The sequence below is a fragment of the Drosophila suzukii genome, chromosome 3 (assembly GCF_043229965.1).
Source record: "Drosophila suzukii chromosome 3, CBGP_Dsuzu_IsoJpt1.0, whole genome shotgun sequence".
Taxonomy (NCBI): Eukaryota; Metazoa; Arthropoda; class Insecta; order Diptera; family Drosophilidae; genus Drosophila; species Drosophila suzukii.
In genome coordinates, this window is record NC_092082.1 from 37,780,386 (window position 1) to 37,852,474 (window position 72,089).

General features: G+C 41.0%; 3 protein-coding genes across 3 annotated transcripts in view; all 3 read left to right on the forward strand.

The window, feature by feature from the left end:
• Positions 1 to 23,304: 23,304 nt before the first annotated feature.
• Positions 23,305 to 24,468, forward strand: LOC136117573 (uncharacterized). Its single transcript, XM_065868548.2, has one exon. It carries the CDS (start codon positions 23,305 to 23,307, stop codon positions 24,466 to 24,468), a length of 1,164 nt encoding a protein of 387 aa, XP_065724620.2.
• A 23,644-nt stretch (positions 24,469 to 48,112) lies between these two features.
• On the forward strand, positions 48,113 to 54,260 carry LOC139352767 (uncharacterized). The gene is made up of 4 exons (XM_070995398.1): positions 48,113 to 48,848; positions 48,920 to 49,191; positions 53,998 to 54,058; positions 54,190 to 54,260. Exons 1-4 carry the CDS (start codon positions 48,113 to 48,115, stop codon positions 54,258 to 54,260), a joined length of 1,140 nt encoding a protein of 379 aa, XP_070851499.1.
• A 17,517-nt stretch (positions 54,261 to 71,777) lies between these two features.
• The window catches only part of LOC136117574 (uncharacterized), a 1,164-nt gene continuing 852 nt past the window's right edge, over positions 71,778 to 72,089 (forward strand). The window contains exon 1 of the mRNA XM_065868549.2: positions 71,778 to 72,089. This exon is cut by the window's right edge and continues 852 nt beyond it. Coding sequence (XP_065724621.2) covers positions 71,778 to 72,089 — 312 coding nt within the window.

The window sequence follows — 72,089 nt, forward strand, 5'->3', positions numbered from 1 at the left end:
GTTTTGTACGTGCTGTGGAGGAACGTGATTTCCATCTCACGTAAGTGGTTTGAACATACGTACTATTTCTTCTAAATACCCCAACTTTAGTCTAGACAATGCCTTTTATTTAAGTAGAAAGTTTCCGAGTCCGTCCGGCAAATATCAATTTTGCAGTACTCGTCGTCAAGGCGTTTCCAAAGGTAGGATACCATCCCTTTGTCTCTCTAATGGCTTCGACTTTCTAGAGATACCTGAATGCCTTAAAAACTTGACAAGTCTTGAGGAGCGCCTTATTTCTCCTCGAATTCCCTTCATGCGCATTATATCCCTTGGATATGAAAGGCAATGCGGAATAAGAGGCGCAGTAGTCAATGTTCCAATTTCAGTACCTGATACTGTAAGCGTACTCCCGCGCACCTTTGATTCGACCCATGTAACCCAGGTTCCTTTAAAAAGAAAATTAAAATATTCCCATCATTTCATGACGGAAACTATTCGACCCGCTCGGGTTATTCAAGCTGTGCGATACTTGGTTAACACTGAGCTCTACAGAGAGCACAACATTTCCTTTGACGGTGATTGGCTCAATCAAATGGGAGCCGAAGAAGAGATACCTTTCATCGCAGATGAATCTGACCGAGAAGTCGTTGAAGAGCTTCTTCGTCAACATTCTCATTCTCAATCAAATGACGAGCAAGAAGGTGATTAAAATCCCGGAGGTCATGAAACTCTATTAGAAAACGATGATAGTGGACTTCAGCGTATTGCTATGGCTCCCGGAGAAGGCCGCATACAAACAAATTTAACCCTTGACGACGACGCAGAAGAACTTTCTTTCCAACTATTTCTTGCGGCGAAATATTTAAGGGGAATTCGACCTATGCAAAAAAAGCAAGATCGCAAATTCGCTTTTACGACCGTCGTTGCGAAGTAGTGCCCAAAGTCCTTTATATGTACAAATTTTATGAAATTCAACGAATTCAAAGTTCTACTTCCATTGCCCTACGAAGAAAATCAGGTGCAGAAACTGCTGCAAATGTGAGGGATAATTCATTTGTTGACAGTCTTGTACAACATGACGATGGAATTCACATTGTAAAAGGCCTCCGTTCAGCTCCAGCGCACTGGGAGGCAGAAAAAAAAAAGTTATAGCCATGATAAGACAATTTGGGTTGCCTACATTCTTCATAACCCTCTCAGCTGCTGAATCTAAATGGAACGAACTCTTAGTTATTCTATCTCTTTTATTGGATATCAGAGACATTACTGAGGAAGAGGCAGCAGCTCTATCTAGCGCCGAAAAAGCTAGATAAATTCGATCTGACCCAGTAACAAGCTCCCGATATTTCGAGGTTCCGGCAATCAATGAAATTATTTAAAAGCTCCGAGATATTTGGTGAGTTAAGACTCGTCCATTATTATTGGAGGATCGAGTTCCAGCACAGAGGATCGCCGCACTCTCATGGCATGTATTGGTTTTCTGGTGCCCCAAAGCTAGAAGGACCCGATAACGCCGAAGAGGTCACCCGCTTTATTGATCGTTTCATTACTACCAGGAGTACAAGTTCGCCATTTGGTCGTCGCCAATTTTCTGATAGGTTGCTAAATGCTTACAATAGAAATATTTTAGGCTTGCATAGAGAAAACATAGATATTCAATTCATTCTAGATGCTTACGCCTGTTGTAGTTATATAATTAACTACATAAATAAATCCAAACGTGGTTCGAGAAGCAATGACAGAAATAAGCCACAGAAGTGTTTCCGTCAAAAGAAAATTGCAGCATATAGGGAGCAAGTTTATTAACGCTACAGAAATATCTGCCCAAGAAACTGCATACAACATTTTAGGTTTACACTTGTCGTAGGCTAGTGAAGGGAATGTTTTTATTAACACTTGCCATCCAGATAAAAGGGTCCGGATAGTCCGATCTAACAGAGAATTAGAACAGCTTCCCGCAAACTCAACAGATATTTTTGAGCGAAATTTACTTGAACGATACGTGCAAGGACATGAACAACTAGAATCGTTATGTCTTGCGGAATTTGCGGCTTGGTTCAAATTCTCCAAGTTAAAAGCACGATCAGAACAGTCAAACGAAGAATATGACGAACCAATCGACTTTGATCAGATGAAGAAATTAACGTTGCTGCACAAAGTTACCAAATGCTGGATGGGACTGGTAGGGTAAAAAGACGTAATCATGCCCTAATTTTTAGGTGGGTTCGCTTCAGTTTAAGCTCTTCTCCATCAGATTATTTTAGAGAGAACGTAATGTTTTTTTTCCATGAAGAAGGGAAGAGACGGAACTCATTTCAAACGACAATGAAAGCACACTTAGAAATAATTTTGAAATTATTAAACGCAATAAAGAGCAGTATGATGTGTTTGACGACATGGAGTTAGAGAGAGTTCTTCAAGATCTGCAAAATGTGGATAGAGAAGAAAACGGCCCCCTTCCCGGCCCCCTTCCCTCTCAATACCTTGATGAAGAGTTCAGAGCTTTGGCAGTCCCCGACGTCGGCCAAAACGTAAATGTACTCCAAGATGAAAATGATTCAAATGGCGAACTTCCTCTTATAAGACTTCCTCCGATAGTATCTGACGATAACCTTTGCTCGCTTACCCGGTCTCTCAACTTTAAGCAACGCCAGTATTACGCCCACGTAACGAACTTCCTCTTATAAGACTTCCTCCGATACTATCTGACGATAACCTTTGTTCGCTTACCCGGTCTCTCAACTTTAAGCAACGCCAGTATTACGCCCACGTAAGGCAGCCGAAAAAACATTTTATGAATATGTTGGTGGAGGGGCCGGAGTGGGAAAAAGCAGATTGATTTCTACAATATTTCAGTCTATAACTTGGCGAGCAAATAAACTTCCTGGGGCAACAGATTCCGCAAAGGTTTTACTTTGTGCTCCTACTGGAAAAGCAGCTTTTGGGATTTGGGGACTAACGCTTCATTCAGTTTTCTCCCTTCCTATTAATCAAACTTCTGGTCCTTTAAGACCCTTAAGCAATGACACTTTAAATACAATGCATTGCAAGTTGATTAATATCCCATTAATTATTATAGATGAGATCTCGATGGTCGGATCAAAAATGCTTGGATACTTAGATCAAAGACTTTGTCAAATTTTTAGAAGTCAAGATGTAAGTTTTGGGGGCAAGTCTATAATAGTGTTTGGAGATCTGAAGCAGCTTAGCCCAGTTGGAGATCGTTGGATATTCGCAGAAAATACATATAATCCCTATAATATTCTGGCAGGAGCTAACCTTTGGAATAACTTTAAGTTTTTCGAGCTAACGGAAATAATGCAGCAACGTGACGACCACGCTTTTGCTTTGGCTTTGAATAACATGTCTGAAGCCAACATGACAGATGCAGATATTGAGCTTTTCAGGACAAGAGTTCTTCCAGTAACCGATCTTCCTGACGATGCAATTCACTTATTCTGTTCTAATGCTGACGTAAACCATTACAACTCCCTAAAACTTGCCCGAATTAGAACTGAAGAATTTGTGTCAACTGCAGTAGATACAGTTAAATCAGCTAATATGTCTGAAAGAAGTCGAGAATCAACTCTGAGGCATGCCCAAAACATGAAGACCTCTGAAACTCAGGGTCTACCATATATTTTAAACCTGAAGACTACTGCAAAATATATGGTTACCGTCAATATTGACACAAATAATGGACTTGTAACTGGGGCAACTGGTCAATTAATGCGAATTGACAACTGTATGGTTAACGGCTCATTATTAGTTACTGGAATGTGGATTAAGTTTACAGATGCCACTGTCGGTACTATAGCTAGGTCAAAAGTTCGAATAAATAATCACCCAGACTGGACTCCCGAGCGTCGACGAGAGCAGTCACGAGACACTGCTGATCATGCTACCTGGAGATCGATCGAGGAAAATAGAGGACTCGAGCGTTTACGGGACGCAGCAGCTCTTAGGATCACTAGGAACAACCCTATCACTAGGACACAGGAGCAAAGGACCATCACAGTGCATCATCGGAACACAAGACTTCAGCAAGGATTTCGGGAACAACAAATTCAGGAAATGGCTGACGAACGACTTCTCACATACATGTCGAGTTCACAAAATCGACACGCGGAATCTTCCAGACAGACGCAATATTGCTGCAAGAGCACAACTTTCTGAGGATGAACGAGAGGATCAACGGGAACGCCAGCGACGGAGGAGTCGAGCTACGGAAAGGGAACAATATCTTCGTAACATTAAGGACGGACCAACTAAGTTTTGTACGTGCTGTGGAGGAACGTGATTTCCATCTCAGGTAAGTGGTTTGAACATACGTACTATTTCTTCTAAATACCCCAACTTTAGTCTAGACAATGCCTTTTATTTAAGTAGAAAGTTTCCGAGTACGTCCGGCAAATATCAATTTTGCAGTACTCGTCGTCAAGGCGTACCATCCCTTTGTCTCTCTAATGGCTTCGACTTTCTAGAGATACCTGAATGCCTTAAAAACTTGACATGTCTTGAGGAGCGCCTTATTTCTCCTCGAATTCCCTTCATGCGCATTATATCCCTTGGATATGAAAGGCAATGCGGAATAAGAGGCGCTGTAGTCAATGTTCCAATTTCAGTACCTGATACTGTAAGCGTAATCCCGCTCGACCCATGTATTCCAGGTTCATTTAAAAAGAAAGTTAGAATATTCCCATAATTTTATGACGGAAACTATTCGACCCGCTCGGGTTATTCAAGCTGTGCGATACTTGGTTAACACTGAGCTCTACAGAAAGCACAACATTTCCTTTGACGGTGATTGGCTCAATCAAATGGGAGCCGAAGAAGAGATACCTTTCATCGCAGATGAATCTGACCGAGAAGTCGTTGAAGAGCTTCTTCGTCAACATTCTCATTCTCAATCAAATGACGATCAAGAAGGTGATTTAAATCCCGGAGGTCATGAAACCCTATTAGAAAACGATGATAGTGAACTTCAGCGTATTGCTATGGCTCCCGGAGAAGGCCGCATTCCAACAAATTTAACCCTTGACGACGACGCAGAAGAACTTTCTTTCCAACTATTTCTTGCGGCGAAATATTTAAGGGGAATTCGACCTATGCAAAAAAAGCAAGATCGCAAATTCGCTTTTACCACCGTCGTTGCGAAGTAGTGCCCAAAGTCCTTTATATGTACAAATTTTATGAAATTCAACGAATTCAAAGTTCTACTTCCATTGCCCTACGAAGAAAATCAGGTGCAGTAACTGCTGCAAATGTGAGGGATAATTCATTTGTTGACAGTCTTGTACAACATGACGATGGAATTCACATTGTAAAAGGCCTCCGTTCAGCTCCAGCGCACTGGGAGGCAGAAAAAAAAAAGTTATAGCCATGATAAGACAATTTGGGTTGCCTACATTCTTCATAACCCTTTTTGCTGCTGAATCTAAATGGAACGAACTCTTAGTTATTCTATCTCTTTTATTGGATATCAGAGACATTACTGAGGAAGAGGCAGCAGCTCTATCTAGCGCCGAAAAAGCTAGATAAATTCGATCTGACCCAGTAACAAGCTCCCGAGACTTCGAGGTTCCGGCAATTAATGAAATTATTTAAAAGGGAACTGCCAGGACAACAATTCTGCCGTTTTAATATGCCATACCCACCAATGCCTGAAACTCTGGTTTTGTATCCATTTGAAGAAAACGAATCCAACGTTGAAGAATATAAAGAAATATTTAAAAAAGTTAAAGAGCTCCTTAAGTCTGTTTCCGAAGAAGAATCGGCCATGTTTAATAATTTTGAATATTTTCTCAGCCATGAAATTTCATATGAGGAGTACAAGTTCGCCATTTGGTCTAGCTTAAAAAAGCCCCAAGTATTTCTTCGTCGCCAATTTTCTGATAGGTTGCTAAATGCTTACAATAGAAATATTTTAGGCTTGCATAGAGCAAACATAGATATTCAATTCATTCTAGATGCTTAAGCCTGTTGTAGTTATATAATTAACTACATAAATAAATCCAAACGTGGCGAGTCGCAACTGCTTCGAGAAGCAGTGACAGAAATAAGCCATAGAAGTGTTTCCGTCAAAAGAAAATTGCAGCATTTAGGGAGCAAGCTTATTAACGCTACAGAAATATCTGCCCAAGAAACTGCATACAACATTTTAGGTTTACACTTGTCGTAGGCTAGTGAAGGAAATGTTTTTATTAACACTTGCCATCCAGATAAAAGGGTCCGGATAGTCCGATCTAACAGAGAATTAGAACAGCTTCCCGCAAACTCAACAGATATTTTTGAGCGAAATTTACTTGAACGATACGTGCAAGGACATGAACAACTAGAATCGTTATGTCTTGCGGAATTTGCGGCTTGTTTCAAATTCTCCAAGTTAAAAGCACGATCAGAACAGTCAAACGAAGAATATGACGAACCAATCGACTTTGATCAGATGAAGAAATTAACGTTGCTGCAGAAAGTTACCAAATGCTAGATGGGACTGGTAGGGCAAAAAGACGAAATCATGCCCTAATTTTTAGGTGGGTTCGCTTCAGTTTAAGCTCTTCTCCATCAGATTATTTTAGAGAGAACGTAATGCTCTTTTTCCCATGAAGAAGTGAAGAGACGGAACTCATTTCAAACGACAATGAAAGCACATTTAGAAATAATTTTGAAATTATTAAGAGCAGTATGATGTGTTTCACGACATGGAGTTAGAGAGAGTTTTTCAAGATCTGCAAAATGTGGATAGAGAAGAAAACGGCCCCCTTCCCGGCCCCCTTCCCTCTCAATACCTTGATGAAGAGTTCAGAGCTTTGGCAGTCCCCGACGTCGGCCAAAACGTAAATGTACTCCAAGATGAAAATGATTCAAATGGCGAACTTCCTCTTATAAGACTTCCTCCGATAGTATCTGACGATAACCTTTGCTCGCTTACCCGGTCTCTCAACTTTAAGCAACGCCAGTATTACGCCCACGTAACGAACTTCCTCTTATAACACTTCCTCCGATACTATCTGACGATAACCTTTGTTCGCTTACCCGGTCTCTCAACTTTAAGCAACGCCAGTATTACGCCCACGTAAGGCAGCCGAAAAAACATTTTATGAATATGTTGGTGAAGGGGCCGGAGTGGGAAAAAGCAGATTGATTTCTACAATATTTCAGTCTATAACTTGGCGAGCAAATAAACTTCCTGGGGCAACAGATTCCGCAAAGGTTTTACTTTGTGCTCCTACTGGAAAAGCAGCTTTTGGGATTTGGGGACTAACGCTTCATTCAGTTTTCTCCCTTCCTGTTAATCAAACATCTGGTCCTTTAAGACCCTTAAGCAATGACACTTTAAATACAATGCATTGCAAGTTGCAATATCCCATTAATTATTATAGATGAGATCTCGATGGTCGGATCAAAAATGCTTTGATACTTAGATCAAAGACTTTGTCAAATTTTTAGAAGTCAAGATGTAAGTTTTGGGGGCAAGTCTATAATAGTGTTTGGAGATCCGAAGCAGCTTAGCCCAGTTGGAGATCGTTGGATATTCGCAGAAAATACATCTAATCCCTATAATATTCTGGCAGGAGCTAACCTTTGAAATAACTTTAAGTTTTTCGAGCTAACGGAAATAATGCGGCAACGTGACGACCACGCTTTTGCTTTGGCTTTGAATAATATGTCTGAAGCCAACATGACAGATGCAGATATTGAGCTTTTCAGGACTAGAGTTCTTCCAGTAACCGATGTTCCTGACGATGCAATTCACTTATTCTGTTCTAATGCTGACGTAAACCATTACAACTCCCTAAAACTTGCCCGAATTAGAACTGAAGAATTTGTGTCAACTGCAGTAGATACAGTTAAATCAGCTAATATGTCTGAAAGAAGTCGAGAATCAACTCTGAGGCATGCCCAAAACATGAAGACCTCTGAAACTCAGGGTCTACCATATATTTTACACCTGAAGACTACTGCAAAATATATGGTTACCGTCAATATTGACACAAATGTTGAATGGTATTGGGAATGGTATACTTATTTATGCTAAACAAAACATTTCGCAAAATGTATTATTTCTGTTTGAGACAAATAAGTCCATAAACACAAGGGCAGCGTATCAATCGATTGCATTTAAATATCTTGACAAGTCATTTATAATTGTTTATAGGAGTCCCGGAGTTCCTATTGCAAGATTTCGAAATGAAATTAAAGCTGATGTGGAAAAAGTGCGTAGAATGGATAATACTAAAGTAGTAATATTAGGAGATTTTAATATTTGCAGATCCACAGGGACTGATATTCTGGAGGAACATTTAAATGCATATAACCTCTTTTCAATCAATGATTCTTCCACAACAAAACAAATAACACAAATTGATTGGATATTTTCAGATTCTCGAGTTCCACAAGCTCTTTCCAATACGTATTAGACACCATATAGCCACCACGATGGAATTTTTTTGAAGTATAGCTTGTAGTAGGTAATATATTTAAATATATAAATTGTAAAAATTGTAATATGTTAGAAAAAAAAATTAATTGTATATAGCATATTGTATATATGTATTTTTATGGTATTATTAATTTATTTATTTCTATCTATCCACGTAGCTTTCAAAATTGTATATATATATATAAATGATAATATTTTCCCCCTCGTGGATTGTGACCTTGACGTGGTGTGGGGGCTGAGTGAAATTGAAATTGTTTTAATATCACTGAAGCTAGCAACAATCCTTAAAATGTAACAGAGTGTTACTAACATTGATTATTTCTTATAACTGCAAGGGTATTCAAACTTCGGCTTGCCGAAGTTAACTTCCCTTCTTGTTTTAAATTATTATTATTTTTAAATTGTTAAAACAATTTTTCTCACTTTCTTAATTAAAATAAATGACTAACACAAGTTTTCGTAGTTTCTTTATTAATATTATTATTGTTTTCAATATTTATTTTTATTTTTTTTTTATTTAATTTTTTTAAACTTGTGTGTACTGGTATTTTAAAAGATCTTTAACTTTATTATAAAATTGTGTTACGCTCCTAATTGTTTTGTATTGCTGCGGTAGATTGTTCCATAACCGGATACCATTTATGAAAAATTGCCCTATGAACACAGTGTTTATGTTTGAGGGCATATGTAATTTTTGGTTCTTAAAGATGTTGCTGGGGTAAGTTTCTTGAAAAAATAATTTGTTTCTCCACTCGTCACTATTTTGTGAAAGAATGTTAAAGTTCGAAGATCGATCCAGGAGGTCAAATTAACGTCAAGTATATTATGTCAGTGGTAATACATGGTCAAAACATCTAAAGTTAAACACATAACGGACAATTAAATTAAAAGCTCTATTTAATGTGCGCATACCCGCGCATCACAATTTCCAAAAACTTGTATGCCTTAAAAGAGAGTGGGCATGAGGATAACTTTGGCGGTTAATAATCTAACTTCCTCAGTTTAGAGATTTATATAGAGAATGAAAATTTCTCTACAGAGCATACGTACGTCCTGTCGCTTTGACTATATGGTTGCTTCATGATAAGGTATTGTTACATGTTATCCCCAGATTAACTTTATTCACTTCATAGCTTATCGGCGTATGGTTTATATATAATTTTTGGAGTAAAAGTGTTGTAATTGGTTTTTTGGCATTGGCATTTTATTACTTATACGGAGACAGGATGTATTTCAGTTACGGGTCTACTAACATATATTTGGACATCATCAGCATATAAATGTACTTCACACTTAGACAGGATACTAGGGAGATCATTGACATATATAGAAAACAACAACAATAAAGGGCCTAGCACAGATCCCTGTGGCACTCCCCTGGATAAGTTCCGGAGAGAAGAAACTTGCGCCCCAGAGACGACTGCTTGATACCTATACGTTAAATACGACCTGATAAGCTTCGTCGTATTAGTGAATAAATTAAACATATTCCTAAACTTGGTACACAGAATATTATGATTCACAGAATCAAAAGCCTTACTGTGGTTCCTGTTCAGTTTTTGTCTTATATCCTCAACAATATTAGTGATTGCAGTAATACAACTCCTTTTCTTACGGAATCCAGATTGTTTTTAATTGAGTAAAGAATTATGAGCTAATTATAGTTGAATCTGTAAAACATTAGGTTTTCAAAGACTTTTTATAAAAAAGGTAGTATTGAAATAGGTCTATAGTCATTGTTTAGCTTAGAAATTGTGAAAATTTTGACGTTTTTCCATATTGTCGGAAATGAAGACGTTATAATAGCTGTGTTACAAGGAAGCAAAAGCTTAACAAATTTTGGACTCATATTATCGAGACCTACAGCATCGGACTTGACATGCAGAATACTAGCTAGGACAACACTTTGGTATATACATATAAAGCTAAAACTAGTATCACAGAAGGGCTGAGTATTCAGGTACGGATTGCACCTTCCTTCAGGTACATCTATTTCCAAAAACTTTTTGTTTATTAATTCGACGTCCACCTCAGACTCTGTCTGTTGTTTATATTTTCCAATACCCAACCGTTTTAGTTTGTTCCATCTGTTTTTTGAGTTAACACAGTTATTAAAATGTATATTATAATGCTCTCTCTTTGTTTTTACCCTAGCTTTGTATCGCTCCACCGGAGGTAAGCTACATCTCGCTGACGGGCTGAATTTATAATGGTTTTCATTTCATTACTGGACCACGGATTTTGCATTGGCTTAATCACCTTGGTCCTTAGGGGCACAAACTTGTTGAAAAAATATTGGATGTTGTTGGTTAAAACCTCTAATTGACAATCTACATGACGAAGATGGTAAATACATGACCAGTCACAACAGAAATATTCCGTTTTGGGGATCGTTTCGTTTACCGAATACAGACCTAGGGATATGAAGTTATCAACGAGATGGCTTTCTGACAATAAGTTGCTGTTGAAATCGCCTGCCAATATGATGTCGGTGTACTCCAACAAAATGTCTGAGACAACATTAAGTAATCACCCGTAGTCAATTGTCCGATTCGGTCTATATATGCAACCTAGAAGGGGTCTTCCATTGGATTTACTTGGAAGTTCTAATAGAATGTATTCAATAGCACTGTCACTTCACATATATAGCAACACCTCCTGCATGACCAGTACGATCGGACCGATAAACATTAAAACCTTCACAAACATTAGACAAATCACATACTTCGTTTTTATCATCGCACTAGCTATGGAACAAACTTCCGCATCCTGCATTGTTGTTATCAATGATTATTAGGGGCGCAATCTCATTATTTAAAGCGTAAGTTATAAATTTCTCTAAGCAACTGTTTTTAAACCTGTCTTAATTAAGAGAATACAATTTATACGCTTAAGAACGAAAGTTTTAATCTTCAGGTCCAGCCGAAGCGTTAGTGAGAGCTGTAGAATGTTGATCAGGCAAATGATTAATGGACGAAAGTTCTCCATACTGTTAATGCAAAGGACACCCTCTCTTCGAGTGCAGCGTACGTGCACAAGACCGCGTCGTGTAAAGACAGCCGTAAGGACCTTATGCTTTTCCTCTTTAAAGATGATGATCTTTTAACAATTGGTCGCTTCTGAATTGAAACCCGGAAAGCTAAGTTGCTTGTGCTGTCGCCAATACTTTCCGATTTGACCAACCAGCTTGATCTTTTCGCGTGGGTTTACCATTTTAATTACTGTTACTGGATCCACATGTGTTTGTTGTAATTTCCTTGCTCGGAAGGTATCGGAGACTTTTGGTGGTGGAGTCAGCTGGAGATTAAAGCATAGCTTGTGATAGAGCGCTTTGAGATCTTCATCCTCGACATGATTTGCCACCTACTGGTTCAGCGTCTCAACCCGCTCACCCATTTGGTCCCTCTTGGAGCCACGATCGGCAATCCATTTGCCTTACTTCCCCAAAGATTATGTCCAAGCGATCCATAAGGCGGCTGAGCATTCGCTGTTTAGCTTCCCGAACGGCCGACTCAATTTTCTCGGTTTGTTCCTCAAAGCGAGTCCTTAGGAGCTTCAGAAGCTGTGGCGAATTTACATCCGAGATGCGTTCGCTGGCAGTTCCAGCATTGTTGCGGGTACGTTTAGTGGGCGGGGCAGACGAACCCAAGACTTTTTATACCCGTTACTCGTAGAGTAAAAGGGTATACTAGATTCGTCGGAAAGTATGTAACAGGCAGAAGAAAGCGTTTCTGACCCCGTAAAGTATATATATTCTTGATCAGGATCACAAGCCGAGTCGATCTAGCCATGTCCGTCTGTCCGTATGAACGGATTATACACTATACAAGCTACAATACTGGGATTAGACATGCAGATTCCTGAGATTCCTGTGCAGCGCACGTTTGTGTCAGCTGAGTGCCACGCCCACTCTAACGCCCACAAACCGCCCAAAACTGTGGCTCCTACAGTTTTGATAATAGAATAAAAATTTTAACTGAAATGTATTGTTCTCATCAATACCTATCGATTGACTAAAAAAAAGTTTGCCACGCCCACTCTAACGGCCATAACGCTTAAATATGTCTATCGCCGGTAGGTGGCGCATTTTAATCTCGCTTTGCTGCTTGCATATCTCCATTTCTCTTTGGTCTCATTAGCTGAGTAACGGGTATCTGACAGTCGAGGTACTCGACTATAGCGTTCTTCCTTGTTTTTAAGTGTATTTATTGTTTGGTTTGATTTAAAGTTATGTGTATTTTTCGATTGTGCTTGTATTGTATGTTTCAGATTTAATCTTAAAGTTTAAGATGTATGCTAGCTTAGCTTGCAACCACTGACTGGTGTACCGACAACCGTGTATAGCTGCCTTATCGGCGATAGCGTAGCTGATGGTGCATCCTTTTTCTCTCTTGCACTCCTAAGATGCTGCCGCACCGATTGTCTCTCACTGAAGGTGCACGTACAACCGCACTTGTTGTTCAACAAAAATTTTTATTTTCTGAATTACAGAGTTAACTTTGTTTATTAGCACTATGTTGTTTTGTCCGGGGATAGAGCTGGTAGTCTATTGAGCAGTTATAGACTTTCTTAAATTTTATAAGTTTTATTTTCCGTGGAATATCGTTTATTTTATAGAGCGTATATGGTACACATATATATGGTAAGGGGCCCCGAAAGTTATTGCCTGGTTGAGAAGTCGTTGCGTTGTAGGCGAGATCTGCTGGAAACCCAAGCTAGACGATTTGGGTGTACAGAGAATTTTTCATTGTAAACCCTTTTTGTTTGTCTATTTCATCTTTTATGGCAAGAATGCCGAGGTCCCTGTGGATGTTTTGGTTGCAAATATAACATGGTGCACCAGTGACAGTTCACAGGATTTTCAATGGAGCGCTGTGTATAATGCATATGTTGCTGCTGCTCGCGTTCCCCCATAGCTGGGAGCCATATGTCGAGATGGGCTTCATAGTGGAGTTGTAGAGCAGGACCTTGTAGTCCAAACGCAGGGGCGAACGTGCATTAAGGATGCAGTGGAAGCTTCTGGCATTTAGTTTTAGATGTATTTTCTTGCGTTCGATGTGACTTCTACAGGTTAGTCGTCTGTCAAGGTGGACGCCGAGATACGTTACTTGGTTGACTTGGGGAATCTGCGTACTATTCAATCATTGTGGAGGATATGTTTTCCTGTCAAGGGTAAAAGTTATGTGTTTACATTTTTGTTAATTTGTTTTAATACGACTGTCAGATAGCCACCTCTCTACTACAAGGAGGTAATTGGCTAGCTGTTTTGTTGCTCGGTCTGGGCACCTAGAGATATCCGCTGTGTATAGGAGGAACAGAGTAGACCCTAATGCGCTTCCTTGCGGGACTCCAGCGTCGATATAGTAGCCGTCAGAAGTTGCTGTGTTGCACCATACTGCGAAGACTCTGTTGTAGAGATACGACTCAAGTAGCTTGTGAGTGTAATCAGGCAAGTGAGTTTTTATTTTGTGCATGAGGCCATCGAGCCATAATCGACCGAAGGCTTGAGATACATCGAGGAATATTGGGCTATTATTATATTATTGGAATATAATATTGGAATATTCCCGTTGCTTAAAGGCTGTGCGTATCTCTGATGTTATTCTGTTAACTTGTTCGATTGTTCCATGGCTTTGACGGAAGCCAAGTTGATGAGCAGGGATAACATTGTTTGCTCCTAGATATGGTATTTTGCGAGTTAGAAGGCATTTTTTAAAAAACTTAGACAGACACGATAATAAACTTATATGTCTGAGGGATGACGAAATTGTGTGGTCTTTCCGGACTTCGGTATGATAATACATTTTTTTATATTTTCTCGGACAGTAGCCGAGACTTGTGATCCCATTGTTTGGAAGTTCAATTATCATTTTTGTGGTTATTAGGACACCGCCCGGGGCCTTTTTCGGTTTTAGTTCCCCGATGACTTTCGCAATCTCCTTTGGCTGAAACAATGTTGGTAGGAAAATAGTTTAAGATTCGATTTTTGGTTGGACAAATGAGCCAGTGGCAGGGTTCGGCTGGAAGACGCTTCGAAGATGTAAAGCAAGAGTTTCGGCTGCGGACCCAGCTGCCCGGTAAATTTCTTGTCGGAGTGACGGTTTCGATTGGAAAGCTCAGATTTGGGTGAGCCCTCCACAGAGGATGTTTTGGACTGGCGAATGGTCTGATGAGAGGTCCAAAAACGCTTAAGCGCTTATTATATTGCGTGGAATTTTTTTTGTCACTGCCAAGTCTATTAAGTCTGAAATTTTTCTGGGGTCTGTTGGCCAGTATGTGGGGCTGCCAGGGGAAACATAGTCTAATTTGTTGGTTGGTTTTATGTTTCACGAGGCGTGATCCCCAGATCGTGTGTTTGGCATTAAATTCCCCTGCTGCTATAAAGCGATCTCCAAGTAAGTTTTAATAGTCTATTAATTGTCCTTCAGAAATTGTTGAAGAGTGGTTGCAGCTGTTTTTTCCTGTTGATGATGTTATTGACTTTTGCAGCGCAAATCTATTACTGTTGGATTTCCGGGTAATTTATTGTATATTTGAACACGGTTTATTTTTGGCTTGATATGCAAGTTATCCAACCCGTGAAACGGTTCCACTTATGGAATTTATAAACAAATTTTTGAATTCAATCTCAGCTATGTTACCCTTGCCTTCAGCGCCATTGCCTTTGCCTTTGCTTAAGATTCTGCCTTTGCCTTTGCCATTCACTTCGAGGGCCGCGCTTGACCGTCCTGCTAAGATAAATAAACCAATCGTAAAGTAAACACAAGCTTCCGTTCGAAGCCCAAACTTTTCCGTTCAAAGCCCACAGTATTGCGTTCTAAGTTCAGAACATATTGCGTTCCGATTTTCAATCAAATTTCATCGGTCAGCATAATTTCATTTCACAACGAGATGCGACAGTTTCAACATAAGCTTTTATTTTAAACAAAAATTAAAGTTCTGGAAGCTTAAGAAAAGGAAAGCTTCTGGCCGAGGTTCATTGGATAATTTTTTAGAATTAAGAGCGAGTCCTATTTTATCCGAGACCGCGATCGGTTCACAATTTTTAAAAAGTGTCTTGTATTAATTGAGTTTAAGAATAAAGGTTTATCACCCGAGTTTTAAAAATAAAAAAATAAATTTTTTTAAATCATCTACTAACGACAAATTTAATTGGCCCCCAACGTGGTGCCGCGTTAAATAAAAAGTTCCAAAAATTATTTAGTGAAAAATAAGTTAACTATAAACGGAGCTCGCGCGGCCACCAACTCAACATTTCTAGTGGAGAAATTAAAAAATCCACCAAACATCACAACAAAGTGACAGTGGTCGTTAACAATAATTAAATGGGAATTAAAAAATGAAATAGTCCATTTAAAGGTGAACTTTAAAAAAAGGGTGGACCAAAATCTTAAATAAAAAAATACAAGAACACAAAATAAAGCAAAACCAGAAACGCACTAAACAAAAACAGTTAAACAAACCAGCTCTTACAACAACAACAACAAAATCACAACTCGCTGAAACAGGAAAAATTAAAGAAGGAAGGAAGGGCATTCTATTGCCAATAATTTCTACCGAATCCATGAAGGAAGATCAACCCACAACCTCACAGAAGGAAGACCCCTTCGGGACAGTCTCGTGAGAAATTAATTTTTAATAAAAAAAAATTAAAAATTATAATCTAAGATCAGGGAATTTAAAAAAAAAAATATATATAATATAAGACTTAAACATTGATAGAAAGTAAGATAGATTCACGATTTAATAAAAAATATTGAGAAACAATCTGGAAGATTTAATAAATAGCTTTGGTGAAATAAATCTAACCATGGCAACCGAAGGTTCAGCACCAAATTTTTCTGCAGGTAGTATAGCCACAGCAGGCGGCTTAACGGTGGAATTAATAAATAGATTGATAAATGTTCAATTAAATGAAGTGAGCAGGAAAATAGAAGGTTTAGAAGGAAAGTTAGCCACAGATGGAAACACTGTGGAGGATTATAAAATACAAACAATCGACCCAACTATAAAATGCGATACAACACTTGAAGTGGTAAAATCTTTACCAAAATTCACGGGGAAACCAACACAATAGGGAAGGGAAAGCCGCAGAAACTGTAATGAGTCTCTATAAAATTCAAAGTGAACAGTATTTTATCGCCTTAACAATTTAACGAAATAAAATTTTGGGAGCTGCCCATGATGCTCTTACCAATCATGGCACCGTTCTAAACTTTCGAGCAATCTTATCTAGATTGGACTTTATATATAGCGATAAACGACCAATACATATTCTCGAGTCAGAACTAAGTATCCTCAGGCAGGGACGAATGACAGTTACAGAATACTATAATGAAGTCAATAAAAAAATGACACTACTAATAAACAAAACCATAATGACATACGGAAAGGACAGCGTTATTGCCAAAGAAACAAACAAAACAATAAGGAGCAATGCTTTACGAATTTTTATATCTGGGCTAAATGGATCTATCTCAGAAACTCTTTTCTCATTAAATCCACCAGATTTACCCAATGCTTTGGCAAAGGTCCAAGAACTAAAATCAAACAATTTCCGTGCTCAATTTGCAAACAGGTTTAATGGATTTAAAAATGAAAATAAATATCAGGGAAACAACTTACGATTTGATCAAAAAAGACAGAACAATAATACTAATAAAACGGGAAATTATTGGAATAATAACCAGAATTATAATTGGCCACAAAAGGGAAATTTTTGGCAAAACGATAATCATAATAATAATCAAAAGCAACAAGCCCTCGAGCCAATGGATGTTGAACCATCGATTCAACTCCAGAATAAACCTAGTTACAATCGACAGCCGAATAATAATTGGCAGGCAAATAATAATCGAGGTAGATACAATAATAATTATTATCAAAATAATAGTCGACCAAATAACTATCGCGCTAATCAAAATAAAGAGCAAACTCAAGCTCAGAAAAGGGAACCAGATGGAACAGTAAATCAGCCAGCTAATAAAGTAACCAGATTAAACAATATCAACGAAGATCATTTTTTAGACCAGACCCCTACAGGGGAATGCCTTATTTAAATAGGACAGACCGAAAAACCAAGAAGCAGTTAAAGATTTTAATAGATACAGGAGCCACTGCTTGTTATATAAAAAAGGGAATTTTCGAAAATAAAAATGAGTTATCAATATACAAAAAGGTAACTACAGTTCATGGGTATTCAATTATTAGGTATTACCATATTATAAATATATTTGAAACAAGACAATTATTTTATGAAATCGAAGGATTAGAATCTGATCTGCTAATTGGATTTAATTTATTAAGAAAAATTGGAGCTATAATAAATATAGAAAAGGGAGTCTTGAAATATAAAAGGAAAACAGAAAAGTTAAAATATTATGATAATGAGGAAAAAAATGAAATAAGTTTAATTGAAGAAAATAATATTCTTCCGTTAAAAGAATATATTATAAAAAAATATTTTGATGAAAAAAATAGCTGTAACCAACTGATTTTGTATGTCTGCTCGCTACGAGATTCGTGCGGCTAGCTCAGAAGATTGTGTGTTCGTCCCACCAAATTTATATGACGTGATTGCCCGTAGATCAGTGAGAAAACAAAGGTGTTCAAATGGTAACAGTGGGATTTATTCTCGTGGTATTAGTACAGCGGGTGTGTGGCTGGGCTAGCTTTGGTATCTCTTGGTTCTGGTTCCGCCGGCTGCTGGCGCTCCACTTGCTGGCTCCTCGACGCGTTGACTCGTCTTCCTCTGGATCCTGGGTCTCGGGACGCTTGTAGTGGCCGCCTCTGCTTGCTTGCCGACGCGTTGCCTCGGGGTCGCTTGTTGCGCCTTAGACCCGCAGAGAGTTCGGCCTTGTGGGCTTAGGGAAGCGTCCCGTTCCCAGACTAGGGTGAACAAGCCTTGCTCTCCAGGCCGACGCCTTTCGAGGCAATACCTGTCCCTTGCTCCGTCCCGGCCGGTCCCGCTAGGTTCTTGCTCAGTTCGCGCTGACAGTCAAGGCTGCCGCCAGGAGGCTGTCTAGCGGTTCACTTCGCTTTACGCCTAGCGCAGACGAACGTTCCACCCGGCTTTACCCTACTGCGTGACGTCCGCGGCGCTCCTGCGCTCCCCAATGAGCTCCGCGCGGCGATGGTAATGTGGCTGCCGGAAATGTCTGCTGGCGTCGCTGTCGATGTCCTCTGCGCTGTCTTCTGACCAGTATCTCGTTGTTCTGGCGCTCGGGGAGCGGGGCGGTCGCTGCTCGGGAACTTCGCCGGTAATCGCAGGGCTCTCCAAGCTGCCGCCTCTTGAAACCGCAAATCGATCTACCGCTCGTCCTTCACGCCAGGTCCTGCTTGGTCGGGCAAGGTACGCTGGGTCGCAGACAACTTTCCTCCCCAAGCTGACGGCTCTTCGTCGTAGGACTCTTTTGGTTATCTCTGACAGACCCGCCGGGCGACTCGCCAGGGTGTGGTCGTGACAAAGTTAGAAAACAAACGCCTTGACTTAGCCGCGTGATGCCTTCCAGAACTCAGCCACCTGTGTCTCAATTCGGAGATTCCTGATGTCCTAATCCCGAACGTCTCGACGTGGCGATCTTGCTCCTTGTATGCTTCCCACGGCGCTGCTTCCGACGACTCGCTTGGTTGTAGCTCCCTCGTAGATTATTTGCTTGACTGACTGTTTATTTGGTACCTTAACTGATCTTGAAGGTTTGACTCCTCGTGATCGACTGATCCAGCTGCCAGCGCTCTGCGGCCTTATATAGGGCTTCCGGGAACCGTTATTTCCCTTTTGCGCACGGCCCGCTGGGTCTCTCTACTCTGGGTCCACAGTCCGTGCCTCCTGGTTGACCCACTTGTCCTTCACGAACCGCTTTCCATTGATGCTCCGCCCACTGCTGCCGTTCCGCTGATTCCCGTGCCGCTTGTGGCACGCCTGTGTGCCGCTCCACTGCCGAGATGTGGCACTTCCTCTCCCGGTCCAAAGTTCACGGGAGAGTCCAAAGTCCGGTGGAGTTCCGTTATCCCCTTTTGCACACGGCACTCTTGCTCTGCCTGCGAAGTCTCCATTCTCTCTCGATCTCCATCCTTGGTCTCCAATCTCTCTCGCTCTCCTTCATTGGTCTCCAAACTCTCTCGCTCTCCTTCGTTGGTCTCCAAACTCTCTCGATCTCCACCCTTGGTCTCCAAACTCTCTCGTTCTCCTCGCCGCGCCGTTACTACGCGAATTCGCCGCGTATCTGGTAAGCGGCCGGTCATCTGCTGCTGCTTCTATTTGTGGGGAGTTATTCAACTCCTCACATTCCCCCCTTACTTCGGGAAACATTTAAGACTGGTTCCTACTCTCCGGCGCTTCCTTGCTTATCCTAGCCTTTGAGTCCTTGTGATTCCCGCGGCGCTCCCTCGTTGCTCCCTCGATGCTCCCTCGACGCTCTTAACTCCCTTGAGTTTCTACAGCGGGGGTCATCCTCCTCGTAGCAACTTTAAATCTCCCGCGCCGATATTTCCTGTGTTCCCACTGGGACATCGATACTCCTGGGCTATCGATCCCCAGCTCGCTGCTCATTGCTGAGTCTCACTCCTTTCCATGTTTCCTCCGCCTGGTCACACCATTCGTGCGTGATCGATATTTATTCGCATATCGATACCGGCGGTGCGGCGTTGCCACCTGCTCGTTTGCGATATTTCCACCTTGGCCGATATTTCCATTGTCGTGTGCCCATCGATCGCACTATCGTCCAGTGCCAATCGATCGCCTATCGAGGCGCCCCCTTCCCTGGCTCGTGGTGATTCTGCAACTTTCATACTATGAAATTCACAGGTAAGTTTCTTTTGCATTTCCTTCACTCCTTTTCATCTCATCCTTTCGTCCTCTCTCTCTTGATTTTAGTCAACTGTTGGTGTGGTGCGTGTTTCTGTTTTTTTTTTTTTTTTTTTTGTGACCAGCTGGCTACGGTGTAGATCTGATTCTGCACCGTCCTCCCCTTTTCCTCGGGTAACAACTAGACGGGCTCGTCCGCCGCATTCCGTATAGAATCTCCGGATGCTGCGGTGTATGTCTGGACTGCGAGTCTTGTGTTGCTTGTCTCCTTCCGCGCATACTCTCTTCTACGTTACCCGTATCCTTGTGCCGTTTTGTAAGTGTCCCTTCCGCCTGGCGTTGTCGCGGATGACTCTGGCAACTGCCCGACGCTGAATCCTGTTGCCTTGCGGTCGGGATCACCATCCATCCCTATCCACGTCCTTGTGCCCTACCCTTATGGTTGACCTTTCTGCGTGGCGTGTGGATGACTCTCGCTTCGGCCTGACGCCTAATCCTGTGGCCCCGCAGTCTGGATCAACGTGTGATCCTTATCCATGTCTTTGTTCTATCCTGATTGTCCTTTCCGTGTGGCGTATGGATGACTCTCGCTTCGGCCTGACGCCTAATCCTGTCGCCTCGTACCCGTTGTTAGACATTTGATGTTTCTGCTGTCTGCTCGTTTACTTGTTGCTTTAGTTCGCCAACGTGAACTGTCTTTTCTTTATTCGACTGTGTGTGGCGAATTTTGCAGATCACTGGAGAGACGAAATCCACAACCTGGTAAGGGCCATCGTACCTCGGGGCTAGTTTTGCAGCGAATCCTTCGGCCGCTTTGGACAGGTGATGTTCCTTGGCCCACACTATGTCGCCCACCGCTGGTGACCATTGCCTTCTTCTCAGATTGTAGTGTCTGGCTTGGTCCTGGGACGCCTTTTCCATATTTCGACGCACGATCTCGAATACCTCTCTTAGTTTGAGACAACTGACGTGAGGCAAGACGGTTGTATAGTCGAGTGCGCTCTGAGATTATCTCGTTTTAAAGTCAGTGTAGCGACGGTCGTTACCTAAAAACTGTGTATAGTGCGAGACACTCCGGGACTAGAGGTACGTACCAGGGCACTGTTCCGGCGGGGCCTCCGAACGTATCCCCAAGTCTTAAACTGGTGAGGCTGCTGTCGGTTCGTGGGCCAGGGGGGGGATCCTCTCCCGCGCCCATCGAGTGAGAGGCTTTCACCTCGAATTCTCTCTCACGCGCACAGCATCCACAAGCTCCCTCCCGCGCGTTTTTTCCCTCATCACTGCAAACAACCAAATCAGCTGTTTACAGTGTTGATCAACGTCTGGGTAGGAGCTTAACAGCGCGGATCCCCGCGCCTAACAGCACATAGTGTTGGAAAGCGCCATAAACTCGGGCCCAGCCAAAGTTTTTGAATTTTGAATATTCGAAATTCTCCAAATTCTGGCACCGGGATTCAGGGACGGCAAAAGGCAGAAGGCCAAGGATCGGGCTAAATTCCAACCCCTCCGCCGCGGCGGTGTCTATCAAAAGGGGCACTGGGGACCGAAAAGGGGCTGTATATCCCCCATCGTAAGCCTAGGGGAAATCTGTGGCCAGCGCGGGAGCCTCCCTCGAACAAACCGGGTAGCCCGAGATGGAGGAGGCTGAAAACCCTTTCGCGGGCATACCAGTGGTGGCAAGATCTCCCCGCCAGCCGAGGGAAGATGGGACCGACGGAGTTGCAGCGGCATTTAAGAAGGGCAGCAAGCTCGCCCGCTCGCCGGCACCTTCGACAACCCAAGTCGATGAGCTGATCGTAGACACCGAGGAAGCTAAGGATACCCCTAAGAGGACGCGTGATCCTGCGAGCCCAGCTAACTCGCAGAGGACAACGCCGGCCAAAAGGAGCAAGGCCTCCCACGAGGCAACCTGTCTGGAGGATCTCTTGGAGCTGGGGAAGCTTCTGCAGGAGGTATCCACCAAGATGATGGACAAGACGGCGCGCCACATAACTGTCGCCACGAGGGAGGCGTTCGTGCGCATGAAGGCGCTTCACACGAACATCCTAGAGGCGAACAGAGAGGGCGGCAAGGACGACAGTATCAGGGTGAATAAGCAAGATGCTGCAATTGTGTGCGTGAAATGCTCTCGAAGCCTGCAGAGCGCCGACAAAGAACAGCAGACAACGCCTGTCTGAAGGAGAGATTCTGCAGCGCAAACGGAGCCTTGGCGAAGGATAAGCCAGCCGACTGTGGCTGGAGGAACCGTGGTTCAAGTGGCCCCACCATCCACGCGCCCAACGCAGCAGAAAAGTGCCAAAGCTTCCAGGAGCACCCGAAAGAACCCGCCAAAAGGGCCACAAGAGAGAGATGCGACGCACGCTGGCGCCAGTAAGACTGTGAGCCCGGCAATTCCGGTCGCTGAGTGGGAGGTGGTCAAGAAAAAGCCGAGGGCCACGCGTCGCGCCAGACCCGACGCCGTCGTTGTCCAGGCGAGCGGGAAATCGTACAGCGAGGTGTTAGCCATGGTGACTCGAAGGGAAGATAAACAGCTGTCGGACTTGGGAAGCTGTGTATCCAAGGTACGTCGCACCATTAACGGCAACCTACTGCTCGAGGTGGCCAAAGGCAGCGCAGAAAGTGCAGAAGCCATGAAGGAGAGCATTGCGAGGGTGTTAGGCGACGCAGCATCAGTGCGAGCCATGTCGGACGAGACCAAACTGCTCGTCCTGGAGATACGAGACATCGACTCCATCGCGACGGAGCAGGAAATCTGCGCTGCGATTGCGAGCCAGTATGGTATCGACGCGGAGCGCATCAGAGTTCGGAGTCTGCGTCGAGGCTACGCGGAGTCGCAGCTAGCTGTGATCAGCTTGCCCTACTCCCTGGGGAAAACCGTCCTCCATCGTGGCGAGGTGCGGATTGGATGGACCATCTGCAGGATCCGGGAAAGAACAGGCCCCCCAAGATGTTTTAAATGCTTGGAATCCGGGCATATTGCAGTTAACTGCAAGAGCCTAGTGGACAGGAGCGATTGCTGCATGAGATGTGGTGAAAAAGGGCACAAGGCAGCCAAGTGCAGCAAGGAGCCTTCATGTTTATTCTGCTCTGCGGCAGGAAGAAAGGAGACCAGGCACCAGGCAGGAAGCAGGCTCTGCCCAGCCACAACCAGCGGGACAGGGAGACCTCGGCCGTCATGCAATTGATTCAGCTAAATTTGAACCATTGTAGTGCCGCGCAGGACCTCCTGAAGCAGACGGTGCGTGAGCTGGGTTCTGAGGTGGCGATACTAAGTGAGCCATACAGAGTGGAAAGCAGCAGCGATTGGGTCACGGATCGCACAGGCAAAGCTGCACTGTGGCTCTGCGGCGTGAGTGTTCCACCAATGCGGGACACGATGGCAGTAGAGGGATTTGTCCGAGCGAACGTAGGCGGCACATGGATCTACAGCTGCTACCTGGCCCCCAGTCTATCACTGACGTCCTTTAGCAGGATCATGGACGAGCTGATCAGCGACCTAAGAGGAAGGAGCAACGTGGTGATCGGAGGCGACTTTAACGCCTGGGCCGAGGAATGGGGCTCCCTCTATACCAACGGCAGGGGGCGCACCATCCTTGAAGCAATTGCGTCTCTGGACATCGTCCTGTTGAACGAGGGCTCCCAGCACACCTTCAACAGAGCTGGGGCCGGTTCAATCATCGATCTATCGTTCGCGAGCAGCTCGTTATCCCGTAGCACACGCTGGAGGATAGGCGAGGTGTTCACTGCCAGCGACCATGAGGCCATCCTGCTGACAGTTGGCGGTCCACCGTGCCAAAGCCAGCCGATGACCGGGCCAAGAAAAGCCTACCGCCAGGACACCTTTAGAACACAGACCTTCGCCAGCGCACTGGAGGGATTGGCTGTGTCTGAGCTGGACTCGGCAGATGTAGCAGCGAACAAATTGGCAGCCAGACTGGAGGAAGCCTGTGACCAAAGCATGCAGCAGCGTAAGACCTTTCGGAAGCACCACGCGCCAGTGTACTGGTGGAGTGAGGAAATCGCTAGCTTGCGCAGGACCTGCCTTCGAGCCAGGAGGTTAGTCCAAAGGGCGAGAGGCACCGCAAACCTTTCTGCCTGCAACTCTAGCTTTAAGAGTGCAAAGAAGGCACTCAAACTGGCGATTCGGGACAGCAAGAGGGAGAGCTACCTCAAGCTCTGTGACGAGCTGGAAAACGACCCATGGGGAAGAGCCTACAAGACGGTGGCAAGCGTGTGAGTGCCGGCAACAGGTCGCCTACTGACCCAGCGGTCCTGGAAGGCATTGTCCAAGTGCTGTTTTCAGAGGGTCGCCGCCATTGCATCCCCCGATGGACGCGACAAATTGGGAGCCAGATATGTCCGGTCACGGAGACGGAACTATTGTCTGCGGCAAGGAACATGAAGAGCAAGAAGGCACCCGGGCCGGATTTGGTCCCGAACAGAGCAGTGAAGACCCTGCTATCCCTCCATCCGGGCGTGGTAGCATCGCTCTACAACACGTGCATGCCGGAAGGGACCTTCCCCGACAGGTGGAAGCGCCAAAAACTTCTGCTCCTGCCGAAGCCAGGGAAACCAGCGGGCGAAGCTTCTTCCTATAGACCCATCTGCCTGCTGGACACTATAGGCAAGGTCTTCGAAAGGGTCATTGCAACAAGGCTTAACGCAGCTATGGAGGACGCCGGTGGACTGTCTTCCAACCAGTACGGTTTCCGTAAAGGGAAATCTACACTGGACGCGATAGAGAGGGTCACCAATATTGCTGCTAAAGCCATCGCGGGTACCAGATGGAAAGGTGGGACGAAAAAGTATTGTCTAGTGGTCACGCTGGACATACGGAACGCGTTCAACACAGCCGATTGGGGGAGGACACTGGAGGCACTACGGTCCTTCAACATCCCGGATTACCTGCTGAATGTAGTGCACAGCTACCTCAGCAAAAGGGAGTTGGTCCTAGATACCTCTGTGGGCCCCAGGACGTACGAGGTGACAGCCGGTGTTCCTCAAGGCTCGGTACTGGGCCCTCTGCTTTGGAACACGATGTATGACGGTGTTTTGAAGCTCCCACTGCCGAGCAGCACCGACATTGTGGGCTTTGCGGATGATGTCGCGCTGGTTGTGGTGGCCAAGGAAGTTGCGGCCGTGGAGGCAGCTGCAAACTGCGCAATTCGAGCAGTGGAGGAGTGGCTCGCAGTGGCGGGCCTAGAGCTGGCCTCTCACAAAACTGAGGCGGTGCTGATTTCAAGCAGGAAAGCAGTGGAGTCGGCGCATATCCAGATCGGAGGGTCAACGATAACTTCTCAGCGTGCCATAAGGTACCTGGGAGTCATGCTGGACACCCGCCTCTCCTACCGCGAACACCTGGAGTTCGTAAACAAGAAGGCAAGCGAAACCACAGGATCGCTCTGCAGGATCCTGCTGAATACCAGGGGACCGAAGCAGGACAGACGCAGGCTCCTCGCGACTGTTGTCAAGTCGCAGTTGCTGTACGCGGCTCCCCCCAACCCTACACCACCATGTGACAATACTGATCACGTGACCTTTTTGCCTCATTATCAGCAATTAATATTCAGCAGGTGTTGCTGTACACGGGAGAAAGGTCGCACACTTTCCCCACATCTCCATGTGACAGTATTGATCATGTATCCTTTTCCTCATTATCAGCAATCAACATTCAGCAGGTGTTGCTGTGCACGTGAGAAAGGTCGCAAACCCAAAACATCTAAAGCTGGTTGCCTTAGAGGGACATGTCCGATCATGTTGGGGAATAACGTTTCCTATGATTGTAAAACTAATTTAGAAATCAAAAGAACCCCAAATAAAATAAATCCCACAAGTTAATGATTCTCAGATGTCGAATATTTTCAAACAGACTTTTTTTTTCGCCCCAGAATGTTTAACTGGTAAATTTTTTCAAGATCTCTCCTTTCTACAAACGGGTCATAAACATATCATAAAAGGGATTCAAGCAAGAGCTACCCGAACATGCGCACCTGTCTATTACCTGACCGGAATAAAAGGGACACATGCACAAGTCTGAAGGCGCACGCCCATTGACAAAATCATGAGCCTCACGCCAACGACCTCACGGCTAAGTGCGAGCTCTAATACGTTCCCATAATAGGGGTTGAAGTCACGACCGCGCAACAACTCGCAAGTAGCCGACATATCTCAGTCAAGGAAATATTTTCCATTCTCCGTACCTGTAATTTTAACTCGAAATAAAATGTCAGAAGTTTATTTTGTACCATAATAAAACATTTATTCATTTACATTTATTTATTTTGGTATTGCGAACATTTTTTTTTTATATATAGAAATTAATTTTCTGCTATGATTCCGGCGATTTGCATAGAAGAAGCAGGTGCACGTTTCCGACGTCATTTCTGGATTACAAAATGTAAAGTGTTCACCATAATTCGTAGTTTTGAGGTCATGTCCACCTCGATTCATGAACATAGTTTTTGTGTTTAGAAGGTATTGAAAATGTTGACAAATTATCTCTCCTGTAAATTGTTCAATAAATTGGTCAATTTCCTCATGAAACTTAATTTGGTTAATTTTGTTTTCTTGCACATCCTTACACATCTAGTCTCAACTTTAAAATAATGCATAAAAATTATTTTATTGTTTTGAAGCTACTTTTAAAAAATGTCAAAATAATGTATGCATTGTTTAGAGCACAAACCCCGCCCTTAAGGTGTGTTTCACAAGAGGGAAACCGGTTTCCTTTAAACCTGTTTAATGACGGACAGCCCATTTCCTCGACATTAATGAGCTGACGACTCCCAAAAAACGTCTGTAGAAATCGTTTCTTTTCCACACCATTACAAATAATTTGTTTTCCGCTTGTAATTGTCCTTAGATACTTTCGAGTTTGTGGAAAACTATTTTCTCCATCGTTCCAACAAATTTTGTGATGTGTATTGGTTAACCAAATTGCAGTCTTTCGAGATTTTGTATTTAGCAAAGTAAAATCATATGGTGGTTCTATTAAAAAACTATTATTCAAGTTTGGAACTTTTTCGAATACAATTCCAATTTCCTTTAGAATAAAATTATTATTATTATCAAAGAAACCTTGAACATCAATCGAAACAGTATCTTTGGACATTTTTCTAATGTTAAACAACTCGTTGTACTAGTCCGTTTAGTGGGTTATATTCAACTATACGGTCTTGTATGAGGAGACAGTAAGCTTGGGTATTTTCATGACTTGGTGTCTTTAGTTCTATTGAAATTCTCACATCAATAGGACCAATTTTACTGATTCATTTTGATATGAAAGATCAATTACAATAATAGGGGTCTTCAATTTAAATTCATTTGGGGTCAAAAATGGTGGTGATTCACGATTAACTAGATTGAAATCTTGTATACATTTCATATAGGTGAGCATACTAATTCTTACTAAAATCAACATTCAGATTATCATATGGATATGACTCAGAATTCAAGTGAACTTTCAAGTTTGATAAGTTATTTGTGATAAGTTCTCCATTTAGTGTAAATCCAATTATGGCAAATCTTGGTTTTTTGCGGTTAGCCGACAATTTCACATTCCAGCTGTGTTGACTTCCATACCCCAATTTGGGGTTAACATATGAATCCCAACTCCGGAATGCGATTGGTAGGTTTACACCACTTTTAATAATATCGTACATCTTAATTTTTTGCAAAATCGCTCAGAGTTACATGGGGAATTTTCCAGATTTTTTTTCGTAATTTCCAACTTAAAAGTTTGTTCATTTCTGGTTTGCTCAAACACATCACCAAGATTCTTAGTTAGCATCAACACTAGTTCATGCTTACAATTTAACAAAACTTTTTTATAATCCTCAGCCAATCCCAACAAATTTTTTAATGGTACAGAAAAATTTTAATTGGGGATCCCGTAGAAATTTCGTCTCCACTGCTCCATCCAGAATTTAATAGGTATTGACTTTGAAGATTATCCAGAGATATACAATTTTTTTTATGGTAGTAGCCATATCGACATAGACTTGACACGTTGGACTCGTTGTATTTAGTTGTTACCTAGCAGTATTATGATTATTATGGTTACTTTCTTTTTAGTCTTGCTTTTGGATGGTTACTTTTTGTATAGTACCTGTACAGTACTTGATTTTGGACGGTTACTATCTGTATAGTATCTGTAAAGTACTTGGTTTTAGATGATAACTAAATGTTAACAAGTATTATGAGTCGCTATAGTCTCTTATTAAGAACTATCGAAGTACACAAGTTAAAGTTTCTAAGATGTGTTAGCCAAACACACTTGCAGTGAACTATCATTACCTGACCGTCATCAAAGTCACATGCCCAAGACCCAAGGACATTGAATAAAATACATCCCCTTCATTTGTACCTGGAGTTTTAATTACAGTCAGATACAAAATTTGTAGGATTATTCAATATTTCTTTATATATTTTATTATTGTAAACATATTTCATTAAATTCATAATTAATTATATTTTATGTATATTTGTATATAATTAATTTTCTTACTTCAGCCCTCTGTAAGAAACATGTCGCTTATTAATCTTCGTTCCAAGCGTAGATTTTCGCTTGGTTCCCATAGATAGATGTAAAATAGTTCTCACAATGTAATCTTTCTCAGATGCTGAATTATTTTTAAAGCATTCATTTGTTCCATCCCATAATAATATTGTAACATATTTCGATGGCATCATTAGCTAGCATAGGAGCGCCTATCAATTTAATTTCTGATTGAAGTTTATGATAGAGGTGTTGGGACCTGGTAATATCGGTTTTTGTTGTCAACTATTTTTCTAGTTCTAGTTTTCTAATTCTATTCTATTTGTATACTATTTGTATGAGTAAGGCATCATTGTCTAAGATTCTGAATAAGTTTAATAAACTCTTTAATTACAATACTGATTAGCTGGTTACTATATATTTAGTAGATGTATACAAGTTGTTTAGTATCTGGTTTCTATATGTTTAATAGATGTATACAAGTTGTTTACTAGATGTATACAAGTTGTTTACTAGCTGTTTAGTATCTGGCTACTATATATTTAGTAGATGTATACAAGTTGTTTACTAGCTGTTTAGTATCTGGTTACTATATATTTAGTAGATGTATACAAGTTGTTTAGTATTTATGTTTAGTAGATGTATACAAGTTGTTTACTAAATGTATACAAGTTGTTTACTAGCTGTTTAGTATCTGGTTTCTATATGATTAGTAGATGTATACAAGTTGTTTAATAGATGTATACAAGTTGCATACTAGCTGTTTAGTATCTGGTTTATATACCTTTAATATCTGTTTACTTGATGTTTACTATTTATTATTAGCTGGTTACTAGTTGTTATTAACGTCTACGAGCTTTTATAGTCTTTTGTTAAGAATGATCAAAAATTCTTGATCACTAGACGACTTTCGATGTGAAGTAAAAACTTACACTCTGATTTTCAGTGTGTTTGCTATGTACGTAAGAAAGAATGCAAAGCCAAAATAGCTCAAGATTGATATATAAATCTTAGAGGAACATGTCCGATTATGTTGGGGGAAGATGTATCCTGTGATTGTAAAACTAATTAAGATATAAATTGTTCACAAGTTGTCTAAAAGCTGTGTAGAAGCTGCTTTGATAAACAATTTTGATTCATAATTACAGATATTAAGAATATATAATAATAGCACCCACTTTAACTAGTATATTGTTAAAATAAAACATTTCCATTTTTCATATTCTTTCATCTTATGTAGGTATAATAAATGTAATCTTAACTACGATAGCTAGCCTTACATCCCATAACTATAGTTATTAGCTACAATAAAATGTCTAGAAAGAACAAAATATATGAATGTCAAAAAACGATTTAAAACTAACTATAATTGGGAAAGTAATTGAAATCGCTCCGGCGTAATACAGTAAAAAACAAAAAACACTGTGATTATCCCATTTTCTATCACCATAACAAATGAGTATACTCACACCTAAATGACCAATTGTAACAGTTATAAATGGTTCGCAAATAATAAATACTTTCCTTATTATATTTTTTATGACCTTTTTTATGAAGGGATAATATTCCATGAATTTTTTTTCATTACCTTGACCTTTGCGCCTGCGTTGAGGCTTTTTAGCAATCCTTTACACCACCACCTGTGTTTATTGTAGGTAACCAACTTGACTCTGGGGTTATGGCACGGTTAGCAATGGGTGGTTTGCTTAATGGGATTTAAATTATCGGTGACAAATTTATAAGTGAAAGTCACAGACATTTTGGACAATGGATACAATTGGTCATTTAGGTGTGAGTATACTCATTTGTTATGGTGATAGAAAATGGGATAATCACAGTGTTTTTTGTTTTTTACTGTATTACGCCGGAGCGATTTCAATTACTTTCCCAATTATAGTTAGTTTTAAATCGTTTTTTGACATTCATATATTTTGTTCTTTCTAGACATTTTATTGTAGCTAATAACTATAGTTATGGGATGTAAGGCTAGCTATCGTAGTTAAGATTACATTTATTATACCTACATAAGATGAAAGAATATGAAAAATGGAAATGTTTTATTTTAACAATATACTAGTTAAAGTGGGTGCTATTATTATATATTCTTAATATCTGTAATTATGAATCAAAATTGTTTATCAAAGCAGCTTCTACACAGCTTTTAGACAACTTGTGAACAATTTATATCTTAATTAGTTTTACAATCACAGGATACATCTTCCCCCAACATAATCGGACATGTTCCTCTAAGATTTATATATCAATCTTGAGCTATTTTGGCTTTGCATTCTTTCTTACGTACATAGCAAACACACTGAAAATCAGAGTGTAAGTTTTTACTTCACATCGAAAGTCGTCTAGTGATCAAGAATTTTTGATCATTCTTAACAAAAGACTATAAAAGCTCGTAGACGTTAATAACAACTAGTAACCAGCTAATAATAAATAGTAAACATCAAGTAAACAGATATTAAAGGTATATAAACCAGATACTAAACAGCTAGTATGCAACTTGTATACATCTATTAAACAACTTGTATACATCTACTAATCATATAGAAACCAGATACTAAACAGCTAGTAAACAACTTGTATACATCTAGTAAACAACTTGTATACATCTACTAAACATAAATACTAAACAACTTGTATACATCTACTAAATATATAGTAACCAGATACTAAACAGCTAGTAAACAACTTGTATACATCTAGTAAACAACTTGTATACATCTATTAAACATATAGAAACCAGATACTAAACAACTTGTATACATCTGCTAAATATATAGTAGCCAGCTACTAAACAGCTAGTAAACAACTTACATACATCTAGTAAACAACTTGTATACATCTATTAAACATATAGAAACCAGATGCTAAACAACTTGTATACATCTACTAAATATATAGTAACCAGATACTAAACAACTTGTATACATCTACTAAATATATAGTAGCCAGATACTAAACAGCTAGTAAACAACTTGTATACATCTAGTAAACAACTTGTATACATCTATTAAACATATAGAAACCAGATACTAAACAACTTGTATACATCTACTAAATATATAGTAACCAGCTAATCAGTATTGTAATTAAAGAGTTTATTAAACTTATTCAGAATCTTAGACAATGATGCCTTACTCATACAAATAGTATACAAATAGAATAGAATTAGAAAACTAGAACTAGAAAAATAGTTGACAACAAAAACCGATATTACCAGGTCCCAACACCTCTATCATAAACTTCAATCAGAAATTAAATTGATAGGCGCTCCTATGCTAGCTAATGATGCCATCGAAATATGTTACAATATTATTATGGGATGGAACAAATGAATGCTTTAAAAATAATTCAGCATCTGAGAAAGATTACATTGTGAGAACTATTTTACATCTATCTATGGGAACCAAGCGAAAATCTACGCTTGGAACGAAGATTAATAAGCGACATGTTTCTTACAGAGGGCTGAAGTAAGAAAATTAATTATATACAAATATACATAAAATATAATTAATTATGAATTTAATGAAATATGTTTACAATAATAAAATATATAAAGAAATATTGAATAATCCTACAAATTTTGTATCTGACTGTAATTAAAACTCCAGGTACAAATGAAGGGGATGTATTTTATTCAATGTCCTTGGGTCTTGGGCATGTGACTTTGATGACGGTCAGGTAATGATAGTTCACTGCAAGTGTGTTTGGCTAACACATCTTAGAAACTTTAACTTGTGTACTTCGATAGTTCTTAATAAGAGACTATAGCGACTCATAATACTTGTTAACATTTAGTTATCATCTAAAACCAAGTACTTTACAGATACTATACAGATAGTAACCGTCCAAAATCAAGTACTGTACAGGTACTATACAAAAAGTAACCATCCAAAAGCAAGACTAAAAAGAAAGTAACCATAATAATCATAATACTGCTAGGTAACAACTAAATACAACGAGTCCAACGTGTCAAGTCTATGTCGATATGGCTACTACCATAAAAAAAATTGTATATCTCTGGATAATCTTCAAAGTCAATACCTATTAAATTCTGGATGGAGCAGTGGAGACGAAATTTCTACGGGATCCCCAATTAAAATTTTTCTGTACCATTAAAAAATTTGTTGGGATTGGCTGAGGATTATAAAAAAGTTTTGTTAAATTGTAAGCATGAACTAGTGTTGATGCTAACTAAGAATCTTGGTGATGTGTTTGAGCAAACCAGAAATGAACAAACTTTTAAGTTGGAAATTACGAAAAAAAATCTGGAAAATTCCCCATGTAACTCTGAGCGATTTTGCAAAAAATTAAGATGTACGATATTATTAAAAGTGGTGTAAACCTACCAATCGCATTCCGGAGTTGGGATTCATATGTTAACCCCAAATTGGGGTATGGAAGTCAACACAGCTGGAATGTGAAATTGTCGGCTAACCGCAAAAAACCAAGATTTGCCATAATTGGATTTACACTAAATGGAGAACTTATCACAAATAACTTATCAAACTTGAAAGTTCACTTGAATTCTGAGTCATATCCATATGATAATCTGAATGTTGATTTTAGTAAGAATTAGTATGCTCACCTATATGAAATGTATACAAGATTTCAATCTATTGTAGTTAATCGTGAATCACAACCATTTTTGACCCCAAATGAATTTAAATTGAAGACCCCTATTATTGTAATTGATCTTTCATATCAAAATGAATCAGTAAAATTGGTCCTATTGATGTGAGAATTTCAATAGAACTAAAGACACCAAGTCATGAAAATACCCAAGCTTACTGTCTCCTCATACAAGACCGTATAGTTGAATATAACCCACTAAACGGACTAGTACAACGAGTTGTTTAACATTAGAAAAATGTCGAAAGATACTGTTTCGATTGATGTTCAAGGTTTCTTTGATAATAATAATAATTTTATTCTAAAGGAAATTGGAATTGTATTCGAAAAAGTTCCAAACTTGAATAATAGTTTTTTAATAGAACCACCATATGATTTTACTTTGCTAAATACAAAATCTCGAAAGACTGCAATTTGGTTAACCAATACACATCACAAAATTTGTTGGAACGATGGAGAAAATAGTTTTCCACAAACTCGAAAGTATCTAAGGACAATTACAAGCGGAAAACAAATTATTTGTAATGGTGTGGAAAAGAAACGATTTCTACAGACGTTTTTTGGGAGTCGTCAGCTCATTAATGTCGAGGAAATGGGCTGTCCGTCATTAAACAGGTTTAAAGGAAACCGGTTTCCCTCTTGTGAAACACACCTTAAGGGCGGGGTTTGTGCTCTAAACAATGCATACATTATTTTGACATTTTTTAAAAGTAGCTTCAAAACAATAAAATAATTTTTATGCATTATTTTAAAGTTGAGACTAGATGTGTAAGGATGTGCAAGAAAACAAAATTAACCAAATTAAGTTTCATGAGGAAATTGACCAATTTATTGAACAATTTACAGGAGAGATAATTTGTCAACATTTTCAATACCTTCTAAACACAAAAACTATGTTCATGAATCGAGGTGGACATGACCTCAAAACTACGAATTATGGTGAACACTTTACATTTTGTAATCCAGAAATGACGTCGGAAACGTGCACCTGCTTCTTCTATGCAAATCGCCGGAATCATAGCAGAAAATTAATTTCTATATATAAAAAAAAAATGTTCGCAATACCAAAATAAATAAATGTAAATGAATAAATGTTTTATTATGGTACAAAATAAACTTCTGACATTTTATTTCGAGTTAAAATTACAGGTACGGAGAATGGAAAATATTTCCTTGACTGAGATATGTCGGCTACTTGCGAGTTGTTGCGCGGTCGTGACTTCAACCCCTATTATGGGAACGTATTAGAGCTCGCACTTAGCCGTGAGGTCGTTGGCGTGAGGCTCATGATTTTGTCAATGGGCGTGCGCCTTCAGACTTGTGCATGTGTCCCTTTTATTCCGGTCAGGTAATAGACAGGTGCGCATGTTCGGGTAGCTCTTGCTTGAATCCCTTTTATGATATGTTTATGACCCGTTTGTAGAAAGGAGAGATCTTGAAAAAATTTACCAGTTAAGCATTCTGGGGCGAAAAAAAACGTCTGTTTGAAAATATTCGACATCTGAGAATCATTAACTTGTGGGATTTATTTTATTTGGGGTTCTTTTGATTTCTAAATTAGAACATGTCCCTCTAAGGCAACCAGCTTTAGATGTTTTGGGTTTGCGACCTTTCGCACGTGCACAGCAACACCTGCTGAATGTTAATTGCTGATAATGAGGAAAAGGATACATGATCAATATTGTCACATGGAGATGTGGGGAAAGTGTGCGACCTTTCTCCCGTGTACAGCAACACCTGCTGAATATTAATTGCTGATAATGAGGCAAAAAGGTCACGTGATCAGTATTGTCACATGGTGGTGTGGGGTTGGGGGGCAATTTAGTATACTCTTTATGGATATGATCGTGACATTTTTATGACATCTAAACCCCTTAAAATCAGATAATTTATGGATTATGCTAATTGTCCCAGAACCCGCATACGTTAATGAAGAGGCGGGGGCCATTAATATGTTAATTAGTGAGAGGCGGGGGTCATTAATATGCTAATTAGTAAGGGGACGGGGGCCATTAATATGCTAATTGTCCCAGAACCCGTCTTTCCCTACTACTATAGCGGCTACTTTTTCTGGATCTGTTCCTATTCCCTCGCTTGTCACTCGATGTCCCAGGTACAGTAGTTCTTTTTTAAAGAATTGGCATTTTTCTGGATTCAGCTTCAGGTTTGCCCTTTTTAGACGCCGGAACACTTCTCTCAGGTTTCTTTTGTGTTCTTCCAGCGTGCGACCGATCACTATTATGTCATCCTGGTAAGCGAATGCGTGAGGTGACATCTCGGGGCCATTTACTTGGTCCAAGACTCGCTGAAACGTTGCCGACGCCGAGTGAAGTCCGAACGGCATTACCCTCCACTGAAACAGACCTTTGCCTGGTACCGTGAACGCCGTATACTGCCTGCTACTCTCTTCCAGAGGGATTTGCCAGTATCCATCCTTCAGGTCCAAGCTGCTGATGTACCGCGCTTCCCTTAGTTGGTCCAGGATGTAGTTTATGCGAGGCATTGGGTAGGCATCCTTAACTGACTTCGCGTTGATCTGCCTGAAGTCGACACACAGTCTCCACTTGCCTGTCTTCTTTTTCACCATCACGATGGGGGAGCTGTATGGGCTTTTTGAATGCTCTATGAACCCCATTTGGAGAAGCTCGTCCACCTTTGCGTTGATTTCCCCTTGAATTTTTGGGTTCTTTGGGTAGTATCTCTGCTTGATTGGCTTGTCGTCCTTCATTTTGATCTGGTGTTCTGCCATATTCGATGTTCCCGACATTGTGCTGAAGTCTGCCAGCTCTGTTTCAAGGAACGCTGTAGTATCGTCCAACTCGTTTACTTATTGAACGACTGCTACTGATAGCTTCTCCTCGAGCCATCCATTGTGTCGGTTCCTGGCTGGTATTATTATCTCGTGTCCAGCACACATTATCTCTGTTCCGACTTGTTTCAGGAAGTTCCATCCCAACACTAATGTATCCACTACCCCGGGTAAAATCAACAGGTCATATGGTCACTTGTTTGTTGCCGAATTTGACCTCCACCTCGAGCTGCGCATTAATTCCGCCGCACCTTCCATCTGCCAACCTAACTTGCCGTCTCGTCCTGGTAATCTTTCCTAGAGCAGCAATATTGTCCGCCAATTCTTCGCTAACGAAGCTTGCCGTTGCTCCGGTGTCGGTTGTGGCTTTGTAGCTGTTCCCACCAATCATCACAGCTGCGGACAACTGCTGCTCCTCCTCGATTAGCTTGCCCGTTAGTTTGGAAGGTGGCATTGTGCGATCCCCGCTCGCCTCTCTGCGGCTGAGATCGCTGGCCATTTCCCGATCGTTGGCAGCAATCGACGCTCCTGACACCCACCTTGCCGCATATCCAACAAAACAGCAGCCGCTGGTTTCGACATCCTCTAGCCCAGTGTCCGTTCCCACCGCATTTCCGACAGGCCTCCTGCGGGTCTGTGATATGGGTGGCCTCTTGTGGCCTCTGTGTGTTGCTTGGCGGCCTCCACAAGGTATTGTTTGGCTGTCTCTGTTGCTGTGGGGGTGGTGCCCAATGGCCTCCGCGTGGTGCGTCTGTTGCCTGCTGTCGTCTGGCTTGGTGTGGTGGTGACCATTGGTCGTTTCCTCGTATGTCCTGGTTATCTACCTCCTCGCATCTCCTGCATGTCACCTGTGTTGATGACGCCGACTTTGTCTTTAAGAACTTGTTCTCCTGTGCGAAGACTTCCCGTTCCTTTTCAAGTTCTTCGTACTCATCGGCTAGGATCATTAGCGTGTCCAGGTCCGACACTTTGTATGCTCTTAAGAACATTCGTAGGCTTGGGGTGCAGTTCTCTTTAATGACCCTTAACGTCTCTTTCGTAGAATAGTTAAGTGGCCTCACCATCGTCTGCATGTCGATCATGTAGTCCTTGAACGACTCGCTGAAGCCTTGCTTCCTTTGCCGGACCTGGTCCGCCAGCCTAGTGAAGAAGTCTCTTGGCAGGAAATATGTGTGGAAGCTTTCAATGAATTCTGCCCAAGTTCTCCATTGCTTATTGTTGGGTATGAACCATTTCAAGGCCCTTCCTTTTAGCAACTCCGGCATCGCTCGAGGGATCATATCAAGCTCCAAACCGTACGTGTTGGCGGACCATTCTACCTGCTCCAGGAACTCGAATGGTTTTTCCGCCCCGTCGAACCTGAACGACCATTCGCGGACCTGCTTAGCGACCTTTGCATAGTCCGACTGGCTTGGTCTCGGGATCAGCGCTGCTGCTTTCTTTTCTTGGCTTGATTCTCTCCTGTGGGCCTCTCTCTGCATGTTGTCAACGCTCAGGCTTGCCACCAGGCTGTCCCCTTCAGCGTTCGTTAATGCTTGGGCCGGCTCTGTCGTAGTACGTCGCCTACAGCTCGGCCCAGATGTCGACGAGTTGTGGATCGTTCTCTGTTTCGGAGTAGTATTCCGATAGTGCCTTCCTCATGTCGTCAAGCCTGCCCTCCAGGGCGACGTTGAGCATCTGTGCGACATGGGCGAAGTCTTTCTTCTTGAGGCGGTAAATCCACTTCTTTCCCATTTTTACTGTGCTGTTCTCACTGTTGGGACAATCACGTTGGGCGCCAGATGTAACGAACTGATTTTGTGTGTCTGCTCGCTACGAGATTCGTGCGGCTAGCTCAGAAGATTGTGTGTTCGTCCCACCAAATTTATATGACGTGATTGCCCGTAGATCAGTGAGAAAACAAAGGTGTTCAAATGGTAACAGTGGGATTTATTCTCGTGGTATTAGTACAGCGGGTGTGTGGCTGGGCTAGCTTTGGTATCTCTTGGTTCTGGTTCCGCCGGCTGCTGGCGCTCCACTTGCTGGCTCCTCGACGCGTTGACTCGTCTTCCTCTGGATCCTGGGTCTCGGGACGCTCGTAGTGGCCGCCTCTGCTTGCTTGCCGACGCGTTGCCTCGGGGTCGCTTGTTGCGCCTTAGACCCGCAGAGAGTTCGGCCTTGTGGGCTTAGGGAAGCGTCACCGTTCCCAGACTAGGGTGAACAAGCCTTGCTCTCCAGGCCGACGCCTTTCGAGGCAATACCTGTCCCTTGCTCTGTCCCGGACGGTCCCGCTAGGTTCTTGCTCAGTTCGCGCTGACAGTCAAGGCTGCCGCCAGGAGGCTGTCTAGCGGTTCACTTCGCTTTACGCCTAGCGCAGACGAACGTTCCACCGGCTTCACCCTACTGCGTGACGTCCGCGACGCTCCTGCGCTCCCCAATGAGCTCCGCGCGGTGATGGTAATGTGGCTGCCGGAAATGTCTGCTGGCGTCGCTGTCGATGTCCTCTGCGCTGTCTTCTGACCAGTATCTCGTTGTTCTGGCGCTCGGGGAGCGGGACGGTCGCTGCTCGGGAACTTCGCCGATAATCGGAGGGCTCTCCAGGCTGCCGCCTCTTGAAACCGCAAATCGATCTACCGCTCGTCCGTCACGCCAGGTCCTGCTTGGTCGGGCAAGGTACGCTGGGTCGCAGACAACTTTCCTCCCCAAGCTGACGGCTCTTCGTCGTAGGACTCTTTTGCTTATCTCTGACAGACCCGCCAGGCGACTCGCCAGGGTGTGGTCGTGACAAAGTTAGAAAACAAACGCCTTGACTTAGCCGCGTGATGCCTTCCAGAACTCAGCCACCTGTGTCTCAATTCGGAGATTCCTGATGTCCTAATCCCGAACGTCTCGACGTGGCGATCTTGCTCCTTGTATGCTTCCCACGGCGCTGCTTCCGACGACTCGCTTGGTTGTAGCTCCCTCGTAGATTATTTGCTTGACTGACTGTTTATTTGGTACTTTAACTGATCTTGAAGATTTGACTGCTCGTGATCGACTGATCCAGCTGCCAGCGCTCTCGAAGTCTCCATTCTCTCTCGATCTCCATCCTTGGTCTCCAATCTCTCTCGCTCTCCTTCATTGGTCTCCAAACTCTCTCGCTCTCCTTCGTTGGTCTCCAAACTCTCTCGATCTCCACCCTTGGTCTCCAAACTCTCTCGTTCTTCTCGCCGCGCCGTTACTACGCGAATTCGCCGCGTATCTTGTAAGCGGCCGGCCATCTGCTGCTGCTTCTATTTGTGGGGAGTTATTCAACTCCTCACATAGCGAAAACACAGATTCATTATTTGTGGAAAATAGTGAAAAAAGCTTGGGAGTTCAAAATCCTGAGAGTGCCGACGAAGTAAATACCGTCAATAAAAATACAAATATCTTGGGAATTCAAAATCCTGAGAGTGCCGACGAAGTAAATACCGTCAATAAAAATACAAATATCTTGGGAATTCAAAATCCTGAGAGTGCCGACGAAGTAATTACCGTCAAAAATCAAATAAATAAAAATCGTTTGAAATATAAAAATTTCAAGCACGCCGTCGTTGAGTTATCCGACAAACAACAGATAAACAATATAGGTACTGATCAATTAGACGGACTAAAGGAAAAAATAGTTCTCTATATTGAAAAAGAGCATTCAAAGATAAATATGCAAATTCCTTTTAGAACAGACATAAAGGGGGAAATAAATCTTATTCACGACAGGCCAATATATGGGAAACAATATCCGTACGCTTTTTATGTCACCGACTTCGTGAACAGCGAAATCAGTAGAATGTTAGCAGAGGAAATTATAAGGCCTAGTCGAAGCCCTTATAATTCACCAGTTCTGGTAGTAAGGAGAAAATCAAGACGGAAGCCGTAAACTAAGACTCGTCATTGACTATAAAAAATTAAATGAAAATACCATACCTGACAGGTACCCAATGCAAGACCCATCAGTAATTCTATCTAATTTGGGAAAAGCAAGGATCAGGTTTGCATCAGAAATTAATGAAAGAATCTGATGTAGAAAAAACATCCTTTTCAATAAATAATGGAAAATACGAATTTTTAAGAATGCCATTCGGACTAACAAATGCACCAAGAATTTTTCAGAGAGCAATGGACGACATCCTAAGAGAACAAATAGGGAAAACATGTCATGTCTACATGGACGGCATTATAATATTTTCAAACTCGATTGAACAACATTATAAAGACTTAAACAAAACTATAAATATATTATTAAAGGCAAACATGAAAATCTCTTTAGAAAAATCAAAGTTTTTTAAACGCGAAACCAGTTTTCTAGGATACATCGTATCTTATAACGTCATCAAGACAGACCCAGAAAAAATTGACACCATTATTAAATATCCGCTTCCAAAAAATATTCGGGAACTAACAAGTTTCTTAGGCCTTCCGGGCTATTATAGAAAATTTGTTTTAAATTACGCTTCTATAGCCAAACCTCTAACAAAATATCTTGGAGGTCATAATGGCAAAATTTCAAAAAGAATGTCAACAAAAATGTTAATTCAGCTGGATGACCCAGCTATTAAAGCTTTTAACGAGCTGAAAGAAAATCTCATTGCTCAAGTAGAATTAGTTCAACCGGATTATAATAAAAAATTTACCCTGACCACCGACGCTTCGGACGTCGCAATTGGTGCAGTATTATCTCAAGAAGGTAAACCAATTACTTTTATTTCAAAAACCTTGACTAAAACGGAACAAGTTTATGCAACTAATAAGAAGGAACTTTTAGCCATAGTATGGGCTCTTCAAAATCTAAGAAACTACTTATAAGGAGTGATTGGAACTGAAGTCCAAACCGTTCATCAACCATTATCTTTCGCAATCTCAGATAAAAATCCTAATATTGAAATGAAACGCTGGTACTCCTTCATAGAAAGTTTCACTCCTAAAGTCATTTATAAGCCAGGTACAACTAATGTAGTTGCAGACGCCTTATCAAGAATTCAGATCAACAACTTAACTGACAGTAACGAATCGGTCTCAGATCAAAACACTCAGCATTCAGCAGAGAGTAGTTTTGAGAATGTTATACAAGAAACCCGTAAACCCTTAAACCAGTTTAAGCAACAATTGCTATTAGCAACGGGGAGGTATACAATACATGAGTCGATTAATATATTCGAAAATACCAGACATATAATAGAATTTGACACTCCCGAAAATTTGATATCAATCTTAAGAGAATATATTCCTCCTAATTTAACGGTAGGTATTCATTGTACTTTAGAGGACTTTTATAGAATTCAAAAACCACTTAAAGATAATTTTGTGAATAAATTTTTGTCTACAAAAATATTTGTCCAAGATGTAGAAACTCCTGAGGACAGAGCACTTATAATCGAAGAAACACATTGCAGAGCACACAGGGGACTTGACGAAAATTATAAACAAATCAGGAGATTGTATTATTGGCCAAACTTACTTACAAAATTAAAAGAATATATAAAAAATTTAAAAATTTGCAATGAAAACAAATATAACAGACACCCCACTAAAATTCCAATTGGAGAAGCCCCAATCCCGAGTAAAGAAGGCGAAAATTTACACATCGGCAAAGTCTTACTTTCATAACTTGTATTGACGCTTACTCAAAATTTTTAGTAGTAAAAGAAATCCAAAATAAATTAAATATCGAAAACAAAGTAATGGAACTTCTTCAACATTTTCCACAAGCCAAAGTAATAATGACCGATAATGAACCCAGCTTTACCTCGGCCCAATTTAAATCTTTTGCACAAAGGTGCGGTTTAACTTTACATTACGCAGACCGGAGGCACAGTACCTCAAACGGACAAGTTGAAAGGGCACATTCTACACTAACAGAATTAGCTCGATGCATTAAAGGAGAATTTAATCTAACCGACTATTCCGAAATAGTAATAAGAGCCGCTCAAGAATATAATCAGAGCATTCATTCTACAACGAACCAAAAACCTTTTGACGTACTCTATAATAAAATAGAGCACGATAACATTCCTCAAATTTTAAAAAATACACAAGAGAAAATGTTAGAAACACATAATGAAAACAGAAAAGAAAAAGTATATCATGTAGGACAGGTAATTTATGAAAAGAAACACGGGGAAAGAAATAAACTTAAAACTAGATATAAAAAACAAGTAGTTAAAGAAAATTTACCTAACAAAATAATAATCAACAATAGAAATAGAATTATTCACAAAGATAATATAAAATTCTAAAAATTTATATGTTACTTTTTTTTCCTTTTCCAGAAAATGTTTTATCAGGTGCTCATACTACACCTTATTTTATTAACAAAATCAGAAATAATAGACTATACAAGTCACGAGTATCTTTTATTCAAGGACAATAAAGACGTATTGACGTACGATTCATATGCAGAATTATTCCACGTAACTAACTTAAGTTTTTATAAAGAAATAATAAAATTGGAATCAGATAATATAAAAACGGATACTAATAAAAGGTCACAATGGGAAATTAAATATGACATAGAAGTAATCGAATTAATTTTATCACAATTAATATCAACTAGGTCAAAAAGGGGGATAAATGAGATAGGCACTGTGTGGAAATGGTTAGCTGGAACTCCGGATCATGATGATTTTATTAAAATACAGAATAAAATCGATGAATTAATTTAAAATAATAATAAGCAATTTATTATCAATTCCAAACTGTTTAAAGAAATAAAATCTCTTTCTGGTGATTTTAAAAATGTTTTTATTGATCAAGATTTACCACTGCGAAAACATCGCTTACGATTATTAACATTTGATCTGCAAAATTTAATTGACACAATCACACTAGCAAAAATTGACGTTTTTAATACCAAAATATTAAACATGAACAAAAACCAGTAATTATCGCTGACTTAATGGACGTCTCTGTTTTTAAAATCGCACTGCATAAAGAACTTGTAATAATTTATATAAAATACACAATAATAAAAAACAGATGCGAAATATATTACGCTAGAGCGATTTCCCAAATCGATGGGAAACTAGTATTAAGCAATCAAGTCGCAAAATGCGCAAATATGTTTTATGAAATGTCTAACTTTAAGAACGAACATTTTAATAATTATTGCACTTTAAATAATGAAAAAACTTGTTTTACTCGCTTATTAAATGGCGAGAAATCCACTTGTAAAAAAATAAGAGAAAAAAATAGACATCATACAAGATGGTGCCATTCTTATAAATGGTAACAATATTGTGAACAACTCTCATTTAAACGGTTCATTTTTGATAACATTTAATGGTACAACCGAAATTAATAATATTTCTTATACCAATTTAGAAAACAAAATTCTTAAACTACTTAACTACGAACCACTTCAAAAATTATGAAATATCCGATTACATATTATCAAATAACTCAGAACTTTCTTTAATAATAATACCAAAATATCACTTACCTTAATATTATTAATTTTAATCAATTTATATTTGATTCTTTTACTTATTATAAAATACAATATTGTCATATTATTTGTAACCAAAAAACAACGGCCAGAACCAGAAAAACCTATTAACCAAGAAATTTTTTTAACAGAATTAAGAGATCAATTAAATGAATTTCATATTGCATCGGGACGATCCATTTTAGAAGGGGGAGAGTTATCCAACCCGTGAAACGGTTCCACTTATGGAATTTATAAACAAATTTTTGAATTCAATCTCAGCTATGTTACCCTTGCCTTCAGCGACATTGCCTTTGTTTAAGATTCTGCCTTTGCCTTTGCCATTCACTTCGAGGGCCGCGCTTGACCGTCCTGCTAAGATAAATAAACCAATCGTAAAGTAAACACAAGCTGTCGTTCGAAGCCCAAACTTTTCCGTTCAAAGCCCACAGTATTGCGTTCTAAGTTCAGAACATATTGCGTTCCGATTTTCAATCAAATTGCATCGGTCAGCATAATTTCATTTCACAACGAGATGCGACAGTTTCAACACAAGCTTTTATTTTAAACAAAAATTAAAGTTCTGGAAGCTTAAGAAAAGGAAAGCTTCTGGCCGAGGTTCATTGGATAATTTTTTAGAATTAAGAGCGAGTCCTATTTTATCCTATTTTTAAAAAGTGTCTTGTATTAATTGAGTTTAAGAATAAAGGTTTATCACCCGAGTTTTAAAAATAAAAAAAATAAATTTTTTTAAATCATCTACTAACGACAAATTTAATTTGCATGTATAGATCTAATCCGTTGTATTTAGCGCTGCGGTCGACGACATTGCAGTCTATTCCGAAATAATAGCCGTAGCTGTGGTTGTTGTTGGTTTTGTTGCCGTAGCTGTAGCTCTTGCTGATACATTAAGTGCGGTTGCAGAAGTTTTACCGCTGCATGTTGTTGGTGCGCCAGGGGTCGAAACTGATAGTGAGGGGGCTTTGCACTGAGAACTCCACGCCGTCGAAGTGGGATAAAAATTAAGTACACCCAAAAAAAATCGCCCTTAATTCAAGAAATTCGCCGTTTAATCAAGAAACTCGCCTTTACTTAAAATAAATAATTTTCTTGAATTTATGGTTTGCCATTTCTGGAAATAATGAAAAACTTTTTTTAAATGTATGGTAAAAAACCTTAAAACTAAGGACATTTTCGTAAAATAAGAAAAAAGTAATTTATAACGTAACATTACCTTTTCTTACATTTGGTTGGTTTTGTATACCAATTTTTGATTTTACATGGATAAAACCGTTTCTTATTTTAATGACAATTATTACATGGGAATATAGTTTATAAATTCTTATATTTACCTGAATTTATTAAAGTTTTTTTTATATAAATACTTTTTATAAACATATAAATAACAAATGGAACAAGAAAGGAAGTTAACTTGGGCAAGCCGAAGTTTGAATACCCTTGCAGTTATAAGAAATATTCAATGTTAGTAACACTATGCTACATTTTAAGGATTGTTGCGAGCTTCAGTGATATTAAACAATTTCACGTACTCAGCCCACACACCACGTCAAGGTCACAATCCACGAGGGGGAAAATATTATCATTTATATATATATATATATATACAATTTAGAAAACTACGTTGATAGATAGAAATAAATAAATTAATAATACCATAAAAATACATATATACAATATGCTATATACAATTCATTTTTTTTTCTAACCTATTACAATTTTTACAATTTATATATTTAATTATATTACCTACTACAAGCTATACTTAAAAAAAATTCCATCGAGGTGGATATATGGTGTCTCATAAGTAATGGCAAGAGCTTGTGGAATTCGAGAATCTGAAAATATCCAATCAATTTGTGTTATTTGTTTTGTTGTGGGAGAATCATTGATTGAAAAGAGGTTATAGGTATTCAAATGTTCCTCCAGAATATCAGTCCCTGTGGATCTGCAAATATTAAAATCTCCTAATATTACTACTTTAGTATTATCCATTCTACGCACTTTTTCCACATCAGCTATAATTTCTTTTCGAAATCTTGCAATAGGAAATCTGGGACTCCTATAGACAATTATAAATTACGTGTCAAGATATTTAAATGCAATCGATTGATACGCTGCCCTTGTGTTTGTGGACTTATTCGTCTCAAACAGTAATAATACATTTTGTGAAATGTTTTGTTTAGCATAAATAAGTATTCTGTTCTTCCCAATACCATTCAAACGATTGCAATCTATTCTTCTTATAATGTCGAAATCCCTTAAAGTGTACTCTTCTTGTGGAAGAGTCCAGGTTTCAACAAAACATAAAAAACTGGCAGAACAAATAATGTTGTCGTTGGCATCATCTTCGCGATGAGCGTGAAGAGATTCCACGTTGTGGTAATATAAAGAGATATCCTCATTTTCACTGACCAAAAATTCATAATGCGTAGTCAAAGCCCTTTCCCCTCTTAAACGTTCAAGTTCTACTTGGACACTTGTAGCTCCAAATCTAGTTGGAGGGACAAAGTTTCCTAAAAGGAAAAGGCCTGATGCGCTAGTTGCTCTGCTGCAACATACGTACAACGAAGCTCGCTTAATGCCTCTTTTAAGATGTACTGCGACTTTGCTGTAGGTTGCTCCTTGGCTCTTATAGATGGTAATAGCCTCAGCAGGAACAACTGGAAATTGTTTTTTGATCAATAAAAGAATGTCCCGAATTTCCGCATTGGAATACTCGGTCTGTCTTATAAATTGGAGTCCAGTCTGGGTGATCATTTCCTCGAACTTTTGACCTAGCTATAGTACCGACAGTGGCTTCTGTAAACTTAATCCACAGTCCAGTAACTAATAATGAGCCGTTAACCATACAGTTGTCAGTAGGATGAAAATGTATGTTCTGGAGCACTTTTTATTGTATGTTTTGGATCAGAATTGTTATCGCTGGTGTGGGCGCTTATCGCGAGCGGAAGTTGTTGTTGTTGCTGCTGGGCGGGGGTGTTCTGGAGTGTACTGGAGTGTTCCGGAATGTTGTGGAACTCTCTGGGGGCCGCGCTCACTCCCCCTCCAACTCCCCCTCCCGCTTGTCCGCGGACTTTGCGACCGCGCTCACTCCCCCTCCCACTTCCCCTCCCTCTTGTCCACGGACTTTGCGACCGCGCTCACTTTCCCCTCCCGCTTCCCCTCCCGCTTGTCTTTCGACTTTGCGACCGCGCTCACTTTCCCCTCCCGCTTGTCCTCGGACTTGTCCTCGTACTCTCACTCTCGATAGCGTCAACTCGCACTTGTCCTCTCACTCTCGTTTGAAGGTTGTGTCTGTGTGTGTGTGTGTGTGTGTATATATTATTTTCTTTGGTTCGCAAAATATTCTACTATGCGAATATTAAAGTAGTACAAAAATTTTACAAACCATAGAAAACATTATACTTTTTTTTTATCTCACTTTATTTTCTCCACATTTTTGAAAGGCTTTAAATATATTTTTGACGTCATCGTGACGAAAGATCTATTAAACATATTAGATTTTTCCTAACAATAACCGTAAAACAATATACTTTTTTTTATCTCACTTCACTTTCTCCGCATTTTTGAAGGCTTTAAAAATATTTTTTTTGTTGTAATCATGAGTAAAACATCTATTAAATATACCAGATATTTTTTTCCATGATAGCATCAAACAATATACTCTTTTATCACACACTTCATTTTTTGTGTCTATACACTATTATTGAAGGCTTTAGAAATATATTTTTTTTGTTATCGCGGAAAGAGTTCTTCTATTAAATAAATAGCAAATCTATTTCCGCGACACAAAAAAAAACAAGGAAGAACGCTATAGTCGAGTACCTCGACTATCAGATACCCGTTACTCAAAGGGAAATTGAGATATGCAAGCAGCAAAGCGAAATTAAAATTCGCCACCTACCGGCGGTAGACAGATTTAAGCGTTATGGGCGTGAGAGTGGGCGTGGCAAATTTATTTTTGGATCAATCGATAGGTATTGACGACACCAATACATTTCAGTTAAAATTTTTTATCTAGCAGGCAAATTGTGGGCGTCACAGGTTTTCGCGGTTTGTGGGCGTTTAAGTGGGCGTGGAAAACTTTTTTTAAGTCAATCGATAGGTATTGATGAGAACAATACATTTGTGGCAACCTAATATGGCAGCAGCGCCAACAGAAGCTTGCCAGATGACTAGAAAGAATGGTGTGGCAACTCTCGGAGATTTATCGGCAAGAATCAGCGAGCGACACACGTGTCTTGATAATATTAATAAACTTTGTAGTTCTTAATCTGAATAAAACTTTAATGGCAAACATACTTCGCTATAGGTGTGACCCCGGAAAGTAAAATCATAGTAAAAGTTACTTATTCTACGAAATTGACACACACGTTCACAATTAAGAATTTGCGCACTGAATGAACAGACGCCCATACGATTTGCGAAAAATAAAAGGTAGGCGGCTAAATTTCGACGAAGAAAGCGATCGCTCCGATTTTCCATTCATCATGCCGGATTCAAATCCTGATTTAACTGCTCAAGTCCGAGATCTGCAGCAGCAACTCGAGGCACTTCGGACAAATGCACCTGGCAACCGGGATGAGACTACTCGCACACACACACGTGCGACTGTCCACTTGCCAAAATTCGCACATAGCAACCCTCAACTATGGTTTGCGCAAGTGGAGCGGTCATTTCGATTGCACCAGATTATCGAAGACACCGACAAGTTCGACCTTGTGACCCTTCACCTGGAGGAGGATGTAGTTCTGGCAGTGGAAGACTTAGTCATTCGACCACCCAACGAAAACAAGTACGTAGCAATTAAAAATCGCTTACTACAAAAATTTGCGGAATCTCCAGAGTCGAAACTGCGCCGACTTCTGCAGGGTGGAGGTACATCTGGTCTAAAACCATCTGAGATCCTGGCCAACATGCGACGACTAGCTCCGGACCCGGGCAGCGAGAACATCATTCTTACTCTTTTCCTGGCAGAGATGCCGGCGTCAATTCGCCCCACTCTTACAGTCTGGGAAGAGACGGACTTGGATAAGCTCGCTAAGATCGCAGACAAGATGCTCGAAGCGGTAAACCACAACGCCACTTTTGCGATCAGCACGAATAACTCGACTGCAGCGGCCCCACCTGTTTGCGCAACTTCCACCGAAGACCCCTGGAAAAAGATCAACGACAACTTGCGTTCGCTGTCACAGAAGTTTGACGTATTGCAAAAGGATGTCAAACGTCTCCAATTCCAAGGACGCTCACGCAGTTCATCGCGTGGCCACGTACAAACTGGAAATTCGAATCAACAGGCATCTGTGCCTCAAGAGAAGCTTTGCTTCTACCACGATCGATTTGGGGAAAACGCTCAAAAGTGCCGCCCTCCATGTTCCCGCTCCTCGTCGTTAAACTAAAGGAGCCGTCGCCCGACACGCTGGTCGGCGGCAGCACGAATATAACCAGCGAGCCTACAGTTCAGCTAGCTGTTCCACAGGAGCAGCGCCTACACGTCACCGATCGCACATCTCACATCCGCTTCCTCGTTGATTCTGGATCTGTAGTTTCCGTCATACCACGAACGCTGGTTAGACAAAAAACTACTCTGAGCGATTTGACACTGTACGCAGCGAACCAGACAGTCATTCATACTTATGGAAAATACGTCACTCAGCTGAACTTGGATCTTCGCCGAAACTTTACATGGCCGTTCATTATCGCTGACGTGCACACAGCTATTATTGGGGCTGACTTTTTAAGCAAATTCCAATTGCTCATTGATCTTAAAAACCAACGCTTGATCGACTCAGTTACTGGACTATCGACACCAGCATGTCTTGCACAAGCGAAACACATATCAGTTTCCACAGTGCAGTGTATGTCCAAATTTCAAAAACTCCTAAGTGAATTTGTCGACGTGACAAAGCCATCGATTAAAGCAGCTACGCAACACGACGTGCGTCACTACATTGAAACAAATGGAATACCTGTTGCTGATAGACCACGACGCCTCTCCGGTGAAAAACTTGTCACTGCCAAGAGAGAAATAAACTTCTTGATGGATCAAGGCATATGTCGCCCGTCAAAAAGTCCTTGGTCCAGCCCGTTACATATGGTTACCAAAAAAGACGGTGGCTGGCGGGCATGTGGAGATTATCGAAAACTAAATTCAATTACCATACCAGATCGCTACCCAATCGCCCATATACACGACTTCACGGAGCAACTGCAAGGAAAGAAGATTTTTTCAACCCTCGATTTGGTTAAAGCATACTACCAAATTCCCATGGCAGAAAACGATATCCAAAAAACAGCGGTGTGCACTCCTTTTGGACTCATTGAGTTTCAATACATGCCATTTGGGTTAAAAAACGCGACTCAAACATTTCAACGCTTTATGGACAACATCTTTCGCGGCATGGACTTTGTTTATTGCTACATTGACGACATACTTATAACGTCGCTTTCCATCGCTGAACACGAAGAACATCTTCGGGCTGTCTTGCAAGTACTTCAGAAACATGGCCTAAGCATCAATCTGACCAAATGCCAGTTTGCGCAATCTCAAGTAAACTTTCTCAGCTATACGATCAATGAATTTGGAATTAAACCACCCACCGAACGCATAGATGTCATTCTTAATTATGCACGTCCTGAAACCATAAGCCAACTTGGTCGTTTCTTGGGCGTTATAAATTACTATCGCAGATGTTTGGCTCGATCATCACACATACAAGCACCGCTCACTGAGTTGCTAAAGGATGTTAAAAAAAATGATCAACGTAAAATTGAATGGACATCGGAGCTCCATGCAGCTTTTGAAGCTTGCAAACAAAGCATAGCAGACGCAGCCCTCTTGTCTTTTCCCGCACCAAAATCTGAACTTCAGCTGGTTTGCGATGCTTCCGATTTCGCAATTGGAGCAGTTTTGGAGCAGCGTACACACGGAAATTGGCAACCTCTAGGATCTTTCTCAAAGAAGCTGAGCAACACTGAGAAAAATTACTCAGCCTACGACCGAGAACTGCTCGCTATCTTCGAATCCATTAAATATTTCAAACATCTTGTTGACGGGCGCATTTTTGTCATCAGAACGGATCACAAGCCGCTCGTGTACGCATTTCAGCAGCGACCAGAGAAAGCATCACCGAGACAGCTACGACATTTGGCTTACATCTCTCAATTCTGCACGACTATTATGCATGTGAAAGGATCCGAGAATGCAGTCGCAGACGCTTTTTCAAGATTATGCTCTATAACAATGCCGACTGGCATAAAATTATCGCAAATTGAAGAGGAGCAAGCGTCAGATCCTGAACTGGTACACCTTTTAAAAGGAACCACATCTTTAAAACTTCAAAGGGTTCGATTTGATGACAACATCTCACTCTACTGCGATGTTTCTACAGGAATCGTTCGTCCATATGTACCCAAATCTTTGCGCAATGCTGTGTTTTCGTTCGTTCACGGTTTGTCTCATCCCAGTGGTCGGTCAACAGTTCGTCAAGTGCGCCAAAAGTTTGTATGGCCCTCGATGAATAAAAATGTCCTCGAATGGTGCAGAGTTTGTCTACCTTGTCAGCGCTCTAAGATCCACAAACACAACCACCTCTTACCAGAAAAGATCGAAGTGCCAAATGGTAGATTTGACCACGTTCACCTTGACATTGTAGTTATGCCATTACAACAAAACTATCGGTACTGTCTGACGATGATTGATAGATTTACGCGATGGCCAGAAGCTGTACCTCTCTCAAATATTACTGCTGAGACAATAGCTACGGCGTTCTGGACTCACTGGATATCTCGATTTGGTTCTCCAAAAACGATAACTACGGACCAAGGAACACAATTTGAGTCAGCAGTTTTCAAACATCTTGCTAATCTGGTTGGAAGTAAACACATACACACGACGGCCTACCATCCTCAGTCAAACGGACTCATAGAGAGGTGGCACAGATCCTTTAAGTCATCTTTGATGTGCAACAGAGGTACTCCGTGGCCGGAGTTACTGCCAACAGTTTTGCTTGGACTTCGTACCTGTTACAAGGAGGACATCAAATCTTCAGCCTCAGAAATGGTATACGGAACACCTATTCGACTGCCAAATGAGTTTTTTACCGACTTGGACGACACGGTTGACCCCACCTCTTTTTTGAGTATCTTTCGAGAGCACATGCAAGCAGAAGATGTTCGTATTGAAAGGGATCGATAAATGTACGCATGTATTTCTCCACACTGACGCCGTAAAACAGCCTCTGGAAGCCCCTTACACTGGTCCTCATGAGATTGTCAGACGCGAAAACGATCGTGTTTTCACTATCGGACTCAATGGCCATGTATCAGTTGATCGCCTCAAACCAGCATTTTTAGTAAAGGACGACTGCCAGTTGGATTCAGAAGAAGTTACCCCTAGACTGACCAGGACTTATGAGAGAAAACATGGAGTTAAATTTTCAAACCAGGACTCGTGACGCGTTCACTGGAGGGGGAGTACTGTGGCAACCTAATATGGCAGCAGCGCCAACAGAAGCTTGCCAGATGACTAGAAAGAATGGTGTGGCAACTCTCGGAGATTTATCGGCAAGAATCAGCGAGCGACACACGTGTCTTGATAATATTAATAAACTTTGTAGTTCTTAATCTGAATAAAACTTTAATGGCAAACATACTTCGCTTTACATTTCAGTTAAAATTTTCTATCTAGCATCAAAACTGTAGGAGTTACAGTTTTGGGCGGTTTGTGGGCGTTAGAGTGGGCGTGGCAGTCTACTGAAACAAACTTGCGCTGCGTAAGAAGCTCAGGAATCTGTACGCCAAATCTCAATAGCCTAGCTCTCATAGTTTCCGAGATCTCAGCGTTCATCCGGACAGACAGACGGACAGACGGACATGGCTAGATCGACTCGGCTAGTGATCCTGATCAAGAATATATATACTTTATGGGGTCGGAATCGCTTCCTTCTGCCTGTTACATACTTTCCGACGAATCTAGTATACCCTTTTACTCTACGAGTAACGGTTATAAATACTCTTTTATCACACACTTCACTTTTTTTTTTTCTGCACACTGTTGTTGAAGGATTTAGAAATATACTTTTTTTTTCTGTCGTGGAAAGAGTTATTGTATTAAATAAATAGCAAATCTATTTCCGCGACACAAAAAAAAAATACTCTTTTATTAGACTCTTCACTTTTTTTTTCTACACACTATTGTTGAAGGCTTTAGAAATATACTTTATTTTGCTGTCGCCGAAAAATCTTTTTTTGCGACAAAAAGAAAATACTCTTTATCTCACGTCACTTTCTCCGCATTTTTGATGGCTTTTAAAAATATATTTCCTTCTGATCGCGTAAAAAGATCTATTAAATATAGCAGGTCTTCTTCCTCGACACAGAAAAAAAATATATTCTTCAACTCACGTCACACACACACACACACACGATATTTGAAGGTATTAGATATTGTTTCTCTCCAACGCTCTAGTGCCATACTATGTGAATATTAATATAGACCATAGATTGTTGCACAGAAACAATAATTTTTTTTGTTTTGTTTTATTTTTTTTTTTAGCAGTGTATAGTTCTCACATAAATGAGAACGTTGTATATTAAGAGATTCTATTTTGAGGAGTAAATAATATTTTTTTTATTGATATATATAAATATTATATATATATATATATATAAATTATATATATATATGTGTATATATTATTACCGTCTATCAAGTCTCTCTCCCAAATCCTGATACCGTTGCATTAATATATAAACTCCTACTTTAAATCGTTTTCTAATGTTGCGTGATATCATCATATCGGTCTCTGATATATGTCCTCCTACTGTCATTAATTTCCTCATGTTTCTTAAGGTTTTTAGTTCAAAGTCAGGTAGAATATCTTCATATTCAATACAAAATATTCTATTTCTTTTTTTAATTCATCAACATCATCTGTATTGACACAGGTTTCTACCTCGTAACTGCTCATTTCTTTTTTTAATCTGTAACTCGCACCGTGAATGTCGTCATCATCTTCAATAATAATTTTAGGATTTTTTGTCAAGTTTTCGCGCAAAAAGCGATAGCGTTGCCTTAGGTTAAAGGCTCCCCACATAAATTGCCCCCTGATGGGACGTAAGGCTCTGTAGTCTCCTGGCGTCAGTACTGTTCCTACTGTCAAAATTTTTTTTATGGTGCTTAAGGTCCTTAGGTCGCTGCTAGATATAACATCATCGTAGTCCCTACGAAATTCTTCAATTTCGTCCTTTAATTCTTGAATTTCTTTATCGTCAACAGCAACAACGTCTTCAATGTTGTTAGATGCTCGTTTAGCAAGAGAGTTAACAGTGGTGGATCTAAGCATCTTATTGGGTCGCGGATCTTCCTTTTCAGCAGCAGCAGCAGCAGCACCAGCAGCAGTACTATCTTCAGTATCAGCACCTTCACCATCAATGTTAGATTTAGAAACTTGCATTTTGGGGTCCTTTATTTATTTTTTTTGATTAGAAAATAAAACTAAAAAAAGAGATGAAGAATAAATTGTAATTTTACATTCTTTTTTTATGTTTTTTTTTCATTGTCTAGGCGCAGCAGGTATGGTTATGGTGGAGACCTACGTTATCATCCTCAATGGTGTCCTCAGGAACTTGAGTTAAGATTGGGAAGACATCGCTGTCTTCTTCTTCTTCTACACACGCATTTACAACTGCCGCATCGAAGCATTTTCGGTAGAGGTTTGCTGATCCAACCAGATGAACCGGATGCTTCTTCTGCTCCTACTACTACTTTCTTGAATTTGATCGCTTGGGTTTTGGTTTGGGACTCCATGTTTTCTGCTTGCTTAGTTTTGGTTCTAAGTGTGGATGTTGGTGGTGGTGGTGGTGGATTATATTGTTCACGTACTTAAGCAATGTAAGTCAATTATGAACTGCCTTTGAATTTGGCTGCCGAGCGCTATTTATTGAGAATTTTTTCTGATTGATTGTATGCGGATGTTATATTAGTTCTCACAATCACTTGCAATACAAAGTATGTGTTTTTTTGTTTGTTTGATATGCCTTTGAACACCGGATGTGTTCAATGCAAAAGAAAATAATGTATTTTGTTCTTCTACCCCCACGCGAAATTTTTTGTACTTGAGTAGGTGGCTTGCTGAATTTTTTTTTTTAAGTTGTGTGTGATAACGAAGAAAAAAAATGTGATTTAAATTTATACCAGCTGTGTGTGTGCGATAACAGTATGCTTTGAGAAAAAAATGTGATTTAAATTCCCAAGTGCGCAATAAGTGTGTGCACACACAATCACTTGCAATACAAAGTATGTGTTTTTCTTTTTTTCTTTTTTATTTGTTTGATATGACTTTTTGAACACCGGATGTGTGATAAGTGCATTCAAAATGCAAAAACAAATTATTAATTTTTCTTTATTTCTTCTACCCCCACGCTCAATTTGTTTTTATTTGAATTTTTTTGAATTGCTTGTAATAACGAAGAAAAAAATGTGTTTTTTAAATTTATACCAGCTGTGTGTGTGTGGGGGTGTGCGCCTGATAACAGCATAAATAAAATTGACTTTTTTAGATGTGTTATATAAAAATTTTCGGACCCCTCCCCCTCCCGCTCTCCAACTCGCTCGCCCTCTCGCTCTCCCTCTCGCTCTCCCTCCCGCTCTCCCTCCCGCTCTCCCTCCCGCTCTCCCTCCCGCTCTCCCTCCCGCTCTCCCTCCCGCTCTCCCTCCCGCTCTCAACAATGTTAAATACGATTTTTTCAATTTCACAACAATATGAAATATTAATATTTTAATTTATTTCCATTTTTAATTTTTTTTTAAGCATTGTGAGGACAGTAAATATTATTAAGTTCGTGATTATAATTATTATTATTTCGAACTGCTGCTGCTGCTGTATCGTCAATCATCGCAGCATTGATGCAGTCTATATAACAAGAAAAGACTATTTGAAATATTACAATTGCAAGATAGATTAACAAAAGCAATAGTAAAAATATAATAGTAATGTTAACATGATAGACATATTTTGGTATAAGTGGTGTTTTTGAAACGCCGTCGTCGTCTGCTTCATCATAGGGTGTTGCTTCTGCTGGTTCTTTGGTGCTGGTTGTTGTTGCTGTTGTTGCTGCTTCTGTTGTTGTTGTTGCTGCTGTGTTGTTGTTGTCGGGGGTTGTGTTGTTGTTGTTGTTTGATTTCAAGTGGTTCCAGCGACTGCGCATACTAACAGTAATATGAGTACGTGAAAATGCATTTTCTTTTTGTGTGTGTGTGTGTTTGTTCGAAACGCTAGAGAGAGTGAGACTCGAGAATATTTTCCAACAAACTAAATCCACTGAATCATACAGTCAATTTTATAGCTGAATCTATACTATATATCGCATTCTATCTTGCATTAATTTGTGTGCACACACACACACCACACAACACAGGAAGCCTCCCACTTATTATTCGGATATTCTACATGATAAAGATGATGTCGACCTAAAATATATAAAACAAATAAAATAATTGTGCGCATATATAGTAGATATATATATATATATTTATTAGTAGTATACTTACAAAATTTGATAGGAAGTCATAATTTGTAATGCGTTATGTTCATCAACCAATTTTTTGAATGTACTTGGAATTTTGTTCTTTTTCAAAATCTACTACATCATCAGCAGCATAAGTTGTATTCAACTCTTTATTTGTTTCCATTTGATTAAAGGTAATATTCAAATTTTTAATATGCTCTAATCGCATATGTATACTTTGGAGAGTTTCTTTATCCTCGGGCGACAGAATGTGTAGATATTTTTGAATGAAATCAATAATTTTTTTTGTAAACGTCAATTTTATATTTTTTTTTTAGTTTTTTGTGTTGTTCTTATTATTGAATATTTATATGCAAAACCTGTTGATAATCATTGATGTTATACGTTCCGATGTGTCTCACTAACTGAAGGCTGGTGGGGTTGGGTTCATTATTATCTTCCTCATCGTTGATAAAGTCTCGTTCAAACAAATAATTTTTCTCTACCAGGTTGGAATTGCTTACAGCATTATAGTGGTGGCAATAAATTCGTAATGTTTTATTTTTGAAATCGCTATGATAACTGCATCGAATATTGACAATACTTCTCAAGTATCTTAATTTGAAATATCTGCAAACCACAGTGGGCGCATCAATTATTCCACCAATATCCTCTTCTTTTCTAATTAACTCTCGGCAGAAATTTTCAACTGCCTCATCGATCGTGGGAAAAGAATGAGGCATTCGCTCGTATAGTACCAAATCTCGTTTAAATCTATTATCATGTTTATTTTTGCTTTTCTCTCGAATCACTTCCACAAATGCGGTATTAAGTTCAAAAATTAAATTTACTTTGATAGTCAATGTTTCGTTTACAACGAGAACAAATCTAAAGTATTTAATTTCCGTTTGATAGGGAATTTTTTTGATATCATGTTCGCTTTTTTCTTGCGCTATTCCGACGGCGACGACGACCCCAAAGTACAAAAATAATAATATCAAAACCATAATTATTTTCATTTTTTTGTATATTATTAATTTTTATTATGCGATTATATACTTTCCCTGTGCGCGAATGCTTAGCGACTAGTTTTTACAGAATTGTGATTAAAGTAAAAATGCATGTATGTCTATTATAGTATATAGGTATAAAGATTATACATTTTTTTTGTCGTCTCCTCTGGCTCTGGCTCTAGCTCTGGCTCTGGCTCTGGCTCTGGCTCTGGCTCTGGCTCTGGCTCTGGCTCTGGCTCTGGCTCTGGCTCTGGCTCTGGCTCTGGCTCTGGCTCTGGCTCTGGCTCTGGCTCTGGCTCTGGCTCTGGCTCTGGCTCTGGCTCTGGCTCTGGCTCTGGCTCTGGCTCTGGCTCTGGCTCTGGCTCTGGCTCTGGCTCTGGCTCTGGCTCTGGCTCTGGCTCTGGCTCTGGCTCTGGCTCTGGCTCTGGCTCTGGCTCTGGCTCTGGCTCTGGCTCTGGCTCTGGCTCTGGCTCTGGCTCTGGCTCTGGCTCTGGCTCTGGCTCTGGCTCTGGCTCTGGCTCTGGCTCTGGCTCTGGCTCTGGCTCTGGCTCTGGCTCTGGCTCTGGCTCTGGCTCTGGCTCTGGCTCTGGCTCTGGCTCTGGCTCTGGCTCTGGCTCTGGCTCTGGCTCTGGCTCTGGCTCTGGCTCTGGCTCTGGCTCTGGCTCTGGCTCTGGCTCTGGCTCTGGCTCTGGCTCTGGCTCTGGCTCTGGCTCTGGCTCTGGCTCTGGCTCTGGCTCTGGCTCTGGCTCTGGCTCTGGCTCTGGCTCTGGCTCTGGCTCTGGCTCTGGCTCTGGCTCTGGCTCTGGCTCTGGCTCTGGCTCTGGCTCTGGCTCTGGCTCTGGCTCTGGCTCTGGCTCTGGCTCTGGCTCTGGCTCTGGCTCTGGCTCTGGCTCTGGCTCTGGCTCTGGCTCTGGCTCTGGCTCTGGCTCTGGCTCTGGCTCTCTCTCTCGCTCTACTGATTATCGGGTATTAGCTGCATCTGTTTTGGGCTGATAGCTTAGCAACAGTAGTTTTAAATGCAAGAGTAAAGTATGTATATATATATATATATATATATATAAGTATAAAAAAGATTAAAAATGTTTTTTTTTTTTGTCTGCTCTCTCTCTCTCTCGGGCTCCGGCTCTCCACTGATTATCGATTATTGGCTACGTCTGTTGCCTCGCGACCAATAGCGCGTGCCCCCCTCTCTCAAGTGATTGTCATCGTCCCAGTTTGCACACAGTTGTTGATGTCTTCGTTGAGGATAATATTCTTCTGGGTGTTGGGGTTTTTTTCGACAAATGATTGTTCTATCTCACCGTTTGCCAATAAACGTTCAATTATGGTTGTCTCAATATATTGCTTACATTTTATATTTAGAGTTTTCTTCTCATAATTGCTTTTATACAAACAACGAATTGATATAGCCGACTCTTTATATTGGAGATTAAAGTGCTTATAGAATGGTACTGTTGCATTCAGAATTCCTCCTATATTTTTCTCCTTTTCTATTAGGCTTGCTTGAAACAATACGATTACTTCATCCACCGTAACTTTAATATTATCCTCGACATTGTCCTCATCTTTAGCTGTTGTAGTTGTTGTTGGTGGTGGTGGTGGTGGTGGTGGTGGTGTTGGTGGTGATGTTGACGAAACAGTTATCAATTCCACCCACTCACTGGGTTTTATTGTTGCGGTTGGTGGTGGTGGTGGTAGTGCTGTTGCTGCTGACGTTGATGCTTGTCTCATAAATTCGAATGAGAGGTTTACTTTTAACAACTCGTTGTTCGATAATGTTATATTAAATTCCACACTTTTTGTATTTGTATTGATATTATTGGTGATATTCAGAAAGAAGCAAATTCAAGATTCGGAATAGGATTACAGTTTCCTCCCGAATTATAACCGAATAGTAAAATAATTGCAATGATTATTATTCGCAACATTATTATTTATTTTTTTTCCCCGTTTTCATTGTAGCTTCTAGCCTGCAGTTCGACTTGCTACTAATGCTTGCTTGCATTCTCGCAGAGAACGAAATAGAAAAAATATTCGCAAATATATATATTTAAAATATTTTTCTAACCTCGTTTGATAGCGGTGTATATTCGAATAATTTATCATGAATTATGAGACAGTATGCAGATGTTTTTGGAGGGATATTACTTTGTGTTTTAATCTCAATTCGTATATTAATCGGTCCGCTTTTTACTGCTTCATTTTGATGCGTTACATCTAAGACAATAATGGGAGCCTTATTTTTATAAGTCTCTAGCGATAATAGCCGTTGTGACTCACAGCCGTAGTAACTTTTTTGAAAATTGATATACATATCTTATAATAGTGCATATCTATTATAAGTAAAATTTTGATTTAATCCATCATAGGGATATACTTCAGAATTTAGATATACTTTCACATCGACTAAATCGCAGTGAACATACTTCTTATTGTTATTAAATGCGATAATAACATAGCGAGGGCGTTCAGTTTCAGCAGCTAATTTAACACTACAAATAAATGCAGATATATCCCAACTCCTGAAGGGAATCAATAATGGTGTTTGTTTGTTTATCACATTAAACATGTACAATTTATAAGCATCAGACAATTGTACATGAGGCATTTTCCAAACAATGCTCGAAATCGTCATTTTCAATTGACTCATTGTTTAAGCTTCAGCAGTGCCCTTATAAACATCATCGTTATCTTTTCCTCTTAATAGAACTAGCTCGTGTTTCCCATTGAGCAGTATTTTATTGTAGTCTTCAGCAAATCCAAGTAACAGGTTCAACGGCACTGTTCACGCCAAAAGGGCGTTTAATTTCAGGAGGCAGTGTCGAGCGGCAGTTTTATCCCGATTTCTATATCTCGCGCGCTCGCACTGCCGTCCGCTCTCCCTCTCCATCTCTCCCCTAAGTCTCCGCTCTGCTCTGGAGCGCTTAAGTTAAGTTAGGCTTAAGCAGTTCTTGTTTCAAAGTGATACAATAAACATCTACGCCCGTCGCGTTAAAACCCAAAAGTACCCGCGTATTTTTATGCGTACCACTCGATCTTGGGGCTTCAATTATTTCATCGATCAAGCCGCACCGCCCCAACAATTTGGTCCAGTTCGAGCCGGATTTCAAAATCTTTGGACTTTCCTCTCCTGGAGTTTCCTTTGATTTTGTCCCAGCAGGCTTGAAACACTCCAGATAAGTTCCGCTTACTATAATTGCCGGTCATACAGCCAGTTTTTCGAACCCTATTTCGACTAACTTTCTGTATGATATATTGTCTAAATCCAAAAGAGATTAATCCGACGCAACGGCATTTAATATATGTATTTCAATTCCGTTACTTGTGCCCGACAATATTCCAGTTTCCTTTGCCCACAATTGTACACTTGAAACAATTCCAGAAGATATTTCAGTGCTACTATTCAACAAAAATGTTTCTCAAATATATTTTCAATTCCAATTGTGTGTAAAATATAACTCAGCCACAGTAAAAAATTCCCGATCATACAGATTGTACTTAAGATTTGCACTCTTTATTTTTTACTGTGTTCCAGCTGCATGTGTATATTTACAAAAACAATCTAATACAGTCCACTCTAACTACTCTTTCTAATACAGTCCACTCCAACTACTTTTCTCGACCTACAAATACGGCTAAACTATTTCTAAAATTAAAAACAAAGTGACAATATCCACAAATTTAGTCCAGCAAATCGTTTGCAATTTAGTTGTGCAGGTGACAAACAAACGCACCGACATACAAACATAAGCGAAGTCTTTCCAAATCCCGCAACGTTATTCTGCTATTCGCACCCCACATATATACATACGTACAGTGTACATACATACGTATATCGATATTTTCGCCAGTGCACAGTGGGTCAAGAGCTCACAAAAAGTGTTCCTTTCAAACAAACAATATTAAAGTCCTTAATTCCTTACATAAGTCCGACCATCCGATATATTAAATATTTATTGCCTATCCGACAGTGTGACCGTATATATTTACAATCTTAATTGGTTCCTAAATTCCAATTTGATTCCAATCCGTTTCCTTACATCAGAATTAAAATTCTAAATTATTTAACGTCATGGCAACATCAGTAAAATCCGCTTTAACCCGATTTATGGCCACAGCTGACTGTCTGATCCACTTTGAGGCCACTGTGAACGCTCCAGGTGCTCCTACACCAACGTTATCCGCCTGTAACATCCGACGCGATCACCTCAATTCCTTGTGGCAATCGGTAAAGGCAGCATACGACATATGCTCCGACTGCATTATAGCTGCAGGCGAGAGCGCCGCAGACACAAAATCCATACTAAAGTCCAAGTATTACCAAACGTACTCCACTTACGAAATATTTGCCGCGCAGCTGATGGAACAAATCCAAAAGGGCTCCTCCCAAATACCTCAAGCTCCAGTAACTCCGTCCCAAAATTTAACGTCTTATGGCTGTCGGCTCCCTCCTATCGACACAGAGGTTTTCTCTGGCGATTATCTTCGCTGGCCGACTTTCCGGGACCTTTTCACGGCAATATACATAGACAATCCGAGTCTAACGCCCGTTGAAAAATTATTCCACTTAAATTCAAAAACAAGTGGCGAAGCTCATTCCATAGTTTCAAGATCCCCACTCACCAATAATGGCTTTCGCTCAGCCTGGAATAACCTAACTGAGCGTTTCGAAAATAAGCGATTGCAGGTGAACAGTCACCTGAAAACACTTTTCAATGTGCAATCCATAGCACAGGAGTCGGGAGCAGCCTTAAAGGAACTTCAACGCACTTTTCAAGGTTGCTTAACTTCCTTAAAATTTTCCGGTGTTAATATTGAGAATTGGGACCCTATCCTGGTTTATATGTGCTCGACAAAACTACCAAAGCTCACTCTCTTATTATGGGAGCAATCCATCCAAAATAAAGCCGAAATTCCTACGTGGCTTGAGCTTGATTCATATTTGACGGAGCGCCATCTAACTCTTGAGGCCGTCGATAGCTTCCGATCTGCCAATTTCCACCACGTCCAGTCCAAAGACACAAATCGAGAGGCAGAATTTCCAAAAATAAATTCCTTCAACACAAGGTTAGTTCCGATAACCAAAGGCTGCGATCTGTGTTCGAAGAAGAACCACCCCGTGCGTATATGTCCACGCTTCCTACAGATGACGGTAGAAGATCGCTTAGCCTATATCCAAAGGAAGCAGTTGTGCTCCAATTGCTTTGCAAATAGCCATCAATTCCGGGATTGCACAAGCGCTCACAACTGTCTCACTTGCCAAGATCGGCATCACACATTGCTGCATCGAAACAGCGGTCCTACTCCTACGACGATTCCATCCGACCCTCCAAGGCCAGTATCCGCCTCAGTTCCACACATCATTTCGTCCTATTCAACGCAAGTTTCCGTACAAAAAGTCCCTCCTAAGAATACTCCATCCGAATATTGGGTTCCATACCCCACCTTGGATGGCAGACGTACTCGAGGTATTAAATCCTACCAATGCCGAGTCTGCCAAAAGATCCATCCTCTACGGAAGTGCCACCACTTTCTACGGCTAAGCCCCCAGAATCGGCTTCAGGAAGTACATATCCAGAAGTACTGCTCCAATTGCTTGGCTCACAATCATTCCAAGGACTCCTGCCGCAGTGGTCATCACTGCCACAAGTGTGGAAAGGCCCATCACACTCTCCTACATACGGACGACCGATCTACACTTCCAACATATTCCTGAGGTTCTTGCTACGGGTGTCCTCGCAAGGGGGGGGAGAATGTTCACGCCAAAAGGGCGTTTAATTTCAGGAGGCAGTGTCGAGCGGCAGTTTTATCCAGATTTCTATATCTCGCGCGCTCGCACTGCCGTCCGCTCTCCCTCTCCATCTCTCCCCTAAGTCTCCGCTCTGCTCTGGAGCGCTTAAGTTAAGTTAGGCTTAAGCAGTTCTTGTTTCAAAGTGATACAATAAACATCTACGCCCGTCGCGTTAAAACCCAAAAGTACCCGCGTATTTTTATGCGTACCACTCGATCTTGGGGCTTCAATTATTTCATCGATCAAGCCGCACCGCCCCAACAGGCACTCAAAAATTAAAGCTTCCTCTTTCAAGTTTTAAATTGTCTGCGATGGACCATCCAGAATTTTCGAGCAAGTGATCTTGATTTTGTTTAATTGATAAATAATTTTTTAAGTCGCTTGTTACACCCAAATGTCGTGTTCGATCAATTTCAATACCATTCAATTCATATCGTATTTCACTAAATAGATACGCCATACAATTATTCAATAGAGCTATTGTGGTTTCGATTTTATCATCAACTTTTGTCCTTGAATGTGAAGAAAACTTTCGCTTGGCAACACATACAAGTCTTGATTTTGTATGGCAATTTGAATTTCGTCATTGTTCTCATACGACCGCAAGTAGGGTGAATAACTATGATAATCTTTCATTATTATTGAATTATCAATAGTCGGTTACTCGAGCACGTTAATTATATGAGACATTTTTTATTTTTTTTTTAATTTGAATCCTAAACTCAATAAAAATTTTTTATTGCACTCCGTTAACGGGATTTGTTGTTGTTGTTGTCGTCGTCGCCGTCGTCGTCGTTGTTGTTGTTGTTGTTGTTGTTGCTGTCGAGTAGCTTATCTGTTCTACGTTGGTAAAGCGACTGAGGGGGAATTAAGTGATAATGCCTTTTTATAGACGTTGTTGTTGTTGGTTTTAAATGCAATCTTATTGTAATTCTTTCACCGCGAAAATTAATCAGATTACCGTCTTGATCACAGATTTTTAAAGTTATCGAATGTATTTCTTTTGTGTTTACTGGTAGATATATAACATTTTGAGGTACCTCAGTTATTTTATATATGTTCCATTTATAATATTGCATTATACAGAAATGCTATTAATTTTTGTGATATCAATTGCCTTATCAGAAGTATGTAATATATTAGGACTTAATGTATTCGAAGTGAATCTCAATAAAGAGCCGATTGACTTTTCCTTATTGAAATATATTTCATCAGTTGCAGAGAAAATTTCCGATTGCAAAGTGTTATAGTTTGGAACTAGATAAAATTTGGGACTTCCGTCGGGCCCATTCTTTGTTAACTTTGTATATTTTCGCTTCAATAGGTCATTAATATCGCTGATTTCATAGGAACCTACAGGGATCTTTATCGTATGTTTGCCAATATGAAATAAATTATTGCCTACGTCAACGTTTGGAATTGAATTATAAGTGTCCAGACTGATTAACGCACACTGATAGTTCTGATCAAGTTCAATTGGAGGAAAATAATCTCCAACAAGTACTGACGTATTGCCTGTTAGTGTTGAATGAAATGTTTATAGGCTTTACACATACACATTTATAGTATGCTGTGTGTGTTTACAAATCAATCCAGGAATTATGCTCTGATGAGAATCCTAACCATTTAACGAATGTTTTACCATTTCGACGTCTAATAACCTTCTCCACTAGATATGTATCGGGAAATTTAGTTTTCATCAACTCATATTCGTAAAATCCTCCCTTAATATCATTTCCTTGATAATCTTTCAATATATACGTAATGGGATTGGTATTTTGTATCCGTTTGATTTGGAATATCACAGTTGTCCAGTTTGGAGTATAACCTTTTTCAAACAGATGTTTATATTTACTTAGTCGCACACAACCGTCAACTTTGAATTTTGGTTTATGAGTGATTTTCAGATGATTGTACACGGTTTGGAGGAGTAATTCTTCATTTAGAAAACTTACATCGTTTGGCGCCATCAGAATTGTTTTATGGTATGTGTTATTATATTTAGCAATCAATGCCTTATAGATATTATTCCATTTGTAGCTACCTTGATAGCCGAACTCTTTCCACATCATACTTTTGATGGTTTATGATTTAATTTCTTCAGATTTTGAAATGTCTTATTGAAAAATTCTTTGCCATCATCTGTTTGTAAGTTTTTCGGTTTTCTTTGTGCGTCATCGAAAATGCTTTTCATACTTTTTGTGACGCTGTCTCCTGTTTTGTTTTTAATAGCAACAGCCCATGTTTGCTTCAAAAAAGTGTCAATAACAGTTAGGAGATAACGATATCCCTTATTATATAATTGATAGGGTATCATTTCAACTAAATCGGCTTGCCATAAATCATCTATCCCCTTCATTATCACACGTCGTCTGATAAAATTTTTTCGTCCTTGTCTATGCAACTCTTCGGTGATTTGCCTTTTATCTGCATTTAAGTTGCTGTTGTTGTTGTTGTCACTCATTTTGTTTTATTTTATTTTCAATATATTTAACAATAATGGGGAACTGTACTTTAATTCTTTTCACCTCATCCGTAGGTAGCTGTGTAGAGAGTAATTTAAAGAGAACGTCCTCAAGTCGTTTAATATTTTCTTATAATCGCTCTATATACTTAGTATAAATAACTTGTGAGTAGTCCGCTAAGGATAATTTTATAAAATTCGCACTTTCAGTGACATCTGATTGAAGGTTTGCTTCTAATGTAATTATTTTGCTTTTTATAATATTTATGCTCTGTCTCAAGCTGTTTAAATCAATATCCGTTTTCTCTTGTCGATTTAAGATATATTTTTTTAGACTTGAACCACTTCCTCCTCCTCCTCCTCCTCCTCCTCCTCCTCCGGACGATGAGGAATTAGAGCTTTCACCGAATTTATTAATCTGATTCATTTTATTATATTTGCCTCTCTAAGCTCTTCTATAATGGATATAATTTCGTTTTTGTGATTGGTATTTCCAGCACTCTCGGATGCTAATAGTAAGCGCAATCTCTCAATTAATTCATTCGGATCATCCCAGTACTTGTATCCCCTATCCTCCTTGGAGTAAGATTTTGTTGTTGTTGCTGCTGCTGTTTGTGTTGTAAGCAAGAAACCTTTACCAATAAGTTGTGTTTTCGGTTTGAACAGATTTTTTATAATATGCTAATATTTAAAGGATTTGGACCCCTTAACTTGAGAACTATTCTGGTATTTTCGTTTGTGTGCGTTTGTTCTCAACAGAATATCTCGATAATTTTTCAAGTCCAGATTTGAATAATGCGCGGGCTTCGTGTGAAATAACAATTGAAATAGACCAGGAGTCAATTTTCATTTTTCCTTGTCAATAATAATTGTATTATTATTATATTTAAATTTACTATTAGCAAAATACCATTCACCATTTTCTTTTATATTCAGACCATACAGCATGTCCAATTGTTTTTGACTTTTTAAAAGCTAAATATTACGCAAAAACGGTGATTTCATCGAAACTTTTCTCTTGATTGCAATTTGTTTTTCCTTTTTGATCATATTGTTGTTGTTTTGTTGTTGTTGTTGTTGTTGCTGTTGTTGTTGTGGTTGTTGTTTTGTCTTGTTATATCTGGGATATCTGGGTCCATTTATCAAAAAACTTTTCTCAAGCATAGAATCTCTTTTTTCGATTAATTTGAATCTCTTATAGGGGAAGAAGAAGAAGAAGACTGAGGCAGAGATAAATTTTCTTTTTTTCGTTTTTGGGAGTGTGGAGGGAGAGGGAGAGCAGCAGATGTACTACTCCTAACTACTGCGTTGTCGTCGTGTGCAGGAGTGTTTTCTAATAAATTAGTGTATTTTGCTCTTTGACTATCTAAAAATGAAGTATAGTTTGATAGGATATCGTTGAAAGTATCTATCAAGTCGGGTGGGTTGGTGTTGTTGTTGTTGTTGTTGTTGTTGTTGGTTATTGGAAAACTCGTTATTTGCGGACGATTAAATTCCATATCAAACACATCAACATCATCATTGCCATTGTTAGCAGCAGCAGCAGCAGCAGCATGCTGGGTGTTTCTTCGTTGATAAGGTCTTCTTTTCCTTCTGTTTGCAATATAGGATTTCAATTTTCTTTTCCCCACTTTTATCCCCAAATCGTCGTCGTGGTCGTCGTCGTTGTCGTCGGTGTCTAGTCTTCTTCGCATAACCCTCTTTGGAGAGTATCGTCTTTTGTGTTTAAGCATTTTAACATGTTGTTGCTGCTGCTGCTGCTGCTGTTGATGTCCTTCTCGACGACGACCTCGACGCTGATCATCATATTTTATCAGTTCACGCTTATTGTTGTTGTTGTTGTTGTTGTTCGGGTTAGTCGGATTCTCAACGTTGTATTTATCCGCCTTCTTGTTCTTTTTTAGAAAATTTTCCGCAATCACATTCAAAGGTTTTGTAATTGGTTTAAAGGTATTTTCCAGCATATTAATTCGATCCATTTCATTCGACTTCATGCTCTTCAATTTCTGTGTCAACAACAATCTGGTTTGAACCAGATCATCCAACACTTTAGACTTATTTTTTGATTTCACCAATGCTGCTGTTGTGGTTGTTGCTGTGTTGTTGTTTGTATAAAATACAATTATTTACAAGTAAAATATATGAAATTATCACATATATATATAACATATATATATATATATAGCTGATACGGAGCTGATCCAAAGCTGATGCTGAGCTGATCCAGAGCTGATCCAAAGCTGATGCCGAGCTGATCCAGAGCTGATCGAGAGCTGTGTGTGTGTTTTTATAGATGTATAAAACTATCGAATCCTTTTCTATATCGTCCTTTATCAATATCATTATCTTTACTTATGAGAACAAATTCATATTTTTGCTTCCAGCATTCCTCACAAATTTTTATAAATTGCTTAAAAGTCATATCGCCTATAACATGATCATTGTAAAAATGTTTAATATTCATTTCATCTTGTTTAAAATTTATACTCAAATTAGCGTTGTCACGTATTAAATGTTTTGGTATTTTTGTATGTTTGACATAGATAGAAGGAGTCTATGTGTTTGTGGCGGCCCATACAGAAATAATCCCTTATTGCTTTTTGCTTATCACAGATTACGTCATCAAATATCATAATTAAGTGTAGTCTAGCTCTTTCTGGACTGACGACTTTCTCCTTGTCTGAAAACGTGAACATGTGTATCCCCTTAATTGGTTTAATTCATTTCATTAAATATTGCGGCTAGCTCAAAAGATTGTGTGTTCGTCATAAAAAATTTATATGACGTGATTGCCCGTAGATCAGTGAGAAAACAAAGGGGTTCAAATGGTAACAGTGGGATTTATTCTCGTGGTATTAGTACAGCGGGTGTGTGGCTGGGCTACCTTTGGTATCTCTTGGCTCTGGTTCCGCCGGCTGCTGGCGCTCCTCTTTCTGGCTCCTCGACGCGTTGACTCGGCTTCCACTGGATCCTGGGCTTCGGGACGCTCGTAGTGGCCGCCTCCGCTTGCTTGCCGACGCGCTGCCTCGGGGTCGCTTGATACGCCTTCGACCCGCAGAGAGTTCGGCCTTGAGGGCTTAGGGAAGCGTCACCGTTCTCAGACTAGGGTGAACAAGCCTTGCTCTCCAGGCCGACGCCTTTCGAGGCAATACCTGTCCCTTGCTCTGTCCCGGACGGTCCCGCTAGGTTCTTGCTCAGTTCGCGCTGACAGTCAAGGCTGCCGCCAGGAAGCTGTCTAGCGGTTCACTTCGCTTTACGCCTAGCGCAGTCGAACGTTCCACCCGGCTTCACCCTAATGCGTGACGTCCGCGTCGCTCCTGCGCTCCCCAATGAGTTCCGCGCGGCGATGGTAACGTGGTAACGTGTCGATGTCCTCTGCGCTGTCTTCTGACCAGTATCTCGTCGTTCTGGCACTCGGGGAGTTGGGCGATCGCTGTTCGGGAACTTCGCCGGTAATCGCAGGGCTCTCCAGGCGGCCGCCTCTTGAAACCACAAATCGATCTACCGCTCGTCCGTCACGCCAGGTCCTGCTTGGTCGGGCAAGGTACACTGGGTCGCAGACAACTTTCCTCCCCAAGCTGACGGTTCTTCGTCGTAGGACTCTTTTGCTTGTCTCTGACAGACCCGCCGGGCGACTCTCCAGGGTGTGGTCGTGACAAAGTTGGAAAACAAACGCCTTGACTTAGCCGCGTGACGCCTTCCAGAACTCAGCCACCTGTGTCTCAATTCGGAGATTCCTGATGTCTCAATCCCGAACGTCTCCTTGTGTGCTTCCCACGGCGCTGCTTCCGACGACTCGCTTGGTTGTAGCTCCCTCGTAGATTATTTGCTTGACTAACTGTTTACTTGGTACTTTAACTGATCTTGAAGGTTTGACTCCTCGTGATCGACTGATCCAGCTGCCAGCGCTCTGCTGCCTTATATAGGGCCTCCGGGAACCGTTATTTCCCTATTGCGCACGGCGCGCTGGATCTCTCCACTCTGGGTCCAAAGTCCGTGACTCCTGGTTAACCCACTAGTCCTTCACGTTGAAGGATGCACTTATATCGAATATCTACTGTACCAAGAGTACTTGAATCAAACACACTGTAACACTTTGTTGCAGTGTTTACATAAACAAAGGCTCGGTCAAAAACCTAAGTGGCCGAAACATGAGTCGATCGGCGGCGTACACAGAAAGTGCAAGTGTCAGCACTCTGTTGCACACGCCGGCCGCTCAGCAAAAGTCAAGTACATACATATACCTCCAGACTAAGGGGGACTGACAACTGACGTGAGGCAAGACGGTTGTATAGTCGAGTGCGCTCTGAGATTATCTCGTTTTAAAGTCAGTGTAGCGACGGTCGTTACCTAAAAACTGTGTATAGTGCGAGACACTCCGGGACTAGAGGTACGTACCAGGGCACTGTTCCGGCGGGGCCTCCGAACGTATCCCCAAGTCTTAAACTGGTGAGGCTGCTGTCGGTTCGTGGGCCAGGGGGGGGATCCTCTCCCGCGCCCATCGAGTGAGAGGCTTTCACCTCGAATTCTCTCTCACGCGCACAGCATCCACAAGCTCCCTCCCGCGCGTTTTTTCCCTCATCACTGCAAACAACCAAATCAGCTGTTTACAGTGTTGAACAACGTCGGGGTAGGAGCTTAACAGCGCGGATCCCCGCGCCTAACAGCACATAGTGTTGGAAAGCGCCATAAGCGCGGGCCCAGCCAAAGTTTTTGAATTTTGAATATTCGAAATTCTCCAAATTCTGGCACCGGGATTCAGGGACGGCAAAAGGCAGAAGGCCAAGGATCGGGCTAAATTCCAACCCCTCCGCCGCGGCGGTGTCTATCAAAAGGGGCACTGGGGACCGAAAAGGGGCGGTATATCCCCCATCGTAAGCCTAGGGGAAATCTGTGGCCAGCGCGGGAGCCTCCCTCGAACAAACCGGGTAGCCCGAGATGGAGGAGGCTGAAAACCCTTTCGCGGGCATACCAGTGGTGGCAAGATCTCCCCGCCAGCCGAGGGAAGATGGGACCGACGGAGTTGCAGCGGCATTTAAGAAGGGCAGCAAGCTCGCCCGCTCGCCGGCACCTTCGACAACCCAAGTTGATGAGCTGATCGTAGACACCGAGGAAGCTAAGGATACCCCTAAGAGGACGCGTGATCCTGCGAGCCCAGCTAACTCGCAGAGGACAACGCCGGCCAAAAGGAGCAAGGCCTCCCACGAGGCAACCTGTCTGGAGGATCTCTTGGAGCTGGGGAAGCTTCTGCAGGAGGTATCCACCAAGATGATGGACAAGACGGCGCGCCACATAACTGTCGCCACGAGGGAGGCGTTCGTGCGCATGAAGGCGCTTCACACGAACATCCTAGAGGCGAACAGAGAGGGCGGCAAGGACGACAGTATCAGGGTGAATAAGCAAGATGCTGCAATTGTGTGCGTGAAATGCTCTCGAAGCCTGCAGAGCGCCGACAAAGAACAGCAGACAACGCCTGTCTGAAGGAGAGATTCTGCAGCGCAAACGGAGCCTTGGCGAAGGATAAGCCAGCCGACTGTGGCTGGAGGAACCGTGGTTCAAGTGGCCCCACCATCCACGCGCCCAACGCAGCAGAAAAGTGCCAAAGCTTCCAGGAGCACCCGAAAGAACCCGCCAAAAGGGCCACAAGAGAGAGATGCGACGCACGCTGGCGCCAGTAAGACTGTGAGCCCGGCAATTCCGGTCGCTGAGTGGGAGGTGGTCAAGAAAAAGCCGAGGGCCACGCGTCGCGCCAGACCCGACGCCGTCGTTGTCCAGGCGAGCGGGAAATCGTACAGCGAGGTGTTAGCCATGGTGACTCGAAGGGAAGATAAACAGCTGTCGGACTTGGGAAGCTGTGTATCCAAGGTACGTCGCACCATTAACGGCAACCTACTGCTCGAGGTGGCCAAAGGCAGCGCAGAAAGTGCAGAAGCCATGAAGGAGAGCATTGCGAGGGTGTTAGGCGACGCAGCATCAGTGCGAACCATGTCGGACGAGACCAAACTGCTCGTCCTGGAGATACGAGACATCGACTCCATCGCGACGGAGCAGGAAATCTGCGCTGCGATTGCGAGCCAGTATGGTATCGACGCGGAGCGCATCAGAGTTCGGAGTCTGCGTCGAGGCTACGCGGAGTCGCAGCTAGCTGTGATCAGCTTGCCCTACTCCCTGGGGAAAACCGTCCTCCATCGTGGCGAGGTGCGGATTGGATGGACCATCTGCAGGATCCGGGAAAGAACAGGCCCCCCAAGATGTTTTAAATGCTTGGAATCCGGGCATATTGCAGTTAACTGCAAGAGCCTAGTGGACAGGAGCGATTGCTGCATGAGATGTGGTGAAAAAGGGCACAAGGCAGCCAAGTGCAGCAAGGAGCCTTCATGTTTATTCTGCTCTGCGGCAGGAAGAAAGGAGACCAGGCACCAGGCAGGAAGCAGGCTCTGCCCAGCCACAACCAGCGGGACAGGGAGACCTCGGCCGTCATGCAATTGATTCAGCTAAATTTGAACCATTGTAGTGCCGCGCAGGACCTCCTGAAGCAGACGGTGCGTGAGCTGGGTTCTGAGGTGGCGATACTAAGTGAGCCATACAGAGTGGAAAGCAGCAGCGATTGGGTCACGGATCGCACAGGCAAAGCTGCACTGTGGCTCTGCGGCGTGAGTGTTCCACCAATGCGGGACACGATGGCAGTA

What these genes read in the sequence shown, in the direction of transcription:
- LOC136117573 (XM_065868548.2), top strand. Translation starts at nt 23,305, where the DNA reads ATGTTTATTCTGCTCTGCGGCAGGAAGAAAGGAGACCAGGCACCAGGC.
- LOC139352767 (XM_070995398.1), top strand. Translation starts at nt 48,113, where the DNA reads ATGCCGGATTCAAATCCTGATTTAACTGCTCAAGTCCGAGATCTGCAG. An exon ending in CCGTCATACCACGAACGCTG is followed by an intron (nt 49,192 to 53,997) that starts GTTAGACAAAAA and finishes CTTCCTTTTCAG; the next exon opens with CAGCAGCAGCAGCAGCACCA. An exon ending in TCAGCACCTTCACCATCAAT is followed by an intron (nt 54,059 to 54,189) that starts GTTAGATTTAGA and finishes TTCATTGTCTAG; the next exon opens with GCGCAGCAGGTATGGTTATG.